At 42.4% G+C, this 65,936-nt stretch overlaps 1 protein-coding gene across 3 annotated transcripts; it reads left to right on the top strand.

Moving 5' to 3' along the window:
* Window positions 1–8,215: 8,215 nt before the first annotated feature.
* PRRG1 (proline rich and Gla domain 1) lies at window positions 8,216–39,131 on the top strand. 3 transcript variants are annotated; one of them, XM_064706850.1, is made up of 5 exons: window positions 8,241–8,288; window positions 10,452–10,566; window positions 24,509–24,558; window positions 28,723–28,883; window positions 35,436–39,131. In XM_064706850.1, the coding sequence occupies exons 3-5, from the start codon at window positions 24,549–24,551 to the stop codon at window positions 35,937–35,939; spliced, it is 675 nt and encodes a 224-aa protein (XP_064562920.1). In that variant the 5' UTR covers window positions 8,241–8,288; window positions 10,452–10,566; window positions 24,509–24,548; the 3' UTR covers window positions 35,940–39,131. The 3 variants fall into 3 exon arrangements, with proteins under 3 accessions (XP_064562913.1, XP_064562920.1, XP_064562904.1); XM_064706843.1 differs by lacking the exon at window positions 10,452–10,566 and having other exon boundaries at window positions 8,216–8,288; XM_064706834.1 differs by lacking the exon at window positions 10,452–10,566 and having other exon boundaries at window positions 8,254–8,337.
* The last annotated feature ends 26,805 nt before the right edge of the window (window positions 39,132–65,936 follow it).

Below are 65,936 nucleotides of genomic sequence, written 5' to 3'. Positions count from 1 at the left end.
CTGTCCAGTGCTCTGCCACCCTCTGGGGAAGAACCTTTTCCTTTTATCCAACCTAAACCTCCCTGACACAGCTTCAGGCCATTCCCTCGGGTCCTGTCAGTGTCCCCACAGAGCAGAGATCAGTGCCTGCCCCTCCTGTTCCCCTCACAAGAAGCTGTGACTGCACTGAGGTCTCCCCTCAGTCTCCTCCAGGGTGAACAGACCAAGGCACCTCAGTCACTCCTCATACAGCTTCTCCTCAAGGCTCTTCACAATCCTCATTGCCCTCCTTTGGATGCTTTCTAGTATCTTTATATCTTTCTTTTATTATGGTGCCACAATAGGCATTACAAAAAAATGAGCCTGTGTGATTCGGGGCTTCTGAATGCTTATCTATCCCTGGAAAGTAGTTTGAGTTCACATATAAAATATATATATGCAAACTGCCCAATATACTACTTTTCGTTTGTTCCTGTATAACCTCACCTTCTATTTTTTCAGCTTAGCAAGGCTGTTGTTCATTTGAATCCTATCTTCAAGCATACTTGCAATTTCTCCATATATTATCGAACAAGATAATAAGTTGTTTTGTTGGTTTTTTTTTTTCATTTTATTGCTCCCTGAATGGACCAGGACAACAGACAAATACACAAGAAACTCTTGTGACATTGAAATTTTGGTCACTGCTTTCAATGCCTCTCTTGCCCTTCCTTTCACTTAATAGTAGGGAAACCCTTCTCAAATCTTCCTCTAATCATTAACATGGTTACATTTTTTGTTGTTTGCACTCTGCATATTGCTGCTCTATAACCTTTTGGTTAGATCCCTCACACACACCATTTTTTCATGCTCATCTTCACTCATCTGTACTATTTTTTTGTCTTTAAGAGCTCATGATTTTGTTAAGGTGGTTTCTGACTAGTTTTCTAAATCAGTTGTGGAGATGTAAACTGTGGAATGCTTATCATAACAGCTTGTAGCACTGACTATTGGATCCAACTCCAGTGTGGTCATGAAAAAAAAATTACTTTTCTCAGGGTTGCTGGATATCGCAGAATTAAAACAAGGTGAGAAGGGTGCATCTTTAGCTTCAAGGTTAAACTACCTTTCCTCCTGCCCCTGATCACACATCAGTTATTTGCTAATATGCTGTTGGCTATGTAGAAACAAGCCATGCTGAAACTGCAATAATCCCCCAGGGTGAGCCCATAAATCCTCTGGCTATCCTGAAACAATAGTTAAGGCATTTCAAAGCAGAGAAAGAACACATGAAAGTCACTTGTTCTTTGCAATGCTAAGCAGGATAAGCCAAAGGTGGACGTTTACATCTCTGATACTGATGTAGAAGCTCAATCCTTGTGATTCCATCAGGCCTGGGTGCAGTCCATGGGGAGCCTCTCGCTCCCTGACATGTTTCTAACATGTGTCATCAAACTTGGTTCAAAACACAGGACCTGGCCCAGCCCACTGCTATTGTCCTAACCCTTGCAGAACTCACACTTGCATGGAGGTGGTCTGGAGAAAGAGGCACAAATGAGCTGATCAGGGAGGTGATGCTGGAGATCTTCTAGTCCAAACCCCCGCTCAGAGCAAGTTGGTCAAGGCTGTGTCCAAACAGATTTTTAATATCTCAAGGATCAAGCCTCCAGAGTTTCTCTGGGCAGCCTGTTCCAGTGTTTGACCCTCATTACAAAAAAAAAAGAAAGAGGAAATTAAGTGAAATTTCCTGTATTTCAGTTTGCACCTTTGCCTTTTGTCCTGTCCCCAGGCACATCTGACAGGAGTCTGTATTTGTCCTCTAGGGGAAAAACACCCCATTGGATATTTGTGCCCATGGATAAGATCCTCCTAAGCATTCTCTTCTCCAGGCTGAGTGGTCCCAGCTCTCCCAGCTGTCCCATCTTCTATCACATCTTGTTGTTATATTTCTAGAGTCCTAGCTCTCAGCTGTCCTATCTTCTATCACATCAGGGTCACCACTGGTTGTTGTTATATCTCTAGAGCCCCACACCTTCTGAGTAGCTTTCTCACAAGCAGCTTTTCTCAGCAGTGTTGCTCCAGCTTCTTCATTAGAAGTCCTCCAAGACTCTCCCTGACCAGCCAGCCCACCTCCTTTTATCCCAGTTATCTTCATTAGCCACAGCTGCCACCCAATTAAGGACATCACAGCTGCAGCCCATTTAGAATAACTAGGATTGGGGCAAGGCCACTTATACAATACATATATTTTACTAGGACTCCTACTATAGCTTGACATTCACCAGGACTCCCATATGCTTTTCTGCCAAGATGCTCTCCAGGAGGTCAGTTGTACAGGGTAATTCCTCCCCAGGGGCAGGAATTGTCACTTCCCATTGTTCAGCTCCATGAAACTTCTGCTGGCCCTTCCCTCCAGCCTGCCAAGGTCCCTCTGAGTTGCAGGACACCCATCTGGTCTGTCAGTCACTCACCCCAAGATACCAGAAAAGAACTGGAGCTTTTTAATCACATCTCTCAGTTAACAGAATTCTAGCACAACAGAGGGTTTTGTCTCCATTGTGTTGTGAGGAAATTCAAGATATGTACTTGAGGACCATACAGAATTCATGTCCTTCTCTTTGGACTTTTATTTACAAACAGAAAGCACAAAGGTCTGCATCTTATAAGATCATGTCAGTGGAATTCTAAAAGCATGAAGTAACAAACCAAATAAGTCAATTTCCAGTCACATTTTTGTTGTCTTTTATATTTGGGGTACTTGCTGTTTTTGTATATGCATGCCTTGTCACTAAATATGTGTATCAGCTTTATATTGTCAACAGCAGAACAGACTTTAAGAAAAAAGATTTGTAGCAAGGGTTCTATTTTGTTGAGGTGTCTGGAAGGACACTACAAACCACAGAAAGGAAATCTGAGTTGCTTGTGATGTTACAGGGATGTTGAGATTGCTAGAACAGCCTATTAAATGTAGTTGCTTATTTATTTTTTATATCAAATGGGCTTTCAAAAGCTTTGCACAGTGTTATAAAATAAAAAGGCACTCATCTATTTCCTACTCTTCTTGTCTTAAAAGTATGGAAATACATTCCAAAGTCACAGGGCAGAGTTTAGCAGTGAATCCAAATCACTTATTTCTACAAATATCATGGGAACTGAGATTTCCCTAACAGTTTTCAGATTCTCTTTTAAGGACGGTATTATTTCATCAGTTATTTGCTTTTCTTCTAGATGTTAAGAATATTCTGAATATTTTAACATTTTTATTCAGTGAGAAACAAAGCTACTTGCAAGCCCCAATTAGGAAGTTGCTTATTTTGTTGCCCCTGCCAGGATCTGGGCACATAATCTTCAGTTCCAAGGTCTACAACTGTCTTAAATAACTCACAGGTTCATGTCATACTGGGGCTTTGTGGTTGCTAATCTGTAGGGAAGAACTGTACAGCTGAAAGACCTAGCTTGTTCTTAAATATTTCTATTTATTTGTTTTTCTTTTTCCTGTTATTTTTTTCAACACAGAAGAAATTATGAGATGCAGGATTAATCAGGATCAGAAAAATAACCATGGCAGTTTCCCAGGTGACATATGGAGGCTACCAATCAAACTAAAATATGCATTATGAAAACAATGATATAGGACTTATATGCAGCCTGCTCTTCATATCGAAGTTACAGAACAGAAATTAGTTTGTGTAGCAGACATCTTTCCATGAAAATTTTTTCCTTAGGATTTTTCCTCCTGAGAAGCTGAGAGGCCTCAGGAACAAATTGTAAACAATGGTTATCTGTTGCTGTGGAATGCAACAGGTGGATCTGTGATTGGCCAATTATATATTTATAATTAATGGCCAATCACAGCCCAGCTGGCTCAGACAGAGAGTCTGAGACAGCTGCTTTTGTTATCATTCTTTCTGATTCTATTCTTAGCTTAGCTAGCTTTCTGAGATGAAACCTTTTTCTACTATTCTTTTAGTATAGTTTTAATGTAATATACATCATAAAATAATAAATCAAGCCTTCTGAAAAATGGAGTCAGATCTGCGTCTCTTCCCTCATCCTAAGACCCCTGTGAACACTGTCACAAGTTTGCAATTACTTTGTAATATTTGGCTCAGATCAACTGCACACTTGTGTGATCTACAGTGATTCAGGTAAATACCTTCACAGATGCAAAATGGTGCCTTCTGAGCAATTCACAAAACAACTGGAACACACATCAAACCCTGTCAATGTTTGGGGAGGGAGTGGAGTGAACCATAAATTAATTTTTGAACGAAAAAAGCCATTTAGATGTGAGCAGTCATTCAGAAAACTAAACATTCCTATGTTGCTTTGCTGGAATAATGAAGGATTATTAAAAAATCCAAAATATTTGAATCAAGTTAATGTATTACACAGTAATATTTAAATGCACTTGAAAACAGCCCAAGAGTGCAAAATTTGTGTGTGGGGTGTTAAGTTCCCAGAGTGCAGCAGCAGCATCGGGGTCATGGTGAGACACAGAGAAATCACTCACCAGGGACCAGCTCCCCCCCTGGCTAGAAGGGACTTTTAATGGGCTCTAAAACCCATCTGATTACCCCATGTGGCTGAGAGGATCCTGCTCCAGTCCAGATCCCAGGGCAGAGGGATTGGAGGGGGAAAGTGAATCTGCTGGAAAATATTGTGCAGTTCCCCACAGCAGTCATTGATTCTTTCCATCCTGCATTCTTGCATTGAAACATCAAAAGTTTCAAAACTGGATGGCAAAATGAAGGGACAAAAGGAGGACAGAAAATCTGTGTTGTTTTCTTGTCATCAGACTAACCCCTTCAGTGCTGAAGTTTTTCATTTGTCAGAAGAGAAAAAGTCCCAGAACAGGAAATACCAAATAGTGAGGACATTGGATCTGCGTGTGACACTGCACTTTAGAAGCCTCTTGGCTTAATATTTGTTTGCTTTGTTTGATGGCAAAGAAACAATAAACCAGTTACATTGATGTGAAAAGTGTGATATCCTGAGGAATGGTCCAGTGCATGGTACACATTAGCTGTGCAAACATAATGCACAGCATAAACAGAAAAACTCATAATAATCCTAGGCACTAAATCACACTTTATATTCATTTCCCCCTTTGCCCATTTCAAGGAAGTTCTGTAAGTATCTTTACTCTTAACATATTACTCACTCAAAAAATAAGGAGACTTTGTAAGGCAGACTTCCTTTTTATGTGCACTCTGTGCCTAAATTTAGGGTAAATACAACAATATATTTTTCTAGGAAAAAAGTAGACTATCCCAGCTATTGTGCTGGGAAACAATTCTGCTTCCTTCCATTTTTAAGCCTTGTCAGTTCTTTTACTGCAATAGCTTTTGAACTTTCATCTCTCTTCAGCCAAAAACCTTGTTCCTCTCACTCCTTGTCCAGATCCTGGACTACATTATAAAGATAATTTTTTCACCCCAGAAAAGTCTGGCTGAATCCTCACTTTTGTATTTCTTCATGTTTTATGAGTGGACCCCCTAAAGGTACCCTGGAGTTAGAAGCAAATGTGCAACTGTCTATGACAATCTCTTCAAAATCAAATGGCTGTTTACTCTTAGAGATGAAAGCAGACTTGACCTAAAAATTATATTTTAATATTAATTGTATTGAAATTATTTCTGCACCATGACAGAATCTGGGGGAGAAATGAGGTTTACGATATGACAACTGAGTCATTCAAACTCTCTAAGTTGGAGACAGATGGATTTGAAGAGTGGGCTGTTAGATGGATAAGAAAGTGGTTGGGTGGTCACACCCAGAGAACAATGATCAGTGGTCAGAGTCCCAGTGACATCAGTGACAAGTGGTGCTCCTCAGGGGTCAGTTTTGGGGCCAGTGTTATTTGATATCTTCATTAATGTCATAGAGAAAGACATAGACAGAGTGTGCCCTCAGCAGCAGGATATTAGAGCCTTCCAGTGGGTTTGCTGCTGCTGTTCTCAGGGATGTTTAAGTATTTCTATGGAGTAACATCTCCAAGAAGTGGGACCCAAATGTTCCTCCCATGTGTGAAAAGTAGAAGAGTCACGATTCAAACTCATTTTCAAAAATCCAAGGGCAGCACTAACACAGCAAAACTATTATCCCTACTAATGGGCTTCCTTCTGTTCAGAAATTCCCCCTTGGACTAATAGTTTAAATTTTATTAAACTATATCCTTTAGAACTGGCAGCAGTAAGGTTCCCCAGTGAGTTCTACTCAAGTATTGGTCTGTTTTTATGCCTCCACTCCTTTCAGCAGGCTCAATGCCAGTTTCTCTCTTCCAATACAACTGTGACATTTCTTGCCCTCTGTTCCCAGTGTTTTCTAACATTTTCATTGCCCTTTGGAGCTTTTGGCCCTAAGCCTTCACAAACAAACTGTGCAATGCACCTGGAATCTAGGAAGAAAGTGCTGCATAATTATTAAGTTAAATATTGTCTCTTGACCCTTATAAAGAAATTTTTCATCTACTGCTTTTCCTGGTTATTTCCCAACCACCTGCTCTTAAGTTAAACAGATACCGTTGAATACTGCAAATGCAAACAACTTGTAGCAAGTATTTGTAAATTATTACAAGAAAACTCCCTGCCTTCCAAAGAAAAGCAGATGTAAATTCAATTCTCTTGGAAACTCAGCCTCTGATGGTGTGTGCCTCTCTCCATGACCATTTGTTGTCAGGGCCTCAACAAACTTTCAAAGAGCAGAAGTATTTTGTCTCCCTTTGATTCAAGGCATAGAAGTTTGTAGATAATTCTGTCAAAGGACTGTCAGACACATGAATGTAATTTCTTTTGTTTAAAACCTGATGGTCTCAGTGTCAGTTCTCAGCTGATATATATGGAAGCATTAACTTTTATTGTACATCAAGATTCATTAAAGAAGCTGAGACATGGCCTGAACTATTGCAAACTGTGTGTTATCTTTCCATTCCCTCATCTTCTCTGTGACTGTAGTGCTACCTCATTCGTTTTCTGCTCATTGTCAGATGTCTCTTAATATAAAATAAAGATTAAAAGACCTGGTATACAGCATAGAAACCCACCAAAAATTTGAGCCATGAAAATTCATATTCATATTCTTCATATTCATTGAACCTGAAGACAGCGGCAATGTAAACTTAAAAAAATAAAAAGAACACTGCATATTTATAGGGAACTTCAATTCCATTTTCATGGAATAAATGATATTTTACACTCCACACCATTTAAACCTCAATCTCTCTTCTGGCAAGCCAAGCTGTTATTTTTTGCAGATTGTTCCTAAGTCATTTATAATCAGGCCACGGCACCACTGACAACAGCACCTTTGAAGTCAGGTAGGGATTATTAATTTGCTGTGAATTTTCTGAGAACCTTCATCTTCTTTCCAAACACATCCATTAAAAGTCATAGAGGCGAAAATGAAGGTACCAGCCACAAACAAAATTAAGCTATGAAACTCTCTGGTTTCAGATTAATTCCGGACAGCGCAAAAAACCAACCAGCCTTTACTTTTTAAGTAATGTAGAACATGACATTTTGGGGTTCCTGAAATGCACCTTCTGTGGGGTGAGGTCTGAGTGCACTCAAAGGCTCAGAACTCTGGACAATGCATCCCACAGCTCCATGCAGCCACCCTTGGGGCACGGAAGGGGAAAATCATTGCTTGTGGCACCATTTTTAACTCTCTGCCAAAGACCACAATCACCACACAGTGTGCGTGTGTCTGTCTGTGTCTTTCCTAAAGGAAAACACTGTGTCTATCTATACAGGTTGGATACTGTGATGAATTTCTTCACAGAAATTATAATTAAATATTGGAACCCGGGAGGTGGTGAAGTCACCGTCCCTGGAGGTGTTAAAGACTGGACATGGCCACGGTCTGGTTGACATGGTCGTGTTCAGTCACAGCTTGGACTCGATGATCTCTGAGCTCTTTTCCGACCCAACTGATTCTGTAATTCCGGAATAGACCAAACTTTAACACTGGAAACACAAAGGCGGTGAGACTCGGTGAGGCCACGGCGGCCGCACCCGCGGTCTGATCACCGGGGCGTGCTGTGCCCAGGGCTGCTGCCGCGTGGAGCTCCCGCTCAGGGGGTGGCTGAGAGGATCACCGTGCCCCGGGGAGGGGACCAATTGCCATCCTGCGGGGCCCCTGATCCCGGGCCAGCTCCGAACAGGGACACCAGGACAACGAGCAACGGGGCACGGGCGGGCGCGCCGGGTCGCGCTCGGGGGCTGCCGGGCGCATGCGCGGAGGCGCAGCCTGCTCCGCCGAGCGCGCAGCGGGCGTTGGGGCAGCGCGGGGCGGCAGCGCCGGCCCTGCTCCGCACCCGGGCGGCGGCGGTGAGTGCGGGCAGGGACGATGAATGCGGGCGAAGTGCGGGCTGGGGCGGTGAGAGTGCGGGCAGGGAGGGAGAGGAGCGGGCTGAGGCGGAGAGTGCGGGCAGCGCGGGATGCGGGCAGCGCGGGGTGCGGGCAGGGGCCGCCGGCGGGAAGGGGCTGCCCGGCGCGGGGACGGCGGGAGCGGTGCCCGCAGGGAGCGCCCGGGGCGGGGATCCCGCACGGGGACCCCTGAGGGGAGTGAGGGGGGAACGCGCCCCGTTGCCCTCCGCCCCTCCGGCAGCTGGCAGCCTCCCGGTAGAGTCCTCTCCAAGGGTTTGTGCCATTTCCAGTTAAGCCGGGGGAGAAAACGCGTGGAGCGTATTGAACAAAGGAAGAATCCTGCGGGATTTCTCTTTTGGAAGAGCTTAGCGACTCTCTCCAGAATATGCAGCTGATGCGTTTTTCTCCGAAGTTTTAAAAAACACCATCCCCCAACACAAACCCGCGGAGCACAGCCGCAGCCGCCCGAGGCTCTCGTATTCCTGACAGAACTTTTCCACAGGGTCACCCAGAGGCCCCGGCAGTGCGGGAGCTGCGGTGGCCGGGACGGGCTCGGGCTGTGGCTGCCGGGCTGGGGAGGTGTGTGCGGGAATGAGCCCGACCCTCCGCCTCTGGGGGGCTTTCCCTAGGCCTGGTGCTGGCGAGGGAACAATTCATCCGCAGGAAACAGGAGGGGCTGGGGGAGCCTCGGTGCTGCCACAGTTGGAGCTGGGATTCAGGGTTGCATTGGTTGAGGAGAGAGCAGGCGGTGATTGGGAACAAAACACAGAGGAATGGAGCCAGTGAGTAAAAGGAAGAAGCACAGGAAAACACTTGAAAGAATTTCAAGTTCTCATAGAAAAGTTTGTGAAGGGAAGAGGAACAGCTCTGCAGATGTTGGTGTTTGGTTTAAAATCAAAATCTTCAATTTATTACTATTGACTGTGACTGAAAAAACCCTAGCTGTACTTTATCTGCTCATTACCACCTCCTTTACCATCTTGTCCCCGTGCTGGCACCATTGTTGATACAGCAGGGGCGGGGAGCGGCACGGAGCATTACCACCAGGTTCAAACTGACCTTTTAAACACTTTTTCTGATTAACCTAGTTAGTAATCATGTCTGTTTCCCTGCACTGCCATAGGGATGCTTATACTGCCTCAAGGAAACGTGGTTGGGAGGAAAAGAATTATTTTAGTTGTACGTAAATGATCAGGTATGCGTGTAGAAGCTCTGGTTTTCAATGTACACGTGTGTATTGTGCACACAGACGCACACCTGTGCCAAGGGGTTGTGCAACTGGGAGTTGAACATTCTGGCCCTTATGTTGAACAGAGGGAGTGCCATTGATAAAGCAGTGTGGGGGAGGTTTACAAGTGCAGGAGGTGATGAGCAGTGTGAGGAGACTTACCTAGCAAAGGTGACTGCCATTGCAAGAGTAGTTCTTGCTGAACCAGGGCAGTGAGATTACGATCCAGAGAAGAGGGGACAGGGAACTTGTGTGTAAGAATATTGCATGGAAACAGGAGTGAGATTTTTACTTATGTTCATTTTCAGCCGTCTCACTTTAACCTCTTTTAGACTAGAAAATCTCATTTTCCAGAACAGATTAGGCTGGAACCTGGCATCCTGAGTAACTCTTTACTCTTGGAACTGGCAAATATTGGAAAATCCCTGGGTGAAACTTGGATTATCCTTTTCTCACACAAGTTCATCCAGAAATTTGTGTCCTACTAGTGTACTCCAAAGAGCAAAGCATTGCGTCTGGTTGTAACACATGCAAGTGTTGAGATTATAACTTGATGATCAGTTTTCTTCTGAGAGAAGTGGATAGTTGCACACAGAGAACTGTACTCATAGTGTAATTTCCAGAAACACAAATGGAGAACTGAAGTTTTGAAGTTAGCTTTAATTCAATCTTTTCATACATCTAGAACAAGCTACAGTTTTCTATTAAGTAATAACATATTGTTTCTTGCATAAGAAAATCCTGTTGTACTCAGGAAGTATTTTGGTTTCATCCTCCTTACTTTGCTTGTGTGATGTCAAGAAGTTTTCTTGATGTGACTCAAATCTGCATCAAATTCTACTTTCACCATGGAATTACAAATTTCCTTGTATCTTTTGTTGTGCTTATCACCTTAGAACTCAGTACTCAATTCTCCCCTTAATTGAGAAAACTCTCCCAAAACAAGGAAATCATCCTCCCATTGCACATGAAGAGAGAAAGATAAAACTGTGGAGACCAAATCTGGTCCAGGTAGGATCTGATTTTTTTCAGGGTATTGAATTCAGTTGTCCTCATTTATGTTAAGTTGCACAGGTGTAAATAAATCAAATGTCTGTTCTAAACATATTCTGCTTTTGCAAATCAAGCAGTCAGATTTTGGGAGATGCATCCCTAAAATAAAATGTTTGTAGTTGGTGTCCACATTGGAACAGCATTTTTAGGTTATTTATCTAGAGTCATGAATAAATTCTGTGGCAAAAGCAGGATAAAAGATACTTCAGGACTGTGCTCATTTTAGACTACAGCAGTGTTTTTGTTTGCTCTGTCATTTTAAACAGCTCCCTTTTCCTGTGATCCTCTTGTCCAGCATTCTGCTCTGCCTGGCTCTGTGACCTCCCTCACTTGTGGTAGTGAAATTTCCATGCTCTTTTGGTGAGGCAGATCACAGGAGCAATCAGGTTGGAAACAAAGACTTCTCTGGCTTGTTCTTGGCTCTTACCTGGCTCGTGGAAACAGCTGGACAGGCAGGAACAGGAGATGTGGTTGGTAGCACAAGTGTGCTGCGGAAAAACAAACCCATTTTGCCCCTCTGCTTCCCTCTTCCATTATTCCAGTAAATCTTATGTGTGTCATTTCTTACCATTTACTCAACAAATTACACCAGATTCCTGTAGACAAGAGTTCTGATTTTTTTACACCATCCTGTTAAGAGCTTTTGCTTTCAGTTTGTCAGCTCAATCCTGAATTTTGTTGCTCAATTTCATCTCTCTCTTTCATGACTGCCCATCAGCTGTGTTTCCAGGATGCTGTCTGCTCTGGCTGATGTTTCTTTAATGGTTGTTTTGCTTCAGCCCCCAAAGACAATCTCCTTTCTTGCCCCCACCATTGCTTCCTCTCCTCTTCCACACTAAAACAAAAGCACTTGCAGTGTGCATGGAGAACCCTACAGAGCTGGCAGAGGAGGGGCCTCAATGACCTCATGTCTGCTCTGTTCTCCTGCCAGCCCAGTTCAGATGTTGGTGACTGTTTGACCTTTTAAAATCTAATCTGGCCATACCCAGACCTTTCCTTGTTTACCTTTGCTTGTCTTACTGATTCTTGTTAAGTAACATTTGATACACATTTGTGTGAAATACACTTAACCCATTCTTTTCTTGCTGGCATTTTTGATGGTGCTAATTATCAAGTAATCAGTGTTTTAATCAAGGTTGCTGAATCCTATTATTAGAATAGCTACATTTCAAAAATAAAGCCTTGACAGTTAGAAAAATAAATTCCATGCTAACCACCTAAAATCACACCATGGATTTTGGCTTGCTGAGAATACACATCTGTTGAGAGCTCTTTTGTGCCTGTTTTAGGCTGTTGCTTATTTTTAATAATACATAATCACTATGAAAAATAACTTCAATTTTGAATAAAAGTTAGGCATCTGTTCAGAACTAAATTTATAAAATCAGACAAGAAATACACTTGCACAGCCCACTATACTGGAATTAGCACCCAGGGCTGAGACATGCACACTGTAGTAGCACAAGAAGTGTTGCCCATTTTCAAACCAGAAATGCAGCTTTCTGCTAATAGATCACTTTTTTTTGACCACAGATATCTTTGCATGAGGGAGAGACAGACTCTCCTGCAGCTGCATCTTGAAAGATCTTTGAGATCCCTTGCATTTTTCGCATTTCTTACCTGCTCAGTGGGATGTTTCATTTAAAGTGTTTGAATCAGCCTTCTCATGTTGCTTCTGAAATTACTTTTGAAAGCATCTCATATTTGAAGATCACACACTCAACATGCTTCCAGTTTTTCATCTTGGTGGTCAGTCTGTACCAATATGATTACTCCAAGAGTGGTCAAACTAAATGATGCTAAAATCCAGAGGCACCATGTGAAGTGTAGGATGGGAGTAACTTGTCATACATAAAACTTAATCCCAGTAAACTTTTCATTTTGTCACCTGAAACTGCAGAAAATCTGTATTAGCCAGAACTTCGGGGTGGGTGAGATATTTTGTTTGTTTGTTTACACCAAGAATTGTGGTAATTCTGCATATTCCTGTTTTGCTGAGCTCTTTGTTTTCCTGTAGTATAACAACGGATGGACCAGTTTCAAGATTCACTTTACAGCAATTCTTCATTAAAACCCCAATCATTAAATTAACCATTTAACATAACTGTCTAAACGGTAAAATTTATAATCAGCTGCATTTGTAAATGTTTCTTGGCATTGGAGAATGGCTCAGAAGGTGTGACTCTGTTAGCTCACTGGTGTGAAGGCACTTTATGGAATCCTAGCAGGAAAACTCATAAATAGTGGCTTCAACAGACCTGTGAACTTTTGCACCTGCCTGTTTCTCCAGTTTATCAGTGAGTTGTTTACTGACCTTGTGTATATTCTTCAGCTTTTATTTGCAGGCTGTAACTCTTATGATTTACTAAATAAACCTGGGAGGAGAAACCACTTTCTGTTTGTCTTTCTGTCCCTGGTCTCCATTCTCATGGCAATGGGGAAGGGTTAAATGAGGTTTCAGGGTCAGCATTAGTTAAATCTCCTGCTGGTTTTCCTATAGATTTCTCCTGTGGCAGCTGAAACGAGCACAGTCTGTGATATTTTATTTCAATACTGCTGAGCACTTGTGAGTATCAGGAATGGAATGGACTCACTGTTGTGTTTGCTGTTTGCTGCTGCTGGTTGTCAGAGCTGTGGGCAGCAGTGAGATGAAGGCACGGCCTATTGACTGTGCCTGTGTAAGCAGCTTAACTCAGCTAAGCTTCTCCCTCTGCCTGAGAGCAGGAGTTCTTCCTTTTCCACTCCATCCTTGCTGGGTTTTGCATTTTCACTGCTCCCCTGGTGTTCTGCACTCAGCTGCAGCAGGGACATGATCTGTTTTATTTTAAAACAAGCAAGAAGGTGAAAAGGTGAGCAAACTCATCTTTTGTGAAAGCCACTTAGGGTGAACTGCAAAGCAGTGCCCAGCTACAATCTCATCAGAGCTGCAGTTCTCAAAAATGCAAAAGCATCAAAGCACTTTCACTGTGGCCATTTGTTAGGAACTCTTGGCAAAAGATTTGATCAAAGTTTTCATCTCAGTGTAAGAAAATGTTGTGATTGATGATTGATCTCACTGTAAATTTTTGATTGATCGCACTATAAATTTTTTACCTCCCCAAGAACATGGGGGGATCCCTGTAACTAGAGGGTTGGTTTTGGGTTGCACTTGGGTGCTAGATAACCTCATCAGGGCTGCCTTCCACACAAGATTGCACCAGACAATGTTTCCACAGTCCTGAGCTGCTCTGTGGTTCTGTGAAGCTGTTTGTATGGGTGAAGCAATCCACACCAGGAACACACCAGGCTGGAGATGCACCTGCTGATGGGCAGCACATCTGGGATCCCTCCAGTGACTTCTGCTGTGTATTACAGTTGGGAATGAGTTACCAGACCTAAAAAGTATCAGTGCTGCATTTTTTTGCATCAGAAGACTCCACATTTTCTGTGTCCTGGAGTAGGTGTTCAGGTTTGTGGGGGAATAGGGGAAGACCCTTTCAAATCTTCCAAGAACAAAATGTCAGACATGTTAGATCCTAGAGGATCTGTCAGTTATGAATGAAGCTTTCAAGAGCTAATTATATTTCATTCTGTGTATGCTTTTGACACAACTAAGATAAATTACATCTTCAAGCACAGTTAATTGCACACACAAATTTGACACATCAATTTGGCATGTGAGTTTTAGGAACTTCAGTATGAACATCCTCTGAATTGTTTTTGTTACATGCATTTTTGTGCTTCCTACTCAGGCAGAGTGGGTGTTGTACTGGCTCCCTTCATAAGGAGTAGAAGAGCAACAGTAGAATTATTGTTTGAGATTTGGGAGCTGCTCTACAGTTTTTTACAGTGCTGGAAAGTGCAAAAAATTGTTTATAAGTATGACTGATATTGGTAGGTATGGATTTATTGATCATCTGTGACTTAGAGCTTCACTGTGATCCTTATTTCCTCATAAATGAGTTTGAATGAGATGTTAGTTCACCTTCCAGTGTTTTCTCGAGTAATGATGTTCAGAATGCCTCCATGCTCTAGGTCAGAGTGCTTCCTCTAGGGAAACTGCCATGAATTTAAGGTTTTCTATGCTTGGTAGTAGTGGATTGGAAGAGACCATGACTAAAATTGCTGGACTAGAGGTCACAAGGGATGCAAAGCTATCTCCATGAGAGGTTGACTTTGGTGGCAGATACATCTGGAAAGTTCACATTTCCTTTCTGTGGCTGTCCTGGGGAGCAGAGCAGCAGAGAGGAGAGGGGCAGAGCTGCATCAGCCACATCAGGGGCTGATCCCCACTGAAGGGTGAGTGGCAGTGGCAGTGGCAGTGGCAGTGGCAGTGGCAGTGGCAGTGGCAGTGGCAGTGGCAGTGGCAGTGGCAGTGGCAGTGGCAGTGGCAGGAAAGGAAAGGAAAGGAAAGGAAAGGAAAGGAAAGGAAAGGAAAGGAAAGGAAAGGAAAGGAAAGGAAAGGAAAGGAAAGGAAAGGAAAGGAAAGGAAAGGAAAGGAAAGGAAAGGAAGGAAAGGAAAGGAGGAGAAATTCCTTGACTCCTCTTCAAGGCTGAAGTCAAAATATGTAAATGAGCTTTGTGGGCAGGTTTGTTCAAATTCTACTCAGAAAAAAGATGAAGTGCAATACAGTAAAATAATGTGTGCATCTTCATGTGTTTGGAAATTCAGGTAGAGTTATGTGAGAAATAATAGACGTGGATCTTAAGACAGGGAAATAAGAGTACTTATTAGTATTTAATTTATTTTTTCCCCTAGCTTGTAGGGCTCTTTTCCTTTCTATTTTACTGCAGCTGCTCTGTGGATTCTGGTGGTGTACAACTTTCTGTATGCTCTCTTTATGCAATTCCCCAGTGTGACAGAAAACTTAATAAAATCTCTAAAGGAGTTGTGCCTCATTATCTTTTGCCTAGTTACCATATAATTCAATAAGATGAAATATGTGTTTATGACTCTTTCATAACTTCTGTGCAATTTGATTTTTGGTTGACTGGAAAATCCCATTAAAACATGCTCTGAAGTGTTGTCATATATGCATTGCTTCAGGGGAGGCCAGGCAGGGTGGAAATTTATATTAAAGCATGCTGACGGTGTGTAAATGCTTGGAAGAGAAGGCTTTGTTTGCACATTTCACATTGCTTAGTTTAGCTCCTCACAAAGGAATTACTTTTTATTGGTTTGGGGTTAATTTTTCTAAATTAAATGGGGTGTTAGACATTGGCCTACCAAACAAGTGCTAAATGCAGTTTCTGTATGGGCAGAATATTGCCTCATCACAGAAAAAGCAAAATAAACTTCATATTATGTTTGCTATTTTGCACACAAAATAAAGATGCCAACGTGAAATTACCCAGGTTCCTTTTTAATGCAACAATGCACATTCTGAGATCTAGAATCTTTCTGGGGTTTCTTAATAGCTACTTGAAAAATACTGGCAGTTTAGGGGTAGTCTGATTTTTTTAAAGTAGCTGTTGCTGCTTGCCTTTCACAATATTGTAATAATTCCAAGAAAAACTTCAGTGAGTTGAGGAAAACCTTTTTCAAGTGTATGGAATTGTCAGGTATCTCTTTTTCTGTGGACTTGAATATTGGATACAGATTAATAGAGTTGGAGGCTGAATCTTGTACAGCCAGTTTGTGTTATTGGAAAATCTGTGAAGGAATTGTTGGTGACACTTGGGTCATGGTCTTGCTTTATAAGCTGTGTTGGGGAAGAAAGTGTCTGTAAGAGTTTCAGAGCAGGATAAATGGTGCATTGTTAGCTTTGATCTTGTGACCTTTCTGAGCAGACAACACTGTACCTGTAATGAAATGACATTTTTGTCAATGGACTGTGCCCAGACTGTTCCTTGGCCCTTGTCTCACACCTCTAGAGAGGTATAATCTAAAATAAAGGTAGCACTCTTTACTTTTTTTCCCTTCCATACCTAACCCATTTATGCTTTTAAAAGGCAGAAAGCACTGTTGTACTCCACTCTCTATTTATTCTGAATGCTTTGATGTGTTGGTTTGGGAGACCAGAGGCAATGAAAAAGAGAGATTGCAGGTATGAGTAGGACCTGTAAAGAGACCACATGCCAACTATCAACTCAGTTTCTGGTTGTGTCATGGTGTAATGTGCTGATATTTACTCCTCTGGTCCTAATCCAGTTTTAAACCACTTTGGAGAGGAACTGGATGGAGTTACCCATTTCATACTGGGCTCCTCTCCTTTCACAGCCAAGGCAGTTACCAATATAAGCTACATCTGGAGAGTTGTGTTATAGTAATCCCCAAATGTCACCCTCATTTATTGATTTCATTTTGTGTTAATCTATTTCTGCTTTTGTCCTGAGCAGCATCCTGTGGCAGCAAGTGCCATGAATTATACACTCTGTGAAATTTCAGATCCTTTGCTGATTTACATTTGTGTCAGCTGAGGTCAGTGGGTGCCCTCCAGTTTCTCACATAGTGGGGAGCAATGGTTGGCTGCAGTGTGTTACAGTTAGATCTGCTGAAGGTCTGCCTTCTCTGAACTGAGAGCTTTGTTACACAGTGATGATTTAAACACAAAGGATATTTTCCTTCTTTCCAAATAAATAGCAACATGTAATTTTTCATCCATATACGATGCAGTTTTCAGCTGAAGTTGGGAGCTGCTGACTATTCCTCAGTTTGTTTGTAAAACAGCGGGAGATGGTCTGAACTACAAAATCAAAGCTGGCTTGTTTGTAATCTAGAGAACAGATGCAAATGTTTCATTTGTATGAAAATAGGGACAGAATGGGGAGGAAAATAAGATAAGTGCACATTCAAAGCTCCTAATTTAGGGAGGCTATGAGTGAAAACATTCTGCAGTATTCTGATACCGTTCATGTGGGGTTTTTTTCCTTAAAAAGTGCTAGCAGGTCCATTGATTATTTTATCTTACTATAAATTAAAAAAAATACATGATAGATATTCAATAAGTAGCTGTCACTTTACTGGTACAACAAAGGATTTTATCAATGCATTATGTAACACTTCAACCGCCTGTAAATGTGTATCAAAGGGATCATGTACTTTGTCTGGCTTATTATGTATTGACTTTGTGTGTTACTTTATTATCTTAAAAGCTGGTAACATTTTGGAGAAGAAATTTTTGAAAGTATCAGTGATGGTGATCATAAACTGTTAATTTTGTAATCTGTAATTGTGAGTTTCCACTCCTTAGGGGGGTGTGGGAAAAATGTGCTTTTTTTGTTTGGGGAGGTGGGGGCTGGCTAGGTTGTCTCACAGTTCCTGGATTAGCTGTCTCTCTGTGTCTCTGAGAAACTCCTCCAGTATTTCAGGTGTTTAGCCTTAGACTGGGCCCTGTGGTGTGCTGTGTATTAGCAGGATATAATTTCTGCTTCAAGAATATAACTGAACATAATTGAAGACCAAAGACAAGCACACAGACTGCTTCAGAAATCTCTTTGACTGTGTGAGATTTTTTTTTATTTTTGAGGTGTTTTATTGTTTCATTTGTTTTTTATTTTGACAGAGAGCCTCACATTACCTTTGTTTTTGTCAACTTACTTATCAGAGTAATTTTGTAGCCTCACAGAAAGTTTTTCCCAAGCATTCACTATCACCACATAACAACCTTTGGCTCTTTACTGAGAAATCATTTTTATAGAGGTTCCCTCCTCCACTACTTACTGCTGTGAGTGTGGTCACACAGTGCACCTTGGGTGTATCTGCAGTAGCATTTTGGCTCAAATTAGGATTCTTCCAGTTGTCACTACTTGCTGTGCTTTGGTTGCATTGCAGGAAGATTTCAGACTGAGATATTTCTGAATGAAGGCAAACCAGAAGATAAACTCCGAGAGCTGCAGTCCCACTGCCAGACAGTGCTCAGCTCATGAAGGCAAATTAGAGCTACCCCAGAGAAGAATTCTTGAGTTATGTAAGTGTTGGGTTCTCAGCAGCAGCTGTTCAGCTCCTCAGGTGCTCTCCTAGTGCTCTGCATTCCTGGCTGATGGGAGTGTAGTCAGCATAGAGACCATTATTATGCACTTAGAGGTTATTATTCATGGCCACTGAAATTGCTTCAGATAAAGAGTCCAGCTATTCAGGCCTGAGTTAGAATAGATGATATCCTAGTGGTTGACAAGTTAGATTTGTCAGCTGGCACCCAAACACTAATTAGGGCAGGGAGCACTAGATCCAGAGTCAAGCTGTGTTCCTGTCTGTTACCTTTTCACCTTTCCCACTATTAATCTGACTTCCTCTCCATTCGTGCTTATCCTTGTTATCCAGCTGCTTCCCCAAATCACAGTGTTCTGACATCTCACATGTGCTGGCAGTGCCCTTACCCTGTTCTCATCTCTTTAACTTTCTTGAGTTGTCCCCTTGCAAAGGGCTGTGGGGCTGTGCCTGGTGCTGGACACGGTGTTTGTGCTTCCTGCTGGCAAAACAGATCATGGTTTCCAGCTGCCAAAGGCACCGTGACTGCTGAGGGAGCTGCTGCCATTGGGAAACCCATCTTCACTTCCCTGAGAGCCTTAATGGGTTTTCTCTGTTCTTCGTGGTCATTGATTTTCATGGAAGATGTGTGGGAGCAGGAAGAAATCTCAGTGGCAGAGGAACAGAATGTGGAATAGATAAGTGACACAGCATCAGTTTTGTGTCCAAACAAAATCAGGAGAAAAACACATCCTACTGTGGAAGCTTTGCTTAATTGTTCATCATTCTCACTTGAAAAAGGAGAGGAATTGGTTGTTGTTATATCAGCATTTCAATGGATTATCAAGTTAAATGCTTAAATTTGAATTCCCAAGGCATAGGAAATTGTATAACCTAAAGCAATGTCTTCTGACAGTGGCTTACAGAAGAGTGAGGTGTCTGAAATTCTACTCTACAGGCTGCTGGGAAAGGCATGGTCTCTTGAGGATTGGTGGAATTCTGCTTTCCACACAGATGGTTATGTAAGGGCTCAGTTATGCCTCCCAGGAACTGCCCCACATGGTCCCCAGGAGTTTTTAAACAATGCAATCCACCAAAATTCTGCAAAGAGTTTTGTTACTTCTCCTGCCAAATATCCTGCTTGCCAAGATGTATCAGGACAATGTTCTTGTTTGGTTTTTAAAGAGAAAGGAAGGAAGAGATAGCTTAGCTTATAGCAATTCCCCCTTTGAACCCCTGGAACTATGCAGAAAATAACCAGCCAGAATATTGCCACAGCTTGAACAGAACAAAAAGCACTGAGTGAAGAAGGGGTGATGAAGATGAGGCAGAGGCTCAGCCTCAGTCTCTGCAGTCCTGAGGAGGTTCCTTCTCCCTGCTCTCAGGGTGCTGTTGTGCCCTGTGCATGCTCCTTCTGTGAGTAGTGATGTTTCACTGGGTTTAGGTGCAGTGGCAGTCTGCTAAGTACAGGTTCCTCTTGGTGGTCTGCTCTGTGGTTTTGGGTGCTTAAATCAATGATGGTGTTTTATAATGCTGTGATCAAATAGCATATACAAAGCAGAAGGTTTTCCAGATCTGTTTTACTCTTGTCCCATGTAGTCTGAGGTGGGATAAATCTTTTGCATCCTCACCTGACAGAGTAGTTTCCAAAGTGTTTCCTCCCTCTCCATTCCCACTGAATTCCCTGGAAAATCTTGCTTTTGCAAGCAAACTGGACATAATAAATAAGGCTTCTCCCATATCCTATGGAATTCCTGTTCAGAGAAAAATCAATCTATTTTTCCAGCATTTGAATTGGTGTAAATTCTTTGGTATGCTTTTCCTGGGGAGAAAGCTCTTTGGAAGAAGATAACTGTAAATGAAATTGTACTTTTTCCAAGCGTGGAAAAGATGTGCCAGTGGGATTTTTAGGTAGGCACATGATACATTCTGTATAAATGGCTGTTAGATAATTAAATAGCTACACAGGAAGTCAGATTGATAATGTTTTAATATTTCTTCTAAACAAACCTCCCCCAGGGTGTTCCAGGTGTTGCATTGCAGCTGGTTTGGGACTTAGGAGCTAGAAAAAGTGTTTATTTTTAGACTGAATGTCTACTGATCTTTTAGTTAACAGTGTCCCTGGAATCGACCTGCTTTCATAAAAAGCACCAGAAGAACCTAAATAGTGATAACTTTAGGAATCTATGTAGCTCTTGGGCTTCATGAATTGTACAGATAAACAAACTAAAGTTAACAGCTGCACCACTTGCCAGAGTTCTGTTGCAGGATGGAAAAAAGCCACTTCCCCTTCCCTACCTGGATGCTGTCATGCACATCCCCCCCAGCTGGGAGAGGAGCAGGGGGCCTTGCTGTATTTTCAGTCCTTTTTAGCACAGCAGGAGAGAAAATACTGCAGCTGCTTTACATTACCTTACTTCCCCTTCTCCTCCTCCCCTGCCTTAAGGACTGGCTTTGTTCTGGATGTTCTGTGTCCTGGGAGCACATGACAGTGAGGGAGAACAGTGCAGCAGTTTGTGTGCCTTCAGCCTCATCCCCTGCCCTTTCATGGTACGTGCTGCACACAAGTTGCCATTAAGCTTGGAGTCAGGAAATGGACTCAGGAGAGGTGTGTGCCTGCCAGCCAAAGATGGTTATCCTAATAAATGCAACAAAATCCTGCAGGAACACTGTCTTAAGACAGCAGCTTTTAATGCTGAAATTAATTACCTTCCCAGTTTGAGAGACTGTCACTGCTAGAATATGATTACCACCTTTGGAATTATGTATACAAGTATTCTATGCTTTATGCTTATAAATAGTGTATGCAAGATTTGGGTACTTGCAGAATTGAGAAAAATAATATTTAGGTTATAAATGTATAGCTTGGTTTGTTATTTCAGTACTAATTCCTTTCATGCAGGATGTTTCTCCTTGGTGAGAGGCTGCAGTGTGTTGGTGGTGAGCAGGGCACTGCTGGTAAATAGCAGGGGTGGTGTTGCTGTGTCTCCTGGGCTCTCTCACAGGCTCTAGAATTCAGTGTTTCCCACTGAGTCATTACAATTCCTACTAGAAGTGTGTGCTTCATTGTTTTTGGTTTTGTTTTTTAAGCATTCTACAAGCAGGCAGTCAGGAAAGGTCACATACTGGTTGGATCAGCTGCCATTGGACACTCAGCATGGGTGTAGGGCTGTACAGCTGTGCACTGTGTTGTCACATATCTAAGGTGAGATAAAACCTTTTAGAAGAGGGATTCATGAAACAACAAATTTTGGTGTTTCAGTAATGCGAGGTTTGTGAAGACTTAAAAGCAGGAAGCTAAGTAAGGAGTTGGACAGAGGAATAAATGAGTCAGTAGCAAGTCAGGATGCTCCTGTGGTGTGACCAGCCCTCTTCTCTTTATTAGCTGGCTTTTGATGGTAAAAAAGGGTTTTGTACTTGTCTTTGTTCAATCCCTTCTTCCAAGCCACCTTTGAACTATTTAGTTGGTTTGAACAAAGAGTGTCAGAGTAGAGGACTAAAGTGTAATTAAACTCCTTCCCTTTAGGGGAAGAAACTGTTAATAGAGGGTAAAGTTGTGATTTGTGGGAGCTTGGAAATGAAGAAGTTTGAGAGGAAAGTCAGGAGAGAGAAAACACATTTGTTGGAGAATGGGCAGAATTAGTTCCAGGGAGATCTGAATGCTTGTAACTGCTGTAAAAATCTAATGTGGATTGATGAAGGGAAGTTTCTGCACTACAGCCCCTGACTGAAAAGCTGTATTTGATATTTCCTGGAGAAGGGCATACTGTTTCCTTCTATAATGAGGGAGGTAAAGTGAAACATAATTTGTGTTCTGCAGTCACTTCAGCAACACTTTATTTTGTCACTAGCCCCTAACAAAATTTTCACTGAAGAAATTAAAATATATTCTACCTCCTCTGTTTTCCTTTTTCTTCTCCCTGTGTTCTCCCATTTCCCCAGCCTGTGAGTCAGTGTTCTGGAGCTCATTCCCAGAGAACATGACATGCTAAGTACCAAGTGCCAAGGCAGAGGCAGTGACTTGCACTGCTCCTGGTGGAAAATATCCCATAGCAGGGGGGAGGCACAAAGTCCCCTTTTTCCCAACACAGTTCCAAGCAGGCAGAGCCATCAGAGGGGTTGGGACTCATGGGTGTGTATGCTTGTATTCTGTCTTGGTTTTGTTTTGTTTTTTTTTTTAATGTTGTAGAAATCCACACTCAAGTTTTGTTAAAAGGGTGAAACATTAAAGAGTAACTGAAATTTATTGCAAAGAAATGACCCCATTCAAGAGGAGAAGCAGAGGAAATGTATGTTTAATTCCTTGCATTGCTGCCACTTGACAGAGCAAGGGAGAATTCCTGGTTTCTGCCTCTTCTGTTGATGTGTGTTTATGTGAGGGGCTGATGCTAAACCAGCTGACTGAAACTGTTGGGTAATAAATGGCAAAAGAAAATAATAACGTAAGGGGTGAGGAAAATAGTTAGACCACTAGCCAAATCTTTCATGGCCTGTTTGTTTTAATAAGTTTAGCAGTTTCCTCATCACAGATATTTGGGTTGTGACTATGTGACTAATCATTAAATGACACTAATTTTATTTTTATTCAAGAAGCAAAAAGCATAGGTCATTTGTGTTGGCATAGAGTAGTCTGCTGAGAAAAATTCTGGGTATTAAAAGAGATTTTATATACATTCTGAAAAAAAAATTAAGCCCTCTGCTTCTGTCAACCTACAATACTTAGTAACAACAAGCTATACACTATGGTGGTGAGATTTCAGAGTGCCTTAATGTTTGCTCTTTATTCACATTTATTTGCCTGTACAGAGGTTTGATTAACTTGTTTTTAAATCAGTTTGCTCCTTCGTCCCTTATCTTGTGGTAACAAAGTAACAAACTCCTACAGTTTTGTTAGCAGGCTGGGATGTCTTCATGGAGCCCCACTCAGCTCAGCATGCAAGTACTGCAGTCTGCTCTTGCATGAGGAGTTGCAGTGTTGGACAGGCCAGGCTGGGAATATCAGCTTTCCCTCTTGTTTATTACAACAACCATGGCCAACCCTTTTTACAGAAAGGTTTGCTTATGAGGCTTTGGATTTCTGGAAAGTGAGGACATTTGGGTGCTGTGATATGTTGATGTGTAACGTGGCCTCTGAAGGCTGGTGCTAGCCCTTAGGAGTAGGTAACTTATGAATAAAAAGACCTTTAACCTCGTGGTGTTCTACTCACTTGGTTAGGCAGTTGCACCTTTTACTTTGCTGAAAGCTTTTATTTCCCTGACTTTCCCATGCCAAAAGAGATTCCAGGGAGCTGCACTGCTCCTGCTTCCTCCAGATGCAGTTCTTATTGGCTCTCTGCCTGCTGGGTGCAGTGAGCTTCAGGCACTTTCTCAACTGAGAGCATCTCCTGTCTGTTCTCTTTCCAAGTTACAAAGTACGTGTAAGTTCTTGTAGGGCAAGTTGGGATCCTCTCATGTAGTGCAATTCCTCTGCCAAATCACAGTCTTGTTCTACCCTTGAACTTTATGCAGGCATCCTGTTTTAATCAGTACCTGACTCTGAATGAATTTCCATATGTTCACTCTGATTTCCAAAATCTGATCTATAGACTAAAGATAATGAGTTGACTTGATGATCTCTGCAGAGTGAATTTAAGTCTTAGTTAAAGTCATAAGTAATTACACTGGAGAATGCAATGCCTTTAAAGTTCAGTTAGGCAAAACAGGTTGCATTTTGTTTGAAATAATACACACCCTCTTATTTCACATTAACATTTTTGATATTCTGAATTTGAAAAGCCTTGAAAACTGTTAAAGCATTTACCATTTCACAGGTTATCTTTTCCTTGGATAGTATTCCTATACTACTGAAATCAGCCTGCCTGCAGTACAGGTAAAACTCAAAAGAGGGGTTCATTTTCATCATGGAGTTTTGAATACTGATGTATTCATACCAGTATTTGGGAATCAAGAGAAACTTGTCCAAGTTGATTGTAATTTGCAAACTCATCAGGATATTTGCTCTTTTGTTTACAGACTTGATATTTGCAAGCTCCCGGCCTTGCCAGCAATCACCATGGATAGTGGTAAGTTTAACCTACTGATGAGTGTACATTCTCCATTATTTCCTGTTAAGCAGACAGTAACACACCCCAACACTCTTCTGCTCATAATCCCAGTCTCTTTGCACAAAAGATGCCCTCTGGCATTGAACTGGCTTTGATGTTACAGATGATGAGCACTGTGCCCACACTGAGCTGGAATCATACAACTGTTCTGACAGAGAAATTATTTGCAGACCATAAAAATCATCACAGCCTTATTGTTGCCCTTTGAAAGCTGGTTGCAGAATGAAGACCACAGAGCTGAATGTCCAGCCTGGAGTACTTTACTTTTAACTGGTTTTAAGCTTGTCTCTGTAACTCCTGATTCTCAGAGCAGAAGTCACTTTTTAAACTTTGTAAGTAAAAGCACAAATTCAAACCAAATGGATTTGTTAAGATGACCTACAGAAAGATGTAATAGCAGCAGGAGCTTTGAATTTAGAGCTAAAATGTTGTTTTTACTGTTTACTGGTGATTTTAGTCTGCTTAGATGGGTAAGGAGTCAAAAAAGGAAGCTCAATCCTGGTCTCAGTGGAGCTGGTTTTGGTGTCCAGGCTGCCCCAGGCTTTGCTTCAGCAGCACTTCAGTGTCTCAGAATTCTTTTCCCACTCTGCTGCTCCCTGTTCCCTCTGTCACTACAGACCTAAAGCCTTTTTCCTTTTCCTGTGTCAGCTTCACCTGGCAGGCTGCAAAATATTTATCCTCTTGTGTCTGTGCCTGGCTCCAGTTCTGATTGAGTTTCACCTTGGTAGAGTATCCATTCACTACCAGGATAGCAGGCAGCCTTTCCAGAGGGGGTGTAATAAATTGATCTGACTGTGTTGTTCTCTTCAATAATAATAGGTGAAACTAAGTCTCTGGAAGCTTTTTGATACATAAAAACTTGGTAAAAGCCACTTATTGCAGTTACATACACAGCACAAGCATGTCTGAAGAAGTGATGTATTTAAATGCATTAAATTTGGTAGTTGTATAACTTCATCTATATCCTACAAAAATTGGGGAAGTAGAAGAGACTTTGGATGATTTGTGTCTTTTACATGTATAATGCCAAAATAATGATTTTGACTTCTCTTTTATCTGCTAGTTAATCTCCCTAACAAAGTGAAAAAGTGACTTATCTTGCTTCATTTCTTTATTCTTACACATGAACTCTTCCCTGATTGTGTTGAGCTCCACAGTAACAGCTGCAGTGAATTCAGCCACGCTGTGGCTTAGCTAGGTGGGCACCCAGCCCAAGTGGGCTTTTTGCACACTCCTATCCTACTGTAGCTGAGCATCTACATGGTTATGGCCCTGGAATACTAAGAAGTCAGAATGGGTTCTGCAATACAGTTCCATTATCTTTTTTTATAAGGTTCATCAGGCAGTGCCTGATTCTCATTAAATCCCTGTATTTCAATTGCAGGTTTTTATTTCCTTGGTACATTTGTATTGACTTCTCAACAGGATTTGAAGTCACTAGGATTATGCGAAGCATTAAAAATTTCACATCCAAACAAACAAGTTAATTTACTTCATTTTTATTTCCACCCTTGCAGACTCAAAAGGCATTCCAGGTCTAGACTAGCCAGAGATTTTTATTTATCAGATACATTCATAAATAAGATGGGATGCAGTCTATTTTCCTCAGCAGGCTTTTTTTGTCTCTGTAGTATGAACATTTTGTGTACTGTATGAGAGAGAAGACAGACTTTCTGAATATGAGTTGTTAAATAAAAACTTTGAAGGTTTAGATAGTCAAATATTGTCCATTCTTGAACTGAATTAACATTTTGTTGTTCTTCATCAATGCATTTCAGAAATGTATGATTATTTCCTGTTGGAAAACTTAAGTAGTACCTAAAAACTCATATCAATATATATCAAATACAATATTTCTTAATATACCAGATTTAAAAACCTTTATTCTCTTTGGAAATTGGAAAGTGCATGCAGAAACAATTATTTGTATCTCATTTCTGAGAGCCAGAATCTGTAAATCAGGGTATTTTCATCTGTCTGCATTTTCCTGTGTTTCTTTTCCTTCTGCATTCAATACAAAGCTGTCATCACTTCTCTCATTGCTCTTTTTGGGGATGGGTTCCAGCCATGAAATTAAATTCCCTACATTTTATCTGCTGGAGGAAGGGAAACTTAATTTATAGTGCATTATCTACTCTTCAGTGCCTCTACACATGGACACTCTTAGGAGAGTCTGGCCTGACACTTGTTCCCTTCAGGAATGCCCACGAGGAATTGGGGGAAGTAGAAGAAGCACTTGCAGTCCATCCCCAGGCATGGCTGTGTGCTGCATTCCTCATATGGATGAATTGTTCAGCTCATCACCTTGGGCTGATCACTGAGGCATGAGGCTGAGAGAAACCAAATTATTCAGGCCTAGAGGGAAGTGAGGGGGAATTGTGTGGAAAGTGAAAAAAAGCTATCTCTTACTCTTTCCTTTTTGAAGAGATTTCTGAATATTGGTTTCTATGTTACTTAGTCAATGAATTACACAATAGATGTCCATGTGCTCACCTGTGGTGCTGAGAAAAACCAAATTTGCAGTAGGTGCAGTTGCAGGGCTGGATGCACTGAAGCCCTGGCATCCTCATGAGCAGGGTGATTTGTGTGATGCATGCATGGATGTAATGTGTTCAGCTGCAAGCACAGGAGTCAGTGCTGGTTTGGAATTCAATCTCACATCTTCCTGTAATCCTTTGCAAAAGGAAGATCACTGTCTCATGATTTGTAACCACATTGTGACTGACTGACCCTGGCTGGATGCCAGGTGCCCCCAGAGCTGCTCTGTCACCCCCTCCACCATGGTCTGCACCTTGGGCTCCAGAGGAATCTCAGCTCTGGCACCTGGAGCACCTCCTCCCCTTCCTTCTCCACTGGCTCAGGGTAATTTTCTGGCAGCTTCTCACAGAAGCTACCCCTGCAGCCTGGCCATGGAGATCCATTACAGTTCTATACCACAGACATTAAAAAAGCTGAGATTAGTTATGCCTAATTATGCTAATCTGTGCTGGCAAATACCACCACTTGTTTCTAAAGTAAAAACACAGTTTCCTTGCTGCCCACCCTTTATAACATTAAAAATCAGATGATTAAGGGAAAAAAGACCCTTCAGACTAACTGCAAATGAAGCAATGCACAAATGCTTGTGTAGCCAAGAAAGTGCTACAAATGCATTAGTGTGGCAGTGCCTTGAATCATTATCCCCTCTTGCTGGCACTCAGAGCCCAGGAACAGTGTAGCACTGATCTGATGTTCCTGACCTGACCTGGAATACCTGGAGAATTCCTGCATCATGCACTGCAGATGTACCTCCTGGGGAATTCAGGCTGATGGATTCCAAAGTGTTCCCAGTTACTGCATATGTAAAAATCCTTGGGTCAGAGAGTTTGATGGAAAGCTGGAACATCAGAAGAAAAGAGATTGCTTCCAGCTTTCCTCCTTGGACAGCAAACTAAGGGAAGCAAATAAAGAATACCTGTGTCAGAACATGGGTTGCCTTTTAGGGTTGTTTTGGTTGATTCATCAAATAAGGTGAGGTTTTCTATATGATTCAGAAAAATAGAGGCTACTTCCCCTCACACCCTCAGAAGAGCTCCCATTTACTGGTTGAAAAGTTCAGGAATGAAGGGAGCAAGTCTGCTTCAAAGTTGCTTAAGAAAACTTATAGACTTAAACATTGATAAATGCAGCTGTCTGGTGTTTGTGACTCTGGGTAAGAGTCATAAATATTTATATCAAAACCTTCAGAGCATTCTGGCTGTGATGCCCCCAGGCAGCAGCAAACATCATTTGGGATGTTGACAAGCAGGATTTGTTTGTTCAGTGTCAGTTTGAGCTGAGCATGTGCCTGTGTCTTCCAAGGACTCTTCTTGGGCACCAGCTTCAGTCTTGTTTCACTACCCATGACTGTGGTGCTGAATTGAGGGCTGTGCATTTATGATATTTTAGCAATAACTACTGGAATTGTAGGCCCAACTATTCACCACAGTGAGCAAAACTAGGAAAGGCCTTTTATCATATCAAATAAAGGAGAAGGCTTTGAAAAAACTTCTCAAAGTTGTATTTTCTTGGAGCAATTCTAGCGTGAGGTTTTGGGTGTCTATTTTAGAAGTGACCTTTGTTGACTCTCCTCTTCTTATTCAGTGTTCTTAACAGAGGACAAAGCCAACTCTGTGTTAAAAAGATACCCAAGAGCCAACACGTTTCTGGAAGAAATAAAGCAAGGTGACATAGAACATGAATGCAGAGAAGAAATCTGCAGCTATGAAGAAGCAAGAGAAGCATTTGAAAATGAGGAAAAAACGGTATGTTTTACTTTGTATGTAAAGATGGGTGGGGTGTATTTACAGTAAACTTCTGGATGTGCTGAGTGCTTGTGTGTTTTCCAGCATTACATTAGATTTGGTTTTTGCACAGGGAATTGTACTGGCAAGGCAGTTTAGTGGCCAGAGTGGCACAGGGAACCTTGCAGATTTGTTCTGAAATTTACACAGGTGATACGTTCCACTCTTCAATGGTTGAGCTCCACATCAAAAAACAACAGTCTGTTAAGGCATACTGGACATTTTCAGTTCTTGGCATTTTTTGATGGTGTTGGTCTGTATCTCACACATAGCTGGGGAAATGGGTGAGGCTGGCATGAGAATTTTCTGATATATTAAAATGAAGTTGTAGGACATGTGGTTTCCCTTCAAAGCTGCTTCTTTCTGAAGCTCTGAAGTGCCTGCACACAGGTGTTTTTACCTCCCAAACTTGACTTGGCATGACTATTCCTAATGATAGCTCATTGTGTAATTAAAAATAATGTGTACAATGAGACAACTTGTATAAAATTCTAACACAACATCACTACTGCTTTTTGTTCGGTCACTAGAGAAAACATAACCTAAACATGTTGTCTCTCAGCTTCTTTCTCTCATTTAGGAACATTTTTTGCTATGGTAATTAGCATTTCCCTTGCCAGAGGTATTTGGGAAGTAGTTAAATAGAAATAATTGCATTTATTTTCTGCCACAAGTGTTGGAGAAGCTTTCAATAAGATCCTAACCTTTTATCCATTTCCACCACTGTATCCTTTTTCCCTGGCTGCTCTGTTCTGCTGTGGGGAGTTGCTAATGGGTCAGGCTCTGCTAATGTGCAGTGGTGCCTGACCAGCCTCATGTACTTGGGCTTTGTCCCCAACATATCCATCCACACAGCCACTTAGTAATGCTTAACATCTGTGTCCCAGGGGAAGGGAATGGATGCAGTGCACTGGGAACATGATCCAGTGTATGCAGAGAAGCACAGGATCAAAGCTTTCATAGTATAGATAGACTGGAATTCAAATGGGGGCTGTAGGCTTACTTATCTCATGATAACTTTTTGTCTAATCTCTATATTTTTTTATCTTATCCCATTGCTTCTTTGTTTTTCTGCAGTCTTCTAGGCAGGTCTGCAACATGCAGATTTGTAATATTAAAAGAATATCAAGCAGTTCCCTCAAGTTATTTTTGGTGCACGAGTTTTTAATTAGCATTGTGTATGTCAAGTGTGCATACATGCCATTCAGCATTTTCAAGACAAGATTTTGACAGATTCCAAATTACTATTTTAAGTTATAAAGAGAAAACTATTAAGTTGGGCTAGAGCCAACAAGGAAGGATTTGCAGGACTTTGTGGGTAAAATAGAATATGAAATTATTTGTTGACGAATGTAATGCATGTGGAGGAATTGGAGACATTCATTATAACACAATTGGCTCTGAACAGAATTCAGGAATGAGATCTGGATTTCAGTCTATGAAGACTTCAGTTTAATGCTGAGCAGTTAAACAAAGCCAAAAGAAAGAACCCCAAGTTCTAAGAATCTGAAATAAAGGAACAAGGATCAAATTAAAGAGCTTACCCACATCTTGAGTGTGTACGACTCTTATCTCCCTATCTCTTTAAAAGTAAATTAGAGGAAGGACCAGAGAAGTGTGACAATTGATCAAAGATATGGAAAGACTTGTATAACAACAATAGATGATAAAATAATTGAATCAGGGGATATGTGATGATGTCTGTGAGATGAAGGCTGAGCTGAGGTCAGTCACTTGCCATCCTTCTGATAGCAGAGCTGAGAGGGCCTCAAAGGAAACCGGGAAGGTTCAAAGCAAATAGAAGTCTCTCCTCACCACGGCTAATGGAGCTGTGGACTGCCTTGCCACAGGATGTCTCAGATCCTAAAAGCTTGTACAGGTTCAGAGAACAGTGATGTAAATGAAGGGAAGTTAAATCAGTCTGGAACCATTAATTAAAAGGAATCAACTTTGGCTAATGGAAGTTCTTAAGGTACAAATATGTGAAATGTGGGAGAGTATCTCCCAGCAGCAGCACAGCAGCCTGCCTGTGTTTGAACTCTTTCAGCAGTCTCCAATGATTACTGTCAGAAGTTAACAGATAAGGTGAGCCCTAGGTGTGACCTTGTAAAGCTGTTTATTGTGGTGCTTACAGCCTGCAGGCAGAGCTGCATGTGGTCACTGGTCAGGTGTCAGAGGTTGTTGGGAGGCCAAAAGATTTATTCAAAGGTTAGTGTGCTAAGTGTCTGAGTGTGATTGTAGCACTGATATTAATTTAATTTCCATTAACTCATTTTTTTAAATCAAACTGCATGAAGATTTTAAAAGCTGGAAGTCACAGATTTTCGTTCCTGTTGCAAATTTCCAGTGAATTTTAAATATTGCAAAAATTGCCAAGTTCTCTTTGTTGCTTTATTCAAGCAAAACAAACAAACTACTGCTAAAAATCTTAGTAAGCAGCTTAAAACTTGTCAACACTGGATCTAATATTATAAGATCAAGTAAGACTTCCAGTGTTGCTCTGTGTGTAATTATGGATGCTGGATAAATCTCATATGAGAAGATACGAATCTTTTCCTGCTACTTGAAAGTGGGGGCAGACCAGAAGGGAAGAGTGTGGCAGGTGCCCTCACTTCCCTTCACTGCTCTTCTCTCTCCCTCTGCCTGGGGAATACCAAGCAGTCTTCTAACTTGTTATCAGTCCACCTTAAAAACAAGTCAGGCAATTGACAAAGAATCATTTGAGGATGACAATGCTGCCAGCTGCAGTAAAGGCCTCTCCTGAAATTCTCAAGTGAGTGTTGACTTACTTGTGGATCCCGTATTTGATTCAGCATTCAGATCCAGCTAACTGATTCTGACTCTGTTCTGAGAATTACAAATGAAAGGGAAACAGAATTCTGGAAAAATTTGCTGTTACTGCCTTTGGGATGCCTTTGAGAATTCCTTTTCATTATTTCAAACTGGATTTGCCAAAGCACTAAGGTACACTCAGAAAAATAGTTCTTGGCAGGAATATATGTTAGATGTTTTCTAAGTATTTTCCATTGCAGTTATCTGATTCTGTGGCCTGCTTAAGTTTTTCAGCCTTATAAGGCTTTTATACCTGGTATTCCCAGTTGTACAGCACTCAGGGATAAATGATTACTGAAGTGCCCTTTTCATTAATCACAAGTTAGTAATTTTGTCAAGCAGAAAGTCCTTTCTGTTGTTAGTTAAAGAAACCAGCAGCTGTGGGAGGGATGTTTGTTCTGGGAGTTTTCCAGCTTATAAATTACTCTTTAACTTTCTGTATGAATTTTACTGATACTTTGTAAATTTTCAGTATTCCCCCTCTTGGTCTTTTTCAAGCCGTAGTTCTTTTACAAACAGCAGTTTGTACAAATCCTCACACTGTGTAAGCTCATCTAAGTTGTCTGTGGCTTTGTTAGGCAGGATTTGACTGTGACTAGAAGTCTTGTCCTCCTCCTGCACCATCCCTTTACTCTGCAGTGTAGCTGTGGGTGGCAGAGCAGAGGGAGAGCTTGGCAGCTGTGCAGTTCAGACATGAAGGATGCATTTCCTGCAGTTCCTGTCAGTTGTGGCAGTCTGGGGCTGAAAGTCTTTGTGCTTCTCTTGGAGAGCTGACTGGCAAAAATGCAAGCTGGGAACCCAGGATCTAGTATGCTAACAGGGTTATTTCTTGTGGGATTTTGTGGAGTTGTTTATTGGTTGGTTGGTTTTTTTTTCTTTTCCCATGAAGAACATTTAAAGATTTTTTTTTTAATGACTAAGCAGGTGTTTTTCATCTGTGTGCAGAACTGTATACCTCTGTCTATGTAAGACAGTGTTAGACATAAAGTAATTTCTGACCAGGGAGTGGGGAGTGTCTCAACTGTCTTGAGTTTTCTTTGCCTTGCATGTAAATGAAAAAGGACATTAAGCTACTTTAATCCTTAAGGCAGTTTACACTCTTTTAGCTCTTTATGCATTTGTCTGGTCACATCACCAAGTCAGACATCCCCAAAGCATCACACCCTGTTCTGCCCTAAGTGCCTGCCACTCTGGGGGGACAGAACAGATTTTCTGCTGCTTTGCTGAGTAGCAGAGTGCCAAGGAGAGAAACTGCTTCAGCTTTCTGAAGATACAAAGACATTTTCTACAGCAGATAGATCTGACTTAGAAGTAATGTGGAAGCAATATTCAAAGACCAGTCACTATTTACTACCCTTCTAGTGGAGAAGGTGCCTTTCCTCTGCAGTCTGCAACACATAATAGATTGTTAGGGGAGAAGTGTAATTTCTTCTTTTTCATCAAAACTACCTTTCTCCTCCAAAGAGTCTTTAAAATTACATATCCTTGCACTGTATATATAATGACTTTCAGTAAATCTTTGGTCTTAAAAACAAACATTTTACAATTTTATTTCTTTGCTGCCATTGAGGCCACAGAACAGTGATGTGGGAAGTTTGGTCCCAGTACATACAGCAAGATTTCATAATCCTATTTAATCCTTTTCTGCTTTTTTTTAGTTAGCAATATCTTATTTATTCCACTAAGTGATCTAGTTAGCTGTATTCTTACCAGATGCAAAAGTTATAGGTATTCTTAATTGCCTGGTGGTCTGGTGGGGAGAGGGTGAGGTGTTTGGTTCTGCCAGGTTTTATCATGCAGAGATCCCAGAAGCTTTCAGTTGTGCAGCTGATGGCATTTTTCAGTGTTAGTTCCCCCCAAAATACATTTTTCTAAGCTCAGAACTGTTGGTTTGGGGTTCACTGTGGAACACATGTCAAGGAGGGCCCTTGTAGAGAAGAATTGAGAGTCCATCTTTCCAGTCTGTCTTGCTTCATTTGAGGCCAGTGCCACCTGACACAGCTTGGATGATTCGGATCTGGGTTCACATCAAAGAGGGGCATTGTGACAATCTGCTTGTAGAGTCAAGACTTAAAATTTAGGGAAACTGCCTGATCCTGGATTGGTGTAGGAGTTGAAATTGTTTTGGTTTTTGAATTTGCACATAGACATAAGAACATCTGAATTTATCTTTGGAAAGGAAAATTTACAGGAGTCAGTTGTTTCATGTACATGGCATTAATCTAAACCTGAGTAAATCCTGACCCAGAAGTGTTGATAGTGTTTGTTTTGTCCATGTGTCCTGGTGCTGCCTTTGCACAGGGAAAGCCTGACCTCCATGCCAGAGGGATTGTGCTGCTTCTGGACTCAGGCTGCCTCTGGGTGGCATTTTCTGTTTAATGCTCATCATGTGCCATCAGCCCTGAGCTAAATAAAATGATGAATCTGATTTGTCTGTGCACAAAGTCAGTCTGCAACCTAAATACATCATTTGCTAGCAACTGAGCAATTACAATTTCAACTCTACCTGGTGACTATTTTATAAATAGTTGCATGAAATGTGTGCTGTCATTTAAAATTAATGTGGTGCTGGCAGGAGGGTGAGAGGGTCAAGTCTGTGCATTTTTAAAAAAAGCTAGAGTTCAGAGATTCTGGCATGGACTAGGGGGGTGTGATTAATTTCAGGTTCTGGGGGTTTTTAATTATACTAAAGTATACTAAAATGTTCTAAATTATGATTGTAAAACTCAGAGGAAGTGTTTCATAGTAGGAGAGACATTACAGGTGAGGATGGCTACTCTTTTGAGGCAGGGTATTCTTTTCTTTTTTGCTGTTTCTTCACAGCATTCACTGCAGAAGAAATGTGATGGTAACACAATATTTGTACTCCCATTTGCTCATATTAATATAGCAAGGAGGACTTTCAAGTATTGGTGTCCCCCTTCATCTTTGTTTTTGCTTGCTTATATTTTCACTTTATGTTCCATTTTTCTGTAGCTGTGTTGTCAAGGTTTCTAGAATATATAACCTGTGTAATGGTCTCACAGGGCTTAAAAATAGCTTATGGGGCTATTTTTAACTGTAAACAGAGGATCTGAATCAACTCAAACTAAGCTGACAGTGATTTCTGTATGAGCCAGAGGGTGGGGCATGTCTAAATTATGATAAGACAGTGCAGCATAGTTGTGCTTAGCCAGAATGGTCTGTCACTGTGAGCTGGTGTTTCTGTGTCCAATTGTACCAGTGTATTATTTCAATTTTAAAACAAACAAACCCTAAACTTGTGCCTTGAGTGGTGCTGACAGATTCTGATCCACCGGATGGCTGATGTGCATGCTGATTAGGCAGGGGCTTTTGAGATATGTTTTTCCTAGTTTGTTTTGTGGTTTGGTTTTTTCCTTTTCTGAGGGTATTATCACTTAGTCCTGTCTCTGCTGCATGTTTGTAAACATTGAGTGCAGATATAAGAATGTTAAAAGTGCTGAGGAGTTTTTTACAAAACCAAATCCCTTTTGTATCACTAATCACATGAGAAGAAAAATTGAAAGTTTGTGTGTGCTTATCCATGCCAGCTCTTATTTTAATCATCAATATTTGAAATACCTTTGTTTTTGTCCTCATTCTTTAAAACAACTTGCTTACATTGCTTGTTTTCTATTAACTGTGTTATAGTTTCTGACATGTTGTGTCTTGCTCTTCTAGAAAGAGTTCTGGAAAGTCTACAAAAACGGACTCCAGGGAGAAAGTAACACAGGACATAGCTGGTATTCATTTTACCTCGCATTTCCATTAATCATTGGCCTGTTCGTTATCCTCATTGTGGTGTTTGTCATCTGGAGGTGCCTGTTCAAGAAGAAGCTGCGGCGGCAGTCGGTGTACCGGGGAGCGCTGGGCGAGGGCGCCGCCGCCCGAGGGCCCCGCCCGCCGCCGCTCAGCGCTGTGCATTCCCCGCCCGAGGAGCTGTTCGAGGGCGCCGGGCTCTCCCCAGGGGGGCTCAGCTATTCGGATGCACGCTCAGACTCCATATCCACCAGGCTCTCCAACTGTGATCCTCCTCCTTCCTATGAGGAAGCCACTGGGGAGATCAGTGTGAGAAGGATTGAAACGGAGCAGCATTTAGATCCACCCCCACAGTACGAAGACATTGTGAACTCCAGTTCAGCCAGTGCCATTGCACTGACCCCCATCGTCACCAGTACTAAGTAAAACAAGAAGAATGCCATGGACCTTTTAAAAATCATTAATCATTTTGTAGCACTTTATCTTGGCTTATTATGCATTTCTGTAATTTAACGGACTTGTATACAATGAATTTCACCTTTTTTAGGTTCACTCGTTCTTTGGGTTTGGGATTTTTTTTTCTCCTATCAAATGTCTTAAAAGATAAGGAATCTGTATTGAGAGTGTAGTGCAGATACAGATGTGGTGCTCTGTCATACTTCTCAAAAGTACCTCTGTTTTGAAGGATGTCACTTGTTTTATTCCAAACACTGTCCACATTCCCCACAAAATTTGTGGGATCTCCCTCCCCTTTCTTAATGCAGACTGTCAGAATTCCCTGCAATAGGGAATCCTTAAGCAATGTTTTAATAGTTATTTACACTAGAGGGGACTGATTTTTTAGTATTGCCTCTTGTCTGGTTTGTTCCTTTTTCTCACCTCAGTTTTTGTTGCATGCTGCAGCCTCTCCTGGCCCTCAGGAGATGGGAGCCTTTGTGTTCAAACCAGGATCTCTTGTAGAGAATGCTGGTGTAAGAGCAATAATTGCAGAGTCCTAGCAGGAGAGGTGTGTTCTAAAGCTTTTGCTATTACAGCTCAAAATTCTGTAAATGCTTAGAAGCTGACAATTCAAGACACTAATTGGTGAATTTAATGGTGTAAGTTTTTGCCTTTCCTGTTTTCCTATCTGGTTTTACTTTTGTATTCTAGAGGTGAGAAGTGTGCATATGTTAACTTCAGATCTTGAAAGTTCATGCAACAGTAATAGTGAAGTATTTAAGAGTGGAAAAAATCCTGATCATGGACTTCCTACTGTGATTTTCACTGGGACCAGGATGTAATCTATAAGCACATACACCCAAAGGCATTGCTTTCCTTTTTAAAGGGAGAAAAAGGAAAGGAATTCAGTGTCTGTGACTTCCTTTTTCCCCCAAATATGAAAACCTTCCTCAAGGTTTTGCCAGCTATAAACCCTTTCCTCAAGTTCTAATGCTCCCTTGCCTACTGACATGTACCTTGTGTACACCTTGTACTGGTGCCTGTGTGAATTCTTTGCAGAAAATATAAATATCTTTTTTCAACAACAAATAAATTTATTGCTTACCCATTCCATCAAGGAATTCTAAGAACATGCAGGCATAACCCCAAGCATTAGTGTGGAGTGACTTTGTGAGGCTGAAGAGATGGATGCAAGTTACATACAGGCTTGTACAGAATTTCATCCACTTGGTTTAGGTGGTACAAACTCTAGTGTGGTGATTCTTCTTTTACAGGTTGATTTAAAAGTTAATTGCTCAGTTTAATTTCTGAGTATTGAGTTTCAGTTTTCTTTCTTCCCACACCAAGTAGCATGGCATTAGCTTAGTACTCTTCTGTGTTCTACTAATCAATTAACACCAGTGGAAATGTGTTGAGCCCTGAATTATGTTATGTTGACTTTTTTACAACAGAAACCCGAACTGTCTTGTTTTCAAACACCCCAGATGAAATGGCAGTGCCATCTGTTTGAAATTGCTCTCAATGTCCCTCTCATGGGGCCTTGGCCCAACTGTTCCCAAAGGATTTTTGTGAAGGAGACTGGAAGGAAGTGGATGGTTATAGATGGGTGTGTAAATGTTCACTTTGATAAGAATATGATCTAACCTGTTGACAGGTGCAGTCAGGAGTTGTCATTTCTGACAAAGAGTAGGTTGCCTTTGTTGCGTGCTGGGGATCTTCAGCTGCTAAGGCAAGTTTTATTAGAGATGAACTCCTGGCCAAACTCCTGACTCCATTGTCAAAACTATAATTTGTATTTATATTCATTATATATAATACATATATTAAGATGAGTAGATAATACAGTATATTTTGGACACTTGTAGTAAAAATTGCCTGGGTTTTGTTTGTGGACTGTCAGACCTTTTCTTTTGAAGTGGTTTTAGCTCTTGTGAATCCTGAATTGCCACTTGTGGAAGTTAAAGCTCCTTTCAAACCGAGCAAGAGTTAATAAATGAACTGCTTTAGGCAGACTCAGCAGAACAAAGTGCCTCACCCAGCATGCAGGAACCACCTCAGGAAGAGCTGGTACTTCAGTGTCTGTGCCATATTGGCACCTCCTGTGCCTGCCAGCACAGATGGGAGTTTTAGCAGTAACTTCCTTGTCAGGATATAGGACTTCCCTGGAGGAAATGCATGGACATCACCCATGTTGCATTAGGTTTTTTAGCAGCTGTGCTCATCCCTGAATATGGGCAGTCTGCTCTAGTAGCTTAGAGATGAGCTGGATCTTCCCTTCTTTCTGTGTTTTCTTTACTCTCTATTCCACTGCCACTGTTGAAGGCTCCTAAGTTGAGTATGTTACTTTATCCTATTACTGTGTCCTGTAGATACTTTTATGTGCAATCCAAAATTGATGCTTGCCATTCCAAAAAAAAGTCACAACCAAAAACTTAGTGATCTATGAGTTGAATTAATTGGACAATGCCTTTTCCATGAGTACATGAGTATGAAAGCCATTGTGGGCTATAAATTTATGTCTTGGTGAATAGATTTAATATTTAAACAAAACCTGTGTGGGACAGTTGTGCAAATGCATTTCCTCTACAAACATGAACAGTTTTCTCCATGTTGGAATAGTGTCAACTCACAAATTGCTTGTTCTGTTTTGTGAAATGTGGGAAAATAGCTTAGTTTTGTGGTTGGCTTTTCTAACCTGATTGAAAAATAAAATTTTATTTGTACTGGGGTTTTTACAGCTTTTTTTTTCTTTTTGTTTTACCTATCCTGTAATTGCATTGTCTTGCAATAAATATAAATTTATAGTTGTACCTCTCTAAGGTTTTGCAGCTCTGAATGCAGTGCTGTCTTGACTGATGACATGAACAGTCAGGATATTGCCTTTCCCACTTCTGAATGTAACATTGAATTTCACCTTGTATTGGGACTGAAATGATTTAGCTACTAAACTAACTTAAAGGTGGCACTGTTTTAAGAAATTATGGAAATTAATGATTTGCTTAGATGATATTAACATAAGTGAAGGTTGTTCTCTCTTCACTGGATATAAATAACCTCTGATTACAGTATTGTATATTTTAAAGGGGTTTGGTTTACATTAAATTATCCTATTTAAGCATTTTTGCCTATGTTTATAGAAAATTTTTTGTAACATTTGTTTTTCAATATGCTAAATAAAAATTTTTAAGATGCCTCTAAAGTTTCAAAATATCAATTTTACACAACTACAGTGAGTATTAACTTTGTATATTTAAGTGGTCTTTTAATTTTCATTGTTCTATGGACTTAATCAGTTTCATGAATTTGATTTTTTTTTATTATTATTATATAAAATACAGTTATATTTTTGTATGTGGGTAGGCAATTCTATTGTTTTAAAATTCAGGCTCAATTTTTATCATAGTTGTAAATTTGTATTATTTCCTATTTTTTTTAAAAAAAGCATTTAACACTGAGATGAGCTCATTTGCTTAGAGTCTGGTGTTAATAACAGCAAGGTTGTGGTTCAATCCCTGTATGAGCTGTTCACTTAAGAGTTGGACTTGATGACTCTTCTTGGTCCATTCCAACTCAAAATATTCTGTGATTTGTTGTAGCCACAGCTAAATAACTCACAGGCTGAGGGAAAGGAAACTAGCAAGAAATGTTGAAGTTCAAAGTTCCCTTCAGCCACTTGAAAGTGGTTACAACATGTCATGTCAGCTCTAGGAATAATGAATTAACAGGAAACAAAACCAAACCCAGCCTTGTGTAATGATCCCTGCTGGAAACTGAAGGTCTCCATTCCAGGCAATGTGGTATTTTTGGGGTCCATATTCTTAAAAGGCTAATTTATTATTTTATGTTACTATATTATATTAAAGAATGCTATACTAAAACTATACTAAAGAATAGAGAAAGGATACAGACAGAAGGCTTAACAAGATACTAAGGAAAAACCCGTGACTCTCTCCAGAGTCCTGACACAGCTGGACTGGGATTGGTCATTAAGTAAAAGCAATTCACATGAAACCAATCAAACAAGCACCTGTTGGATAAACAATCTCCAACCACATTCCAAAGCAGCAAAACACAGGAGAAGCAAATCAGATAATATTGTTTTCCTTTTTCTCTGAGGCTTCTCAGCTTCCCGGGAGAAGAAATCCTGGTAAAGGGATTTTTCCAGAAAATATGACAGTGACAAGGCAACACAAAGTGAGTGTCATCCCTTCCCACTCCAGTAAGGAGGATAAAGTGTCCCTGGGATTGTCCAGCAGGGCAGGGGCTGTGGGAGAGGCTGGAGAAGCCCAGGGTGAGGTTTGTGTCAGAGCTGTGAACTCATTGCAGTTTTGTGCTGCTCTTAACAAAAGGGCAAAGAGAGGTTCCTGAGGCAGCAAAGGGCAGTGACTCCCCAAGCTGTCAGTGCTCAGTGTGGCCCCGTGCTCCCTTTGGGACGCTTTCATTTGTGCATCCCAGGCCAGCAGCATCCAGCCAGGCTGCTGCCCTGGTTAGGTGGGGTTTGCTGTGCACACACAGGTTTGTGTCCTGCCACATCCACCAGCACAGCCTGAGTGTGCCCTGGCCCAGGCCCTGCAGAGGCTCCCAGCTATGGGAACAGTGCTGAACTGGTGTCATGAATCTCAGTGTCTATAAAAATCACATCATTGTGCAGGTTACCAGTGATGAATGCTCATTATTTATTGTTTCTCATGCCCAGAGCACTGTGCTCTGCTGCTCTAAATCACTCTGATAGATTTCTTTTTATTTTCTGCATAATGTGAGCTTTGTAAATGTCTCCGAGTGCCACTTGCTGATTTTTAAAAAGAAGGAAAACCATGTTCAGCTGAAAGCACTGAGGTGACATCTGTACTTTTTCATTGCTTGCTGCATGCACATTTGATTGATTTGCTACAGGGTAATTGAACTTTGAATTTTGCCAGAAAGTTGAAGAACACTTTTCTTCTGCAGGGATATCTCAGTAATTGTATTTTTCATTTGGCAGTGAGTTATTGAGTGCTAAGTAACCAGCCAGTGCAGGAAAGGTCTTGCTTATGCTACCTTGACCATATCTGTCTATCTGTAGATAGAAACAGGTATCTCCAGCACATATATTATTCAGCATATTATACAGGACTTGCTTACCATTTAGATCTGTGCAAATGTTTGCTGTAGTGTCCCATCTGTGTCCTCTTCGCCTGTCCTCTCTGTGTGTTTCCTGCAGTAAAGACACACTGACTGCTGTGCTGTTTTCCCCTTTAGAAACAAAGCCTAAGAATCAAAATGACAATTTTCAGTGTGCTCTGCTGTTTCCTTCTTCACTTGGAAGCATTGTACATAACTGTGTGGCTCCCAGAGTTAGCTGAGGAGCTTAAAGCAAGAAGGAAACAAGTATTTAAAAATTCATTTTGCTACTGCCAGCAATGAAATCTCTGCATAAGGACTAATCTGTACCAGATTGTCTCCCTGGCCTTTCCTGCGGGTGTGGGATGTGTTTTCCCACACAACACACCCTGGATTTATTCCATGGGTCAGAGGGTCCCAATTTGATTTTTCTTTATTTTCTCACTCAGTTCTTGCCGCTGGCAGTGGCCCAGCAGCCGCTCTTGGCTGTGCCCAGGGACTTTGAGTTGTTTGGTGACACACATCTGTGCACACTGTTTGGTGACACACATTGTACACACTGTTTGGTGACACACATCTGCGCACACTGTTTGGTGACACACATTGTACACACTTTGGTGACACACATCTGTACACACTGTTTGGTGACACACATTGTACACACTGGTGACACACATTTTACACACTGTTTGGTGGCGCACATCTGTGCACACTGGTTGGTGGCGCACATCTGTGCACACTGGTGACACATCTGTGCACACTGTTTGGTGACACACATCTGTGCACACTGGTGACACACATCTGTGCACACTGGTGACACATCTGTGCACACTGTTTGGTGACACACATTGTACACACTGTTTGGTGACACACATCTGTGCACACTGTTTGGTGACACACATTGTACACACTGTTAGGTGGCACACATCTGTGCACTGTTTGGTGACACACATTGTACACACTGTTTGGTGACACACATCTGTGCACACTGTTTGGTGACACACATTGTACACACTGTTTGGTGGCGCACATCTGTTCTAGGTGCCTCTGGGACCCAGGCTTCCCTGCTTTCCCCCCTGGCCTTGCTGCTCTGCTCCCACCCAGGCCAGGCAGCATTCAGTGCTGGACAAGGGGCTGAGGGGATGGGCAGCATGTGGGACCAGAGGCAGGTGTCACCCTGCTGTGACACACAGTGAGGCACAGTCTGTTATCACCTGGGGCATTTTCCCTACCAGCCTGAATGCAGCCACCCCATGTGGGTTGTTTCCAAGATTAAAACCACTGCAGGCAGCATTTCCTGCCAGAATTTTCTGTGTAAAATGGTCCTGTCAAAGAAAGCAGGCTGATGGGACCAGCTCAAACATTTTCCCCAGCTAGTACCACTAAACTCTCTTAGCACAAGTAGTTTATTGCTATTTACTATTAGAATTACTATTTTTATTCCTTTCCTTATGCTTTTCTTGTGTCTGCTTTTCTGTTCATAGTTGTATTCTAACCATAGGTTTTTCCTTACAGATAGGTGAAGGTAAAATACACATGTAATCATGAAAGCTATGTTTCTTTTTTTTTTTCATTTTTCTTTTTCTGGGTGAGTTGGGTTTTTTTCCTCTTAGCTTGCTGGTTTTTGCATTTTGTTTAATAAAAGTGTGAATTATGATACCTCCTTTTTCTGCTCACCCTAAAATCTTTCACATGCTTCTTTAGGAAAATGCATAATAGTTGATGTTTTTATTGTGTAGTTTCTCTAGAACAAATGTAGCTTTGAAAATGATTTCTAATGTTATTTTATCTTCAATCATTTTTTTTCAGCCTTATGAAGTGTTACTTGTGGCTTAATTTCCCTTTTCTTGCCTAATTGTGCCTCCACCCTCATTACCTTCCAGCCTTTCCACACAGGCAGCTTGGCTCCATGAAAACACTGCCATCTCCTTCATTGGCAGGAATGTTTAAAAAAGAGGGCTTCTGCTCTGCACATTCCTGTCAGATTTCAGCATTTACTGCATAACCCAGCATTGACTTCCTGAAAATTGTTCACAGAATCCTGATCCCAGTGCCAAGCTGTCAGCAAACCCCCAGCCCCTGAGGGGGGCTGGCTCTCACCCTGACCTTCACCCACAGCCCTGGAGCAAGGATCTGAACTTGAGCTGCCTCCATTGCAGGGCATTAGGCTGCTCTGAATGTTAGACTAAGCCTGCAGTCTTTATCTTTCTCAAGCTTCAAAATCCTTTCAAATTCTCTATACTATATGCAGATCCCTGGGTATAGTGAATTTAAACTACTTAACATAGACTTAATTTACTTACCAACTTCTTATGGATTGTTGGAAAGCAGAGCAGTATATTTCTATTATGGGATATCATAGGGTGTGTGTTCGAGCTGCTCTCTTGATTTTTTTTTTTATGCTGGTGACACCAACCTTGGTATTACACTTTATGGATCACAAATGTCATATGGAACCTGAGAAATCTTCACCAGTGTAGGTTTTGTTGCTTGTTTTTGTCAAAATTGGCATGATCCCATAAGCAATTTTAGCTTCACTGAATTACTCTTCAGTATAGAAGTGTTTATTAAAAAAATTCCTGAGTAGCAGCAGTTGATGGTTTTATGATTGACTGCAGTGATGTCTCCTAGCAACATGACTGAAAAAAGATCATCCCACATTGCTCATTTGTCCAGAGATTTCCAGATTGCTGTGTTTATCTTGATGAGGCTGACTCAGTCATCTCACTTCACCAGTGCTCCCTGCACTACATTTTGTGTTCAAAAGGGTTCTCCAAAGTCACGCCAAAGGTGTGAGGCCTTTTCCCAGAGTCCTGTTTTGGGGTGCGCAAAATCCCCCCCAGGCAGGTGAGTAGTGCTGCCCCACATCCCCCAGGCATTCCCTTCCCTTGGCCTGCACTTTCCCAGAGCTCTGCTGGGCCAGGGCTTGCAATGGTTGGAGGCTTCTGGAGTTCACTTTTTGTCTGACCCAGGATTTCAGAGCCAGGTACAGCCTGTGGACCTTTCATCTGGCACCTCCTCTGTGCTGGTGACAATGACAAATGCGTAACTTGCTCACAGTCATCATCATTTCCATAATCCTTTCTTTTATAGAGATTGTTGTTGGCAGTGAACAAATGCTCCTCTTCTACAAAATGTCACAGGTGAGATTCTGCAAGGGGCTACCCTTTGCATTTCTTTGGGACAAGTTCTAAAAGCTGCAGGTTTTTTACATGGCTTTGAAGGCAGCTTAAACAAATCCTGTGAAGATACCTTGGGAGTGTTCCTGCCATCACTGTCCAGTGCCTGATACAAATTGTGCTCTTCACTTTGTTATTTGAACTGCAGGCAGGTGAATTAGTTAATTTTAATAGAATTCTACAGGGTGAGCTTTGCAAATCTAATTATTTGAAGGGCACTCAGAAATGTTAAAAGGTCCCTTTTAAGGCTGGATCTGAAGAAAGTGGTGCAATTAAATAATAGTCTAGTATTTTCCCTTAAAAAAAAAAAAGGTAAGAGAGAAAAAAAAAAGGAAGAGGCCAGTTCAACTGAAATAATTACTTTTGTAATAGTTGTTTAAAAGTCCTCCAAAGTCCTTGGTTTTGCTCATGCACACGTCTCTGATACCTTTATAGGTTTATTGTTTACATTTGGATCAAATTAACACGTCCATCTCTGTTTTGTCCTGGCCTGCCTTGGTGCTGTGGGTGGTATCAGGATCCACAGGAAATCCACAGCAGGGAGATGAAAATGGGGATATTGAAGCAGTCACACAGAACCAGCCACGCTGCAGAGCAACCAGAGATACAGGTCTGCTAAACTGGATGGGCCAGTGCAGGCACTGGTGGAATCTGTGTGCAAGAGTCAACTTCCAGAGAGGGTTAATCAGAGGCTGCTTGGTGTGGAGGGAGTCGTGCAGGAATGCTGAGGTTAACCCAGCAACCTTGCTGGGATTGTCTCACCTGATGGGTGTTTTCATTCTTTAGGAGATTTTAAGTCGCCTCTCTGCTCCCTTGGTGGTGTGAACAAGGTTATCTCTGCAGGGCATGCAGATAAAGTGTCCCCTAGAGCCCAGAGATTTGCAATATTTTTCTTGTCATTTCCCTTTTACGCCTCTGTCAGTAACAATTGAGTTTGCCCTGCTGTGTTCACCTTGAGAAATCGAGGGAGTGGATTTCTGTGAATGTTTCTGTATTCATGTGTCAACTCCACCCTCCCTGGATGTGAGAATCCCTCTGAGAGGAGAGCAGCAAGTTCCTGCAGCTGCCTCTGGCTGTAACCATTGCATGTGTTGAACAGCTGATTCTTGCTGTGCTTGAAAAGCACTGATGAAGGACTGTAAGGAGTTAAATCCTGCTGTATTTCAGGTTTTTCCCCTTTAGTCATGTTCCTCTTGAACTGAGCACTCTTCAGAACCTCTTCACAGATTAGACTCTCTTTTTTATTCATGCCCATGCCAAGCTAAATTTGTAGCAGTTTTCTTTCACTTGTTTATAATCTTGAAAAAGATTCTTTCAGCCAGTAGTTTGACCAGCCTTACAGAGAAAAGAATTGAGCAATTTTGTCTAGTCTCAGATATTGAAAATTACATACTTGTACTAAAAACCAAAAAGATTAAAAAATGCAGTGGTTATGCACAAGCCCATTCTCATTACATTTTTCCAAATAACCATTTCAAGCTTTTATCTGCTGTTGAGCTTTGCTTCTATTGCTAATAAACCTGTATGAGACAAATAATGAAATATTGATTTGCCAACTTGAAACTTTTTCAGCTGCCATTTTATTCAGTGAATTCAGCAGAATGGAGGTTTTATTGTGGACTGAATGAACCCATTGGTTTGAGCATGACATGCTGAAACTGCAACATAGCAATAAAATCACAGGGCACATTGATGCCATCTGTTTCATAGTGGGAAAGCAAAGAACATTTTAGTGATGGCCTCAAAGAATAAATCTGGATTTAGAAAAGAAAAATAATTGGAGCTTGTAATGTTGGGAACAGCCTAAGATGTTGCACGGCCTCCTTCCTCCACTGTTGCTCAGCTGCAAAGTTCCCCCAGGTGTTTCTTGGTTTAGGCATCCTTAGCTGTTATAGTCTGCTGGGTTAAGGGCTCAAAAATATATCTCTAAGTCATAAAACACTGATTCAACAGATGTTTGCTTCCTCCTATCTCATCTGTTGTTTTTATCAGTTTTCCATTTTTGGAGTGGGCAGACATGAAAGCAGTCAGGTTGCATTGCTCCACCATCAATCAGTGATAGGAAACAAAGTTAAGAGGTCACAGTTGATGAGCAAGAGGCAAATATGAAAGAGTTTTGTTCAATCTTTCATCAAAACAATATAAAATCTAAGACGACATGAGCCCTGTGTTATCAGAAAAGAAGGAATTAGATTATTGTAGTAAACATAGAATGTGTAGAAAAGGTTTTTCCTTGGGAAATGTGTGATGTAAGATAAGAAGATTCTCTTATTCAGTTCTCTCATCAAATATTTGATATTGTAGTCCTTGTGTTTTTAAGTAAACTGTGACCTGAAAGAATGATCCAAAAAGTAATGTCCCTGTAGGTGTTGAAACCTGTAGATACTGAATGTGATTAAGATCAGTAATGAATCTTGTTATTAATTATATTTGCTGAAAAGTTATAAATATTACAGTTTATCTACCCAATAAGAAATAAAACAATGTATTTCTTCACATTCAAACTGAAAGAGAGTAGGTTTAGATTAGGTATTAGGAAGAAGTTCTGTATTGTGAGGGTGGTGAGGCTCTGGCACAGATTGATCAGAGGAGCTGTGGAAGTGTGGATGGAGCTCTGAGCAGCCTGGTCTAGTGAAAGGTGTCACTGCCCATGGCAGGGGCTTGGAACTGGATCATCTTTGAGGTCCCTTCCAACCAAAGCTGTTCTGTGATTTTATTCTGTGATTCTTTGATGGATGGGATCTCTTGCAGGGAGTTTCTCTACAGTTTCTTATTGTTTTCTAGGCCCTCTTTCCCAGTCCTCTCTGATCTCCTGGATGACCTTTTGTGATGGTATCTGTCCAAAGTCTGCATAGTCTCTTATGGAAGAGGAAAGGAGAAGACAAAAGATGTCAGGAGTGTTGAAGCCACTACTTTCTGGTGCAGCTGCAGCACCGTGGTGCCTCAGGGCATCTGTGCACACTCCCAGTGTCAAAACCCCTCACTGGCATCTCCTGCTCTGTTCAACCCCCTCATCTTCAGTGCTCAGTCCTGGTTTCTTACCTGCCAAAATGTGGCACTTTTCTACAACCCCTGCCACAAAATGCAGCTTCACAGGGTAACACCCTCAGAGCTGATTGCCCTGAGTCTGCCCCAGCTTCTGTGCAGGAGGTTTGCATCCTCACCAGCTCTCCTGTGCAGGACGTTTGCATCCTCACCAGCTCTCCTGTGCAGGAGGTTTGCATCCTCACCCAGCTTTGCTATGGAGGAGGGTTGCATCCTCACCCAGCTCTCTCCAGTGGGCACCTGGTTACCTGCCTGGCACAAATCAGTGCCTGGCAGATATTAAATAAGAAGGATGGAAGCCACTGGGTTTGTTTGTGTTTAAGCCAGAGAAGGCACTGTTTTGTTTTTTTGTTTTGGTTTTTTTTTTAATAGTGTTTGCCAGTTTTAGGATGAGAGCTTGAAAAATGTCATTAAAATGAAGAATGGTCACAAGGTAATAAAGAAACAATCTTCTTGCTTTAATGACTTGAGCTAAAAGCTAAATGACTGTAGCAGCTCAGATTGTAAAAGCAGTGGGAAATTTAATGAACAGTGACCCCACAGGAAAGTCAATCTGTCTGTTAATGTTTAGTTTTGTAATTTCTTCTGAAAAGTGATAAACCTCTATTATATAATCTATTGGTTACAGAACCTGGGGTCAGGCTCCCATTGAGCTTAACTCTGCCAATCTGTCTCAGCTGAAATTACTGACCTTCCCCATGAAACAGATAAACACCTCAAGCAGGAAATAACTGGAGGGTACTTGGGGAAACAGCTTTGGTTGTGGGAAAAAGAAATTGTCATGAACTTGACTGTGAAAGCTCTAAATGGTTTGCAAATTCCCTTAATGATAAGCTGATTCAGGCAGTTACATTATGCAAACTATAATGAATTAAACTGTCATTAGTCAGTAGTTGCTGATGCCCCAGTTCTGTAACATGTCATTCAGCTGGCTGCTGTGGAATACTCACTGCAAATCTTGAAGCAAAGGTGGTAATCAAATAAGAGATGAAAATATGAACCTCTTTGCTTATGTTTAGCTACTGAAAATATGTATTTACTTAAGCAGAGAGTGGGAAGAGGCATGTTGAAAGTTGGGTGATTTAGAGAAGTGCATTTTAACTGCAGCAGACTTTGGATAGCACCATCCACACAGGCTGCTGCTGTGAGCACAGCCCTGGCAGAGACTGGAGCAGTCTGCTTCTGTCCCCTGCCACAGGACAAAACCAGCCCTGTCCTATAAAGTTCTTCATTTGGGCTAAAGTTTCAACTTGGCTTTGGTTTAGTCTTATCTACTTCTTAAATCAGAAACTGATCCCGTTTGTTTGTGCTTTGTGGCCAGCATGTTTCAGTGGCTTTGCACTGCAGCTGGTGCTGTGAGAATGGGACTGTGTGTGGGTGGGCGGTCACTTTGGAAGTGGCTGAGCTGACAAAATCCTTCAATCCTTTGCCTCCCCTTTTATTTTCCACCAGTTAAACAGTGGCAATTGTCCAAAATCCAACCTCTGCATGTGCACATCCATCACAGTGTTTAAATTTAACTGGAGATTTGTGAATTATTTGCAAACTGCATGTCACACTAAATCTGTACTTTCTTCTTTATGATAATAAAAATTGTGTAGCCCTATTTACATATGTGTCTTGCAGGTTACAATTCCTGTAATTTACTCAAATTTGTTTTTGCTTAAAAGTCTATTGCAATTTGCTGTTAAATATTTAACACAAGTAAAGAATCACATTTTAAAAGTCATTGAACTCTATAATTTTCATAATTTTTTCCCTCTTTTCTCATTTTTGTTGCTGGCTGGCGTTTGGTTCTGAGGACTGGAAAAACTGCTTTTCTCAATGGTAATGTCCTTTCCCATTAAGAAAATCATGTTGATGTAAAGGAAATTTTCCATCCAGTGGTTTGTTAGTGCTGAAGTGCAAATTAGTGCAAATTAGTCTGGAGAAGGCCACTGTTTTCATGAAAAGAAAATGAACTTATAAATGGTCATGCCAGTCTCCAGGTTGTCCTGTCACCACAGCAGCCCCAGGGCAGAGCCAGGGTGGGAAACATGACCAAGGAGCAGCACAGAGCCAAGGATGGCCAGCCATGGCTGTGGCTGCTCTGAGGCTGAGCTGGGGCCCAGCAGTGGAGCTTGGACAGCAGGGTCTGTCCCCAGAGCAGGACAGAAGCCCCCAGAGCAGGACAGAAGCCCCCAGTGCTCTTCCTCACTGCTTTTCCTCCTGGAGCTGGCCCTGGGCAGGGGCTACAGAGCCCCAGGCACCCTGGCCCTGGGCTGGGAATGGTTTGGTGCCCATAACCAGCAGGATCCTCTTTTTGGAGCTGCCTGTTGGCTTGTCCTGCCTCTACAGGGGCGTGCCAGGACAGACAGGAGGATGGCAGCCTGCCAGCCTGCCCCAGGGTACCCTTTGCCCCTTTGGCACACCTGATGTGTGACTGTTTCCACTCCTGCTTTAATCTGCCTCGCATTCTCATCAGAAATATCTCCTCTCTCCTGGCAGCACTGAGTGTGCTCCATGTGTGCAGCCAGCAGCAGCTGCTCTGTGCCCAGCCTGGGCTGCACTGCTCCCACCTCACCTTCTTCTGGAAACAGCTTCCTGGAGTCTTTCCCAAAGACACTTTGGAAACTACAGACTTATTAAAGAACCCTTTCAAACTCACCTTGTGGGCAAAGATACCACATCAGTCTCCTTCATGAGTGTACGGTGTCTCTCCAAGCAGCAGAAAAGTTTTGGGAGGTAACAGTGCTGCCTGACCACCTGTGGTGTCCAAAAGGAAGGCAAAACGAAACAGAGAGTAAAATAATTTTTAATATTTCATTATGGCAGCACAGCCACTTCTCACAGCAGGGCACAGAATCATTAGTGACTGATCTGTCCTCATCAGTACAGAAGTTCTTTATCCAGGCAATTTTCTGAGTACAGTTGTTTCCAATCTTTTAAGGCTTGCTCCTCTTATAGATGGATAATGAGGTGATTGGCTCTCACAATTAAGAGATTACTATTGTGTGAATATTAAGAAAAGCTTTAGTGATGTACAGTTATGTTATTGTAGTTTAGATGTCCTCTGTGCTCCCCACAGTTCCCTTTCCCCCCTGTATTGTTGCCATCAGACAGCCTGGGCTGTCCAGGACAGGTACAAAGAAGCTGCACAGGTGTCCCTTGCATGGGGCAGCTGGGAATGGAAAAGCTTGGGGGTGCTTAGGGGATGCAGCATGGCAACACCTGACCTCCAATCCAGTGACAAGAAAGCAGTTTGCACTGATAAATGGCAAAGAAGAGCTGACTGACAGACTTTGGGCGGGCCAGGGCTGGCTGATGCAGCCCCCAGGGGTATAAAACACAGAGCATCCATCTTGAAGATGAACTGGCCATGTGGTATCCATGAGGGGCAGTTCCCAGGGCTGCAGCTTTTTCCTTATGTACTCCTTTGTTGTATTTTTGTTAAAGTTTAATAAAGCTCTTTAAATTTTCAAAGTGAGGAGTTGTCTCTCACATTCCCCTTTCCACCCCAGCCCTGCTGCAATCCCTGTGGCACAAATGACTCTGCTTTCCATCATCCTCCCTCCTGACCTGGGAGGGTGGCAGCTCATCTGCAGGGTAATGATGGCCCCGTGTGCCTGCCTAGACCGGGCTGTGCAGGGACACGTGCAGCAGCCACAATTGCACAAGCAGTGACTAACCAAGCTACTTAACTCCTCCATTCCACGGAGCTGCCCAACTGTTTATGGCAATTAAACAGCAAGAGATGTGGGAGAAGCACACACAGTAATGTCTATGCCATGCAAAAAATGTTGACCCTTTTGAGGCCGTGGGCCTGGCAGAACCTGCAGCCCAGTGGCTGCTCAGGCTGGCACAGCTGGCTGCAGGCTGGCACTGCAGGGGCCAGAGCTGCCAGGCCTCCCTGCATCCCTGCCTTCTGTAGGAAGATGCTCCTATGGAATGACAAAACTCCCCTCAAAAGGGAAAGAAGCTCAGAAGTTTCTCTCCTGGGTTAGGTGGAAAAGGCATCTCATAGGCCTGGGAGACTTCACCTCAAACTTAAGGACAGCTAATTGCACAGGAGCCAAAAATCCCGGCTGAGCAATTTACTAGAAAAAGAAGAAAACAATGAAATTGATCACTTTTGTGGGGTGTTTTACCAGGGGCAGGAGGGGCTCTTGCACCTGGACCGGTTTTTCTCTGTAAAGAGTTTTGTTATTTTGCCTTATATTAAAACCTCTTTGTTTCCAACACTGCAACAGAAGCCATCCTGCTGATTTTATGCCTCCAAAGGTAGTTGAGCTATCTTGGGTGAGAAATAGTTTATGTGACCAGGCTCAAGGAGGCTCCTATTTCTGCCTTCCTGTCCTGCTCATCTGCTGCTCCTTGTGCTGCAAACAGCGCAGTCACCACGTCCTTTATCTCACCTTACTTATTCACTCCTTTTAAGCAGTTGCTTGTAAGAATGTTTTTCCTCCTTCCCACAGCGCTCCTCACAGCATTGCTGATGTGATTCTTCTCTCATTTACCTGTCAAGATGTGCTTAACGACTCTGCATTCTCCCTTCTAATGGCTGGTGACACTGCAAATCACTACCAGAGCCTGCAGCTGGCCAGTAGCTTGTGTGTAATGCAAAGCAAAGAGAAATCACTCGTGTATAACTGAATCACTCAGAACACAATATTTCAGCTGCATCTGATAAGACAGCTGCTACATATGCACGGTCTTTTTTGGAATATACGACAGAATATGAAATCTGTGGGGGAAAAAAGCATTTTTGCTTGGCATTATCAACAATGTTTAGCACATGGTAAGCACTTTCCAGTCAAGTGGAAGATAAACCTTTTATAGGCCACAGTGATTTGCTGTCAGTGGCACTTTCAGAAAGCTCATTTGGATCAACCAGGTTAGGAGGTGACACAGACATTTGTCAGCCAAACAAAAGAGATTACAGACCCAGGATGAGATACAAAATAAGGTATTTAATTGCATAAAGGTCAATGAAACTCACACACAAACCTATAGTATTGTACTCAAACTGTCAGTCCTCTTAAAACAGCTGATAAACAGGCTACCCCCTGAGGATGAATTGTAGCACTGAGCCTCCAGTTTAATTGTCTGATAGAGTGTCCAAGATGTGGGAAAAATGGTTTTCTTTGGGTGTTCGGGTGTCCTAGATTGCCTATCAGCACAGGCCCATGTTAGCTTCAGCTAGATGAAATTTAATGCAGACTGATTACATTTTACTGCTATAAGCAACCCTTTAAAAGAGTAAACGCTCTTTCTATAAATACCACGGATATATTTTAGCACGGAATTCCCGGGCGCCGAGCTCGGTCCCTCCCTGTGAGGAGGCAGTGGGATGGATGTTGCTGCATTGCCCTCTCGTGGGACGAGCCTGCAAACAGCGCTGAGCGCTCCGGAGCTGAGCCCGGAGTCACTGCCGGGCTCCATCGGCCCTGCCTGGGAGAGTGCCCAGAGATCTGCACCTTGTCGGAGCTCAGCGCATCCCTCCGGGTGCCCAGAGTTGCCAAGAACCCCGCCAGGGGGCTCAGAGACCCTGGCAGGCAGCCCAGAACACCTGGGGATTTGATTATGACCCCTGGAGCAAGTTACCAGCTTTGTATGAGGACCTGAAAGTCACAGAGGTTTGAATAGTATAATAATAAAATTATCACAGGGTGAAAATGTAGATTTTAGGATCTTCTTCTTCTTCTCCTCCTTCTCCTTCTCCTTCTCCTCCTCCTTCTTCTCCTTCTCCTTCTCCTTCTCCTCCTCCTCCTTCTCCTTCTCCTTCTCCTCCTCCTTCTTCTCCTTCTTCTTCTCCTTCTCCTTCTTCTTCTTCTCCGTCTTCTTGTTCTCCATTTTCTGCAGTGATGTTGGCACTTTGGGATTGGTCTAGAGTAGAAGTGCACTGTCTAACAGGTGATAGGTGTTGGGAATTAAGGGTAAATATGTTATATGTAGTTTGTAGTATAAAAAGACAACAGCACCTCAGGGATGGTCAGAGTGCCTGTGGCTGCCCTGCTGAGCAGACCTCGGCTGGGCAGAAAGAAAATTTTATAGATAAGAATGAATAAACAACCTCAAGACAGAAAAGTGAAGAGCCCAAACTCGTCCTTCAGCCGTGTGGGCTGAAGCAGAGACATCCTGCACATCTCGGGGCAGCAATTAACAACCAGCAACCCGAGAGCACCTGGTAAATATTCACTCAAATAAGTAAACATTTAATCTACCTCACTTTACATTTAGCAGGATTAAAATATTCACCTACCAAAACACTGTTCACATATTCGAAAAAATATTTAAAATACAATTTTTCATTAGAAAATTAAATACTCCATTTCCACCTAAACCTTCTGTTCCTGCATTTCTGCAGGACACAGCTCCGAGGCTAGGTCCCTGCAGGAATTGCAAAGATTGTCCTGTAACATGCAGCATAAATACAGTCCCACTCCCATTCCAAATCTCTTTCTGCAGGACTTGATGTCCCAAACAGGAATTAAAGAGCAGGAGGATGAGCAGCACCACTTGGTGGCACACAGCAAGGATGAAGCCCGTGGCAGAAGTGGAGGGAGCGTACCAGGGATGAAAGTCGAGCACAGATCCATTTTAGTGTGCTGGGAATGATGCCATCTATCACACTGAGCGCTGCAATTGCCTCCCACAATGCTGGATCTCATCTCTATTCTGTCCTGCTCTTCTGGGAATTCTAAAGAAGCGTTTTCCTGTCTAGCCAAAGCACTTTTGTCACCCGCACTGAGTTGTCAGAGTACTTCATAGTCTCTGAAATATTTATCCTCTCACTTTTCTTGTCAGGTAAGAAAATTCTCCATTTTGCAGATGACAAAGTGAGCACAGGGATTAATCCTCAGTTCCAAAAAGAGATTTATGGATGCAAAGTGGTGCTTAGGCAGAATTTAAGAGTCTTTATCCAAAATGTACATTGTGAAAAGCCCTGTTCAAGGACTGGAGGTACCTGGTGGCATGCAAGGAAGCTGTCAGGGAGTTCCCTTCTCTTCCTGAGGGAGAGGAAAAGTGACAGCAGTTCAATTCCTTGTTATGAGCCATTAATTTCTGTATTATGAAATAAAATTTTCTAAAAACTGCACTCAGGTAGGACTTAATATCCAGGCTGTGATACTTGTAAACACCTTGGGATGGAGGAGGAGGAACAGCTTAAACACTCCCAGCAGGGAAGGAATCAAGGTAAGATCTTGTCCTACCCTACTGTAAGGAGCTGAGGGAGATGCTGCCTCTCTTGTTTTATGCACCTAAATCCCAGGGAAAATCTCCCCTGAGAGCCTGCTGCAGCACTGACAGGCACAGCACAGACCCTGGCTGAGCTGAGTTTATGCTGGATTTGTGAGGCTGTTTGGGGCCTGACCAAATTCAGAATTCATTTCACAAGTCTGAATTATCCTGGAGCTCACTTAAGAAGACTTTGTCACAACACACAATGCCCTCCTTCTGACTGAAGACAGAGAGCATTGCTGTGGGAAACACCAGACCTGCATCCTAGGCTCTTCTAATCCCATGGAAAGTTGAGCCTCCACCTCCCTGAGATAAGAAAAATGTCCTGAACATCAGGTGCTGCATTTTTGGGGTGGGAATGGTCCTCATTACTCTGGGGTCACTGAGAAAGGCAGGACTGCAGCAGCAGCAGCAGAGAGCAGCCATGAGCCAGGGCTCAGTGGGCTCTGTGTTTCTGGGGGCAGAACTATGGCTCCCACTCTAGGGCATTTTTCTCTGTTTTATAAATGCTGTGTTTCAGGTTTCTCAGCAGCCTAAGGAACCACACAGTGCCCCTCCCCAGGCCAAGTGCCTACTGCCAAGGCCACTGATCCAGCCCCATGGAGGAGCCTTGCCTTCTGCTCTCACAAATTCACACTTCTGACTGCAGAGCACTCTGAGTTCAGCAAGGGGTGACAATCACCTCTGTGCAGAATGCCCCCCATGAACTGGCAGCTTTCCCTGTAATGCAGAGCCATTTGTTCAAATGATGGAAGGGTGATGCTGGTTTGGGAATCAGCCTCCTGGGCATGTTCTGTAATCCCTGGTTATGGAAGACAGCAAGCAAGACACTGCAGACACTGAATCCCTCTTTCTCCATGGAAACATCAAAGACCAGTGTTTAGTTCCCTTGGTGTCTCTCAATGACAAGTTTAAAACTCTCCTGTGCTCAGCAGTTTGGATTTTGGACATTCCCACCTGGAAGCCAGATTTTCCTGTCTTCAGTGCAGAGTGACTGTCACTCCAGCAAGTCACCCCTGCAGATGGCAGGGCAGGGCAGGTGCTGACAACAGCTGTGCCACAGCTGCTCCTCTGGGCTCCTACAGCCCTTTGCTGGGTGCCTGCTGAAGTGCTCTCAGCTGCTGAAAGCAAACAGCCACAGTGGACAGAGAGCTTTGTTTTCTTTTCTGCATTTGGGACAAATAGTGACTATAGAAACCATCTCCTCTAAAAAATTCTGTCTGAAAAAGGTGGCTTACTATCAGCACTTAAAATTAGGCAGCTAATGTAGACATCTAAGCTGGGAGACTGTCCTACTTCATTTCCTTTGTCTGGTGTGTGGAGAAAGAAAAACTCACCCAGAAACTTATCAAAGCTGGAACTAGAAGTCAGGGGCTGTTTAAAGTCAGTGCTGAGTTACATTAAAATTCAGTGGAACATCCGGATTTTCTGATTTGTCCTCTTAAGGACTCTCTTCTCTGCAATAGTAGAAATGGGTACATACAAGACTAGGCAGCTCCATCCACTAAGTATTGTATCAGTCTCCAAAATGGAACTGCGTGAAGAGGAACAGCATTGGCACTTTTCTACTTGATAATGCAACTCAGCAGGAAGGGAAAATGTTACATTAGAAAACTGTGGGTGTGACAGCTTGGTCAGAGAGAGAGAAAGCTAGATAAGTTTTTCCATGAATCAGCCTGGGAAGCTTTAGGGAGCTGGAGATAAATAAATGATACTCAAATATTAAAACAATCTGCAGGTGGTGATTTTAACAATCTGTTTTGCTGGTTTTCTCATAAGGTTGTTTACAAATGGGTATTTTGTTAATTAGCCAGTCATGTGGAATGTATTTATTAAATGACCAATCAGATCCACCTGTAGTGAACTAAGGTATAAAAGGGGAAGAGGATCAAATAAATGGGGCTTTTGTCATTTGCCTTCTGATGCAACTCTGTCATCTCTGACTCAACAGTGCCATCAAACAGATTCTGGTTTTATGTAGACTGTAGGTATCTTCTTTGGAAGCTTTGTGCAGCAAAGTTGATTCAAAGCCCACAAAACCAAAATTACTTCTTCCTATGTACATGTCTTATTATGTGCATGCCTTATTACTATGTATATGTCTTTAAGGAAATGTTTAAGGACATCTCTATTCAGCAAAGCACACTAATGTGCATTTAAATCCCACTGAAGGCCAATATTCCCCCTTAAGCTTATTATTGAACTGCAATTTTGAAATACATCATCACCTCTGTTTGAAATCTTTCACTTTGGAACTCTGCTGTTACAGAGAGAAAAGCCATATGGAACTAATCATGCACATTTTGTGTAGCAGATAGGCATTATAGCAGATTGTGTTTCCCTTCAAGTGCTTGTCCATATGAGCTTGCAAACTGTGGTGTGCATACAGCTGAACATGCAAGACAAGATTTTTAGCCCTAACTACATCCATACTGATGTACCTCCTGCTTAGCTGCATAATTATGAGAAGAGCACACACATCACTGCCTGTCTGCCAGCCAAAGGAAGCTTCTTTTCTTTCTTATTTTCCTTTTCATTTTCCTTTTCCTACCCTCACAAGGACCCTACTATTTTTTAGCTTGTTTTCTCCTTATTTGCTTTCATTTAATGATTGGTCTTTCTCCCTTTTCTGCTGGCTCATCACTCAGAAACATAGAGTTCAGACTACAGGAGAGAGATTTCTCTTTCTGGCAGATATTCCATACACCACTACATTGCCTCACAGAAAAGTATGCTCCTGGGAAGTAAAAGATCTGAAACTTCAGTATTGGCTTGCAGAGAACAAAGAGAGGATGAACACTGCAGGATTTCTAGCAACCATAACCCCAGGACTGGGAAGGAGGCATCAGTCACCACTAATCCTTATATGTTGAACTGTGTAAGTCAGATGGCAGTAAAGACCAAATAATAAAGTTTAATCAGCTCACAAAGTACTGTGGTTCTTTCTCTTTAAAAGGTGATGGCTATAGTTCCAACTCAGATCTGCAAAAAGTCTGACATGGTGTCATTTTTGTTCATGTCACAGCACTGGGCCCACGAGGCAAACTCATCTCAGCTCTTTTCACTTAGGGCTTCTTATCACGAGGCATTCTGAGCATTTTTGTTCAGTTGCTTGGACTCTAAGGACAAGACATTCATCCCAAATCCTGCAAACAGCCCTAAGCACTATGTCATGACACAAATTTGCACTTAGAGAAACACATTGGTACAGATAGGTGTGTATTTTACTTCCTAACGAAAAATAGTATTTTAAATATTTTTTACAATTATGTGAACAGTGCTTTGGGAGGTGAATATTTTAATCCCACTAAGTGTAAAGATTTGTATTAATCCTTCTCTGTAAAACACAGGAGAAAGAAAATGCAAGATCAAGACAGGTAAAATTTCTCAAATATGTCCTAAAATATTTTTCTATGCACTGGGATCTTCTATGATTAAAGCTGTATATCTGAGCACTCTCCACTTCCCTAAACTAGTGGATATACAATTTGGGAGACTCCAAAGCTCTTTGCTCATTAGCATTTTATCTCTGAATTGCATTGCATTAATAAATACTTGTCCAACATGTGCTGTGGTGTGTTCTTAAGTTTGTTAGTTTGCTCCCCCCATTTTCTGTATTACTTCCTGCTGCCACCCTGCCAGTTAGGTTGCTATGGAAATGAAACTGCTCCTCCCTTGGTTTCTCTTATAAAGTGAAAGTTGTTTCCTCCTTGGGGTCAGTCAATCACTCCTTTTCTCCTCCCAGGTTTCGAGAATTTTCTTTTCTCTGGGAGTTATGGTTGGCTGTAGCCCCGGAGCCCCTCCTATGATTTATAACAGTTGGTTACTTTAGTATATCAGTAATGTTTCGTACCTCCAAATATGTATTTCTATTGGATAGCCGGGTTTCCCTGCCTTCTTCCCCCCTTTTCCCTTAAAATCCTCTCCTGCCCCTTGTTCGGGGCCATTTGCTGGGTGTTTCCCCTCCTTGTTGGTTCTTCTGTAATAAACCGACAGTTTAACCCCAGCAAGTGGTCGCCTCCTAATTCGTCTCTCACCGCGCTGCTCCGAGCTATCACCCAGCTCAGCCCAAAGCCAAGACGCCGAGGGGGGCTGTTTTCTGATGCGCAGGGGCCCTGGCCTTCGCCCCTCACCAGATAGCCGGATTCCAGGGTCGTTCACGCCCCCGTGCAAACATGGAATCTTGACTGCCAGGAGAAGGTAATTTCCCACAGGGCAGATGGATATGAAGGGAGAAGGTAGAAATTTATGGCAGGGTAAAATCTGAAACATTTTTGTAATGGCCACCATTTGGATTAGAGGATTATAGTGTCAAATGGGCTTCCAGCAGAGTGAGATGGAGAAGTTTGGGGTTCTTTAGAGCACTAATTTATCACATAGCTGTACTTGTGAGTGGTGTATAGCTATTTCCCTTACACATATGTGAGAGGATGAAAAGGGTATGCTTCCAACATCATAACCAAGCATTCATATTTTACAGTCCCAGCTGGGACTGAATGAATATTTTATGAACTGAAAAGGTGTTTTGGGTTCACTTGGCACAATTCCCATGGGAGATGATTGGGAGCTGGCCTCAATTTGAGCTGTAAGGTTTGCAGGGAGTGAGAAAGAAATTGAAGGCAGTAGGTCTGTTCTTCCATGTACACTGCTGCAGAAACTGGCCTTGAAAATTCTCACTGAGGCTGCCAAGTTTATATAAAATATCTTAAAACTAATTGGCATAATGACTCAAACTAATGTTTTCTGTCAGCAGGTCATCTGTAGGTGTGCTTATGGCCTAATTCTGGCCAAAGAATTGCTTTATTTCACCAGGAGCAAGCAACAATGATGATGCTTGCCATTGCTTCATAACTTGTGGATGTGAGGAGTAAACAGTCCTTTGACAGGGAACAAGCACTGACCCAAATCTGAATCAGCTCTATTAATCAAGTAATGAAAAGTGCCTGAAAGCAAACTGTATTTCCATTTTTCAGTGGTCTAAAATACAGGGAGGTTGGGTTGATTTGCTGTATTTTCATTCTTTGGCCACTTCAGAGAGAAATCAATCATTTGAAAAACAGGAGTGATTAGAAACTCTCAGCTAACTTTCAATTATAGGAATATGGCAAAAAATTCTTTTATATTTTTCAGGCGAGTTATTTTATATTTTTTTTTGCTGTTGAATTTAATCATTCTGATTACTTTCTCCATAGGATGCAGAACTCTCCTCAAAGAAGAAATATTTATTCATCTCCCTTATACAGAATAGAAAGAACAGCAATGGTTCAGCTTATGCCTGTGAGCAGAAAAAATGTGCTGCACTTTCTGAGGATGTGAAGAGAACAATATCTAAGGAAGTTATTCTGGAGTGATTAAATAATTGTAAAAGATGTGAAAATTATTATTTTATCTTGGTTCTTTTGTTTACCTTTGTCTCATTTTCCAAATGGTTTTCTGTATTTATTCAGTACCACAGAAATTTTAAACAACCAGTTTGCATATGGGTGTGTTTGACAAACATGATAAATGAAATTTATATAAAATATAAAATTTCTATTATAAATTTATAAATTAACATTTATTTTAAATTAATTCATAGTTCTAATTCTCAATCTTTGCATTCCTTGCAATAAATACATAAAATATAAGTGTCACATCTCATTCTTTGGTCACTTCAGCCGTTACTCAGTGGTGTTAAAAAAGTCAAATGTGCAACTGAAAGTGGTAGATTTATATCTCATTTGAAAAAGCTCAATACCAAGTCAGAGGAATTCAAATAAGCCCTAGTATGACTTGTAAAAAATAAAATATCGCTTCTGTGTGTCTCAATAATATTTCACTTTTAATTTAGAGATATTATTGCTCTTTATCATGGGAAATTCAAATATAATAAAATCACAGCAAGATTTCAGAATATTTTTCACCTGAGCAGCTGCCAGGTCCCATGAGGGAGATCCTGGGCCAAATGTTGCAAAATGTTGAATCTGGAGAGGGCAGGCCTGGACCACCTCCTCTGGGGCAGCTGATGTTGAGGATACTCTTGGACTAAACTAAGGCAAAACAATGCCAAACAAACAACTAGAAAGTTTTAGCTATGGAAACAGTAATTTAAACTTTTAAACCTTGTGGTAGGTTGAACAGTCCATGTCAGCAAGAGCTTAAAATTTCTGAACAGCCTGCAGCATGGAGTTAAACTCCATTGAACAGCCTGAAGCAGCAGCATATTAAAGTTTTAAGGAGAGGAAGAAATGAAGAAAGAAAGATATGAAAATTAGAGGTAAAGGATCTATGTCACCACCCAGGGTTCCAGCACCATCCCTGGTGTGGTTCCTGTGGATGGTGGGTGCACATACAACCCCCTCAGTGGTGCTATTTACAGAACAGTCCTTGTGCAGACACATTTTGTTATTCCCAAACTTTTCAGAATGGAGTTGGATCTTCTCATAGTTTCAATCCCCTGTCAGAAACACAACTGCAATGGTCTCCAAATCTGGTTTTACACATAGTTACTCAAGATAAGGAGGGTGGTCTCCAAAAGGCAAAAAGTGCTGTTCTGCCTCCAAGACCCTCTCTCCTGACATCACCTTACCTCATTGGCGTGGTAACATTCCTTTCCTCCTCTGCCCGGTGTTTGAAACATGAACTCTTTCAGGTTTACCTTAACTCTTTCAGGATTTCAGCCTCTCGCAGCAGCTCTCCTCTTTAGGATGAAAACCACATCCTACTCTCCCTACCCTGTAACTGAGAAGTTGCCACAGACACTGAAGGCACACAGCAGACCATTGGCTAAGGCAAGAACTGAGATGAGATTCTCTGATTTGTAAATTTGTGTCCCAGCCACCTGATTAGGTAACTTTTATTCCAGGAAAAAATATTCAATCTTTATGATGTGCAGTGCAGTACAATCTAGGAAGGTACAAGCAGAGGACTGAAACCTATTGTTTAGGCACACTGACAACACAAGCCAAAAATTAAGTATAGCAGGGTAAAATTGAAATGGGAGAGCAGTGCACAGCAGCATATTTCTTGGTTGGCCACATATCCTGACAATACTACAGCCTTAAGACGAATTTGACAGACTTGAAGTTTGTTTGGACAAATTTTGGTTGATGAAATAACAACTTTGAAAGTAGTTGGCAGCCACCCAGAAGACAGACAATGGTTTGGGTTTTTTTTTTTTTACTTAGAAAGATACATGGAAAATGACTGGAGTTGTCAAATGAAAATCAAGTGAAGATTTGCATTGAGCCTAGTTATCACATTAGACTGCTACAATAAAATCACTCAAAGAATTGTTTAGGTTGGAAAAAGATCAAAAGATCCCTAAGATCCATCCATTAATCCAGGATTGCCAAGGCCAGCACTACACCATGTCCCTAAGTGAAATATCTACATGTATTTTATTCATCTTCAGGGTTGGTGACTCAGCCACTTCCCTGGGCTCCTCCTGTTCTAATGCTTGACAACACTTTTGGTGAAGAAAATTTTCCTGATATCCAATCCAAACCTCCCCAGCACAACTTGAGGCCATTTCATTTTGTCCAGTTGCCTCTTACTTTGGAGAAGACACCATATTCCACCTGCCTAAAGCCTGCTTATAGGTAATTGCAGAGAGTAACAAGGTCTGCCTCACATCCCTATTTCTCCAGGCTGGACATCCCCAGCTCCATGAGTCGCTTCTCTGGAATGGCCTGCCTGGGGAGGTGGTGGAGTCACCATCCCTGGATGTGTTTAAAAAAGACTGGATATGTTACTTGGTGCCATGGTTTAGTTGAGGTGTTAGGGCATGGGTTGGACTCAATGATCTTGAAGGTCTCTTCCAACCTGGTGATTCTGTGAATTCTCATAAGACAGGACTGGCCCCAAGGCTGAGCCCTGGGGAACATCCCTGGTGTCTGTCCCCAGCTGGATGTGCCTCCATTTCTCATCCTCTCTAGGCCTGGCCCAGCAGCCGGTGTTTTACCCGGCAAAGAACACACCCATCCAGGCCGTGAGCCATGTCCAGGAGATGGGAAAGGCTTTACTAAACTGCAGGGAATCAGGACCCACAAACTCTCCCTCATCTGCTAAGTGGGTCATCCTGTCCTGGGAGGAGATCAGGGTAGCGTAGCAGGCCTTACATTAAGTACTTCAGATCTTCCTTCTCCTCCTTTGTTACTGTGTTTCTCATCATCCATTAAAGGCTGGAGACTCTCCAGAGCTCTCCTTTTGTTACCAATGCACCTATGGAAACAATTTTTTATCATCTTTTAGGGCACTTTTAGGGCCACATTAAGTTCCAATCAGGCTTCGACCCTTCTGATTTTCCCGCTGCACAACCCCGTGAAGGCTGTGTAGTGAACCTTTCTCCAAAGGTCATAAACTCCCTGGTTCCATCTGAATTCCACCCAAGTTCCATGCAGGGCCCAGCTGGGGGGCAGGGTGTGGCCATGGAGCCCGGGTGTCTGTGACATCAGGGGGACACGTCCCCAGACACCGCGGGCTGCAGGGCCGTGCTGCAGTGCGGCTCCAGGCAGCGGTGAGGGCGGCAGGCAGGGCCACGGCTGGGCTGGGCCGGGGCCAGGCCAGGAGCATCCGCACCTGGGGAGCGCCCAGGGCTGGGGACAGGGGACAGGGCTGTGGAGAACACCTCAGGCAGGGACAATGCCACCTCTGGGCATAGTGCCCTGTCTCTGGGCAGGGCAAGGTGCCACCACTGGGCCAAGTGCCCCATCCCTGGGCCCTGCGCTTCCTGGCCCTGCTGCCCCAGCCACCCTCTCCCTGCTTCCCAACTCCACTGAGCCCCTTCTCTCCCTCCTCCTCCTGCAGGCCATGGCTGGGAAGATCACCAAAATCCTGCTGGTGCTGGCCATCCTCCAGTACGGGCTGAGGGCAGATGCCCAGGTGGTGCAGACCAGGGAAGAGGTGGTGACACAACATGAGGAACAGCGCAACCAGGGGATGACTTGGCTGGTGAGAAAGACTGTAAATCACTCAAGTGACTGGGCAGCTGGAAGTAACTCCTGGTTATTCCACTCCTGGTTATTCCACTCCTGGTTATTCCACTCCTGGTTATTCTTCTCCTGGTTAGTCTGTGAACAGCAGGGCAGTGATCCTTTAGCATGGGCTGAGTTTAACAGTGCCTATGCCCAGGTTGTTTCCTGCCTGCTCCTCATCTCTGTTTTCCAGTTCAGGGGCCTGGTACATGGAGAACAATTGGTCTTACTCTAAAGACTGAGGCAAAGAAGGCATTAAATATCTCAGTCTATTCCTCATTCTATCTCACTATATTTCACCCCCATCCAGTAAAGGATGGAGATTCTTCTGAGCCCTCCTTTTGTTGCTAATGAATTTTTATTCTCTTATAAACATTTTTATTCTCTTATATGGCAGTTAATATATAACCAGATTCAGTTCTATTTGGGCTTTGGCCCTTCTGATTTTCTGCCTGCACAACCCCACCACAGCTGTGCAGTGCTCCTGAGTGGCTGTCCCTTCTTCCAAAGGTAATAAAGTCTCTGGCTCCAGGCTCCTGCACTCCCTTTCCCACCCATGCCTGGGTCCTCCATCTCCTGCCCCCACTGCCCCAGCCGCCATATCTCTGTCACCCAGCCCTGTTGAGCTCCTTCTCTCCCTCCTCCTCCTCCTGCAGGCCATGGCTAGAAGCATCACCAAAGTCCTGATGGTGGTTGGCATCTTCAAATATGCCCTGAGTGTGGATCTTCCAGCAGTGAAGGTCACAGAAGAGCTCCTGAAGCAGCATGAGGAGCAGCGCAGCCAGGAGATGGCCAAGCTGCAGAAGATGGAGCAGAGGATGCAGGAGCAGAGCAGAATGGAAAGCGTGCTCCACTCAGTCTGCCAGCAGTCGTGGTTCTGGAATTGTGTCGAAATGATCCTCACACTCTTTGGGATCTACTTGATGCCCTGTCGGAGGAGAGCACGTTCTGGAAGTGGCAGCCAGGAGAAAACCACCTGCAGTGCCCGGGAGCAAATGGAGGGGAACAAGCCCTTGGATAAGGTAGGGACCTCCACTCCTTTTGCCTTTTCCTTCAGGAGTGACATCCCTTTCCTTCCCCGTTCTGACAGCCATTGGAGCTGGCAGTGCCTATGAAGCCCTGAGCACCTGCAAGGACATCATCATTGACCACCCTGAGATCAACCACTGTGCCCTTTTTCCACCAGAGAAGGGGACTGGGCAAGATCTGCTGATACCACTGCAGCCATGGAGAGCAGCAGCCACAGAATGTGCCGTGCTTCCTCCTCTCCCACCTGAGGAGGCAGAGTCCAAATCCCTGCTTCCTCCACAGCAAATGGTACCAGCTGTGGTGTTCCCCGACAGGAGATACAGAAGTGATTTCCTCCTTGGCCATCTGTTAATAAAATTGATGATCTGCTTTGATAAACCCTGTGTCTGTGAGGGTCTGGGCAAGACTGTGTTGGGGGATGGCTCCATCTCCCCTCCGTGACAAAGAGATGAAGTTTGTGCTCCCATGGTTGTTTGCAGTGGTTACACTTGTGCTTAGACACTTGGCACCTCCCTGTCTTCTCTCCTCCTGGAGTTCTTGCTGTCTCCTTGTCCCAGCATCTTTTCCCATGCCTTGGAATTCTTCTGAACTTGCTTCAAAAGATTCTGCTGAAATCAGCAGTTCCAACATAGGGTCTTTTCCTCAAGCTGTTCTTTACAGGATGGTTGTTCCATAAACTAGAACACCCAAAGGCCTGCAGAGGCCAGTGTGTCACCTATTTCTGATCATCAGATCTTGACCCACAGCTGAAGCTTCAGCCACTTCTGGACAGAGTTTGATGGGTGCTGGGTGACCCCCTTGTGCACACAGACCTGCTTTTCTCCCTTCATTCCCTTTCCAAAGTGGGAGCACTGCCTGTGTCTCCAGGCTGCTGAGAAGTCCCTCTTGGCAAGGTCAGAGCTATGTCTTTGGCCCAGGTGTCCAAGCCTGGCAGAGGTGGGGCTGCAGGGGAGGCCTGGGAGAAGAGGGAAAATGCTGCAAAAGAGAGTGAGGAGGGAGGAAAGAAGTGTGAGGGACAGTGAGGGGGAGGAGGAATCAGTAGTAAAAATGTTATTTCCAAATAAATGCTTTTAGGACTAAACTGACATGGAAATCAAGTATTATTAACTTCTCATGTATTTATTAATGTTTTAAACTTTTATAGTTTCATGTGTCAAGGGACATGAGTATGGTCTTATATGGTCATTTATATTGTCATTTTCATGGATGTCAGTCCTGAAATCAGGCATTCCAGTTCCCTGTGCACTACCATACAGGTAAGCTGCATAATAAAATGAAAAGCATTTTCACTAATATCCCCATTAAACACAGCAAATTTCAAGACATCCAGAGTTTGTAGGAGAGCATTTCACATGTCAGCCAGTAAACAAAACACAATATGCATTTTTAATTCTGGAAGAGTGTCACTACCCTATAACATCATTGGTATTTTAATTCAGATGCCTCAAAGGAAAGAA

This window comes from Zonotrichia leucophrys, chromosome 1, assembly GCF_028769735.1.
Source record: "Zonotrichia leucophrys gambelii isolate GWCS_2022_RI chromosome 1, RI_Zleu_2.0, whole genome shotgun sequence".
Lineage (NCBI taxonomy): Eukaryota > Metazoa > Chordata > Aves > Passeriformes > Passerellidae > Zonotrichia > Zonotrichia leucophrys.
Note: the sequence above shows the minus strand (reverse complement) of the source record. Positions and strands in the feature narration are given on the sequence as shown.

Excerpts from the sequence above, each read along its gene's own strand:
- PRRG1 (XM_064706834.1), top strand. The coding sequence starts at position 8,312 with ATGCGGGCGAAGTGCGGGCTGGGGCG. Across the intron at positions 8,338-24,508 it reads GCGAAGTGCGGGCTGGGGCG|ACTTGATATTTGCAAGCTCC; the intron begins GTGAGAGTGCGG and ends TTTTGTTTACAG. Across the intron at positions 28,884-35,435 it reads TTGAAAATGAGGAAAAAACG|AAAGAGTTCTGGAAAGTCTA; the intron begins GTATGTTTTACT and ends TTGCTCTTCTAG.